The sequence below is a fragment of the Mustela nivalis genome (assembly GCF_964662115.1).
Source record: "Mustela nivalis genome assembly, chromosome: 6".
Classification (NCBI taxonomy): domain Eukaryota; kingdom Metazoa; phylum Chordata; class Mammalia; order Carnivora; family Mustelidae; genus Mustela; species Mustela nivalis.
This window is the reverse complement of record NC_139025.1, coordinates 155,055,520-155,124,878: the sequence shown is the minus strand read 5'-3', so window position 1 is coordinate 155,124,878 and position 69,359 is coordinate 155,055,520. Positions and strand designations below refer to the sequence as shown.

At 56.7% G+C, this 69,359-nt stretch overlaps 1 protein-coding gene and 1 long non-coding RNA gene across 6 annotated transcripts; both read left to right on the top strand.

Moving 5' to 3' along the window:
- Window positions 1–5,080: 5,080 nt before the first annotated feature.
- LOC309867467 lies at window positions 5,081–9,867 on the top strand. The gene is made up of 3 exons (XR_014313193.1): window positions 5,081–7,225; window positions 7,995–8,346; window positions 9,689–9,867. It is a non-coding gene; the product is annotated as an uncharacterized lncRNA (long non-coding RNA).
- A 20,395-nt stretch (window positions 9,868–30,262) lies between these two features.
- Window positions 30,263–55,962, top strand: MINAR1 (membrane integral NOTCH2 associated receptor 1). 5 transcript variants are annotated; one of them, XR_014312737.1, is made up of 6 exons: window positions 30,263–30,661; window positions 44,552–44,809; window positions 47,836–50,186; window positions 51,513–51,767; window positions 52,120–52,186; window positions 55,489–55,562. XR_014312737.1 is itself a non-coding variant. In XM_082734334.1 (6 exons), the coding sequence occupies exons 4-6, from the start codon at window positions 47,883–47,885 to the stop codon at window positions 55,684–55,686; spliced, it is 2,757 nt and encodes a 918-aa protein (XP_082590460.1). In that variant the 5' UTR covers window positions 30,263–30,661; window positions 44,552–44,809; window positions 46,009–46,192; window positions 47,836–47,882; the 3' UTR covers window positions 55,687–55,962. The 5 variants fall into 5 exon arrangements, 4 of the variants coding, with proteins under 4 accessions (XP_082590460.1, XP_082590459.1, XP_082590461.1 ...); XM_082734334.1 differs by lacking the exon at window positions 52,120–52,186 and adding an exon at window positions 46,009–46,192 and having other exon boundaries at window positions 55,489–55,962; XM_082734333.1 differs by lacking the exon at window positions 52,120–52,186 and having other exon boundaries at window positions 55,489–55,962.
- The last annotated feature ends 13,397 nt before the right edge of the window (window positions 55,963–69,359 follow it).

Sequence of the window (69,359 nt, the reverse complement as noted above, 5' to 3'; positions counted from 1 at the left end):
AGAAAGAGGATGGGCAGATCGTTCTTTTAAAGTTTCGCATTTTTAATGTTTTTATTTTGACATGATCCTAAATTCACAGGAAGTTTCAAAAGTAGGGCAGGACGCCCGTGGGAATGGCCAAATCCGGCTGAGGGCGCCATGCGCTGGTGAGGCCGGGGAGGGGTGGGACGCTTGTTCGCGGCTGTGGGAACGCGTGTGCGGCGGCCGCCTGGAAGCCAGGCTGGTGCTTCCCCACAGAACCAGGCACCCCATCCAGCATCCGTCCTTGGCATTGACCCGAAGGAGTGAGCACTTACGTCCACACAAAACCCCGCGCACGGACTGGGGCGCCACTGAGACGCCCTTTGCGGGCACGGAGAGACACACTTGAGTGTGTCCAGATGGGATTTCATTCCGCACCACGAGGACACGAGCCAGGAGACCTTAAGACCCTGTGACCAGGGGACAGCAGCCAATCTGAAAAGGCTACGTATTGTATGACCGCAGCCATGGGACGTGCTGAGAAAGGCAAAGCCAGAAACCATAAAAAGACATGTCGTTGCCAGGCTGGGAGGACACGAACAGGCAGACCACGGAGGATTTTTAGGGCCGTGGAGATAGGATATGATGGCGATGGGTATAGGCCATCCGGTGTTTATCTAAACTCGTGGTACATACAGCACCGAGAGCGAACCCTGAGGGAAAATGTGGATTTGGGGAGATTGCTAAGTGTCAGTGTGGGTTCATCCTGGGTAAAAATGTGGCCATTCTGATGAGTGATGTGATGATGTGGGCGCCACGCTTGTATAGAGGCAGAGGCTCTGGTGGAACTTTTGGATTTCCCTCTCAATTTGGCTGTGAACGTAAAATTGCACTAAAAAAATGAAGTCTTAAAATATAGTTTTAGGAGCGACCTGGTGTCCAGTTTGCTCAGTTTCTTTTCTTTCTTTCTTTCTTTTTTTTTTAAGATTTTCTTTGTTTATTTGACAGAGATCACAGGCAGGCAGAGAGGCAGGCAGGGGAGGGGTTGCAGGGAGCAGGCTCCTTGCCAAGCAGAGATCCTGATGTGGGGCTCGATCCCAGAACCCTGGGATCATGACCCAAGCTGAAGGCAGAGGCCTAACCCACTGAGACACCCAGGCGCCTCACCCTTCGCTCAGTTTCTGTCAGTTGTCACATCCCGTATAATTACGGGGGGGGGGGGTTCGGCAGCAGGCGTTGACTCGAGTGCTGTGTGGACAGCCCCAGCCCCGCAGAGGGTTCCCCCCACCCCCGATCTGGAATGTTCCCTCACCAGCACGTGCCCTCACCACCCGTAACCCCCTGCCACCACTTCCCTGTTCTCCGTCCCTGTGGTCCCGTCATTCTGAACATGTTGCATCGGTGGAATCCTGCAGTTTGCTGAGACTGGCTTTTCTCACTCAGCAGAACGCCCTTGAGACCCGTCAAGGTTGCTGTGTGCCTTACTAGTGCGTTCTGTCTGGTTCTGCGCAGTCTGTCCCGTGACGTGTGTGTACCCCACGGACAGACCCTGGGCTTGTTTCCAATGTTGGGCTTTTCTGAGCATCCCCCTTTGGGTAAGATTATATTCCAAGGGGTCCCCCTGGCTGCTCTGTCGGGGGATGCCGTGGGTGAAGCCACCATGACCACCCAGGCAGAGGCGACCATGGTCTCAGCAGCCGGAGTGGCAGGGGTGGGGGTTGAGGGGTGGGATCTTGGGTTGGAGGCACCGAAGAAGGAGACTTCGAGCGACTGGGTGCAAAGTGGTCCCTGTTAGTGGGAAGGAGAGTTTTCGGGTGGGGGTGGTGGGGCAGACCCCGGGTCTGGGGTCCCGTGAGCTGGCCAGTGAGATGCTGAATCGGCAGCCATCGTGGGCGAGTGCGGATAGAAAAGCAGGTCTGGGTCCTCCGGTCCTCCCACTCCCAGGACCCTCTGCTGGGGGAGGGATACCCCCCGAGAAGGGGCTTCTCGCTCACACACAAAGCCATGACCTTCCGTATCCACATGTCGGAAAGATGGGACAAGCCTGTAGTAACCAGGGCTTCAGAACAGGTTCTCTTCTCTTCCCCTGGAAAGATACTTCAGGAAGTAAAATGGGAAAATTGATTTTAAAAAACCCTCTTTGACACAGTGATGTGGCCCAGACGGTTGGTTCCACCCCGACAGTCAGTGGACCTTCCCTTGACCTGGCTTCACCCCCATTCCCAGACTCTCCAGAGACCCCCCCGGGAAGCTGGCAGCGCCATCGCGCTCTGGTGCCTGGAGAGCCGCCGGCCTTGGCCCTCACCTGACGCCGAGTCTCCGGCCATTTTTCAACAGACAAACTCTGTGCAGCGCTGGAATGTGGGGTGTGCCGTGGTCAATCCCGAATCAGTGCGGTCTCGGACTCAGTCACGCTGGGGAACGCCTAAGAAGACGTATCCTTATGGTCACCCTCCTTTCGAGAACTGATGTTTTCTTTCTGCACTTAAGGCCTCCAAAGGAAAGAAAATACGCGTCATGATTTCAAGAGAAACAGGAGAATTTTATTTGTAGCTGAGATGATTCTCGATGTGGAAAACCCATGGTTATTCACTAAGAACCTATCAGAACTAACAAGAATAAAGAGGTTGTTTAAAAACATATACAAAATCAGTATCTTCTTACAAACCAGGGATGGCCGGTTGGAAGACTTATCAGCAAGGAAAAAAAAATTAAATCTATTCTACCACTAGAGGAAAAAGCTTTCTAAAATGTGCAGGAACTTTATGAAGAAAATAACTGTCTTAAGATCCAAAAAGAAGGATATAAACCGCGGCCCAGGGTGTGGGCCCAGTTCGGGTTCAAAGTGCACACAGACGCGTTGTTCTGCACAGAGAGCAGCCCAGAAAGCGTGGCCTCAAGGAAGCACCACGTTCTGCTTCTTCTGTTTCTTGAGGGCAGGCGGGTCCCGTGAGCGGCAGGTTTTGAGTCGCGTTTTGCTCATCCTCCACTGTTCCTGCTCTTTACACAGGGAACGTCATCGCGTCGTAGAAGCAGAGCTGGACAAGGAAGACAGTACTTAAAATGTTCTCCGTACATTTTGGGTGTGAGTTTCCTGTTTGCTGTTTTGGCCCAAGTAAACATCAGTTATGAACTAAACGTCGGAGATGTCAGCCGCGGTAGCCGTCTTCCGGGCCAGCTCCTCCTCGTGGTCAGGAGCAGTGGCCTGACAGAATGTTCCAGTGACCTGTTTGCTCGTCCCCGGCACGTCCCCAAGCTGGAGACAGCCCGAGTATCCACGGCCGAGTTCCGTAAGGTGCGGCATGTCAAGACCATGGATTTCTGTGTGGACATCACGGAAGAGGGTCGTCCACACTCCGGACGTGGACACGTGGCCGCGCCCGTGTGCAGACTGAAGAAAGCACACAGCAGAGCCGAACGTATCCTCGGAGCCCCGGTGTATGAAAACCGCGCGTACACCCTTCCAAGTGAACATCGCCGTCTGTGTATGCGTGTGTGGGACGTGTCTGAGAGGACCCCGGAGAGGGGGTCCGTGCTCTGTGTCACACTCCTCCCCACTTGGAAACACAACAAGCGTGCTGTTCGTTTCACAATTCAACACTCTTTAAGCCAAAAACAATGAACAGAAGCTGCTCTTCTTGGCTCCCGTCGGCGTCCGTCCTTGTGCTCGGGGTCCTGCCGTCTCTGAAGGTGCCCTCAGCCCTGCCGGGGGGACTGCAGCGCCGGCACTCACGGTCCCCTCGATGTCCGCGGCGGCTGGAAGGACACAGGCCTGGACATCAGGAACCGTGGAATCCGCTTCTTAATGATCGCAGAACACCCAGAAGCCCCTTCTGCTTTCTGAACCTCAGCTTCCCCATCTGGGAAATGGGTGTGTTGTTCTGTCTGTGGTGTCACCGGGTCCGCCCATGCCGTCATAGCCCAGGATGCTGGCCTTGGACTGGCCTCTCTGAGAACTGCACGTTTTCTGGGGCGACGCGGGGATGAGTCCCAGCTGCGCAGGAGCCCTGGTTCCTCTACTAACCATACAGTGATCAGACACTGAAGGGTGCCTGTTTATGTGGATGGGGAGGGTGGGAAGACTGGGGTGGGGGGCAGCCCGGGGGAGCAGAGGCCCAGGGCCCCGGCGGGCAGGCTGAGGGGAGCCAGGCTCTGCTGGAGGAGACTCCGAGAGCCTGTCGGTCTGGGCTCCCCGGTGAACAGCCAGGAGAGGAGGACACCTGCGCAGTGAGGAGGCAGCCTGGCCTGATGGACAGGGGTCGGGACTAGAAGCCACAACGAGTCAGGGGGACACTCACTTCCCCCATTGCAAGCATAAACCTTCAGGTGTGTCCCTCTGTTTCTGGGGTGATAGGGGTCAGACCTATAGGGTGTATACAGGGCAACAACCCACAGATGGGGGTGCTGGAAGCCATCTTTCATGACTACCTCCTGTAGGATCCAGCTTCAAGGTCAGGAGGTCAAGGACAAAGTTATTCCAACCTGGGCCCAGAAGGAGATCATGGGTCTGCCCCAAGCCTCTGGCCACTGCCCCCCGATATTTCCATCAGTGGGGAAATTTGCAAAGCTCGAAACTTGGACTTCTCTGTCCCACGCCAACAAGGTAGCCCCACGCAGCCTCCCCGGGACCCAGCAGGGCTGGTGCAGTGCAGTGAGTGGAGCCGCTCTCCTGCATGCTGGCTCTGCCAGGAGGGGTGGCTGGGGTGGGGGTCTTCCCTGTGCGCAAGCACGCTGCCCCTCCACGGTGAGGATGGTGCAGGGGACTGTGTGTGTGTGTGTTTCCCCAACAAGACCCGTTCCTCACGCTCATCCCAGGGTCAGGCTGTCCACGAGCGGGCCCTCTCTGCAGAATTCATCCATGCCGGAGCGGTGCCCTGACGCGCAGGAGGGACCCAGTGCCCAAGCGATTAGCCTCTTCTGTGCGCAGGGACCAAGCTTGCGGGAAGCCGTGAGCTGTCCTTGGTCCTGGAGCAGGAACTAGGGAGCATCGCATGAATATTAATGATACCTGGTAATGATCAGATGACGTTATTGCTGCCATTTCTGTGTTTGTCACAAAGAGGACAAAAATAAAACCTTCCATGTTGTCCTAGACAAATTATTTGGTCCAGTGGCTAGGGGGGTTTTTGATACTGCCCTACGTCTAGGAAAAGACCCCTCATCGGTCATCAACTTTCCAGGGTTATCCTGGGGTTCCAGAGTTCTTTACATTTTTCTGAATTAAAAGCCCAAAGATCAAACATTCAAAAATAAGATATGCAAATATAGAGAGAGCCTGACCCGACTGTCACCTGTCACCCTGAAGGGACACAGTGGCATCTGCCTTCTGGAACCCGTCAGTGACTGTGACAGAGCTGGGTCGGTGCTGATGTTGGTGACAGTGACCAGCAGAATCGTGGCGTGCGGGCGTCTGCCCTGGTGTGCGTGGCGGCAGGAGGCACGGAGGCAGGAATGCCCAGCTTGGCGCCCGGTGCCAGCAGCAGCCGCTGTAGAGGGAGAGAGCTGGGGTCAGGCTCCACCTTCACTCCCCGGGCTTCTGGGTCCCAGAGCTGCTGCCTTTCCTCCCCGGTGCAGTCAGAGACCTCGCTCATCCAGTGGGTCTCGGCCGGCACCTGGCAGAGTCCCATAGGACGCAGGTGTCACAACAGGGCTAGGGCATCGTCGCCTGGGTGGGTCACACGACTGAATCAGCCAAGTGGAAATTATCTCAGCCCTCAGAGGGTAAGGACAGGGGTGATGCGGGGAAAGGTGGTGAGGTGGAGGACCATCCGGCGAGTCACAGCCGCCCGGGGAACGCGGAGACCGCAGGCCGGCCAGTTAGCTGCCCTGGTTCCGGCCAGCGCTCGTTGGGCTGTCCAGACTGGATCTGAGAACTGGTGGTCATGCCCGCACTGGCGGCGGGGGGGAGACCCCTAGGCACTCCCCTGGAGTTGGCCCGCTGGGTCAGTACCCACCCCAGGGCAGGGAGGGCGCGCGATGGCAACGTGGGTGCCCCAGCGAGATGGCGTTGGAGAGAACCCCCGGCAGGGTCTGGACTCACGGCCGGCGGATCTGGGGAGAGTCTCAGGGGGCCTTTCCGTGGGGCCGGTGCTCCCGGGAAGCAGGGCTGATTCCGTGCTGGGGTGGGTCCACGAGTCTGATCTGGAGGAGGGCACGTGAGGCCACAACGGTCCCAGGTCACGGTGTCGGCTGGCACAGGGGGTGCGGGTGGCCCCGCAGTCTGTGGCCCGGGAGCCGCTCAGGGTTGGTCTGCGTTCACACCTGCTCATGGAGTGTCCTGCCCCAGCCTGGCCTAGGGGAGCGGCCTTATCCGAGGCGGGTGTTCTGTGGGTCGTTCACGCTCACGGGAAAGCCCTGGGTGCCAGGCCCGCGTGTGGCGTCAGGGCGGCTGCTCTTTTCAAAAGGAAGGGAGACGCCGCCTACCTCCGCGCGTTCTCCCTGCATCCCAAGTCACGTCCAGCAGGTGGCGACAGCCGCTCACAGGCCGAGCAGGCTGGCTCTGCCCCAGCAGGGTGCTGTGGGGGTCAAAATTACTTATTTTTTTCTGGCAGGTGGACGTCCCCCATTCATGGTTATTCCTTACTGAAGCGTCTGGAAGCATCACCAACATGACCTTTGTAACATGCAGGAAGCGTCCGTTCCTGACCCCTCACCCCCCGCCCCCCCGACGCCGCTACCTCTTCACTCGCGGGCGCCTTGTTGGATCAGAACCGGTGGGAGGATTTCAGTTTCTGTTTCGACATAACTTTCAATACAGTATGATTTTATGACATGGTTTCTTCGTTTTGCTCACTTTACGACTTTTTTACTTCGGGGGAAACCGTGCCAGGGCGCAGCTAGCCGTACCAAGGTCACAGAGGGCATCTGCCACGTGACGTAAGCCGCAAAGCCAAAATAGAATTTCTAAATTCCAGTATCACATAGAGGCATTAATTAAAAGAAACACCCATTTCGCTCTATCAAGGACGCCCGAGTTTCCAGACGTCGGAGCGTGAGTCCTTCTAGTTCCTGTCTAATCCCGATGAGGAAGGAGAGACGGGGCGGCGGGAAGAGCGGAAACCCGCACGGCTGAGCGTTGGCTTCTCGGCCAAACGGGCCTCACCCGAATGTGCTTTACCGCATCTGCCTGGTGCTGCAGACTCCCGGCTTCGTTCACTCTTGCTCTGGAGTTTTATCTGTTTTCTTCTTCTTTTACCGCGGTTTACCTGGGGCTGATTCCCACCGCACAGCTCCGGCCGTCGGGGGCAGCCGTCTCCGGGCGCTGGTGAGTTCAAAGCGGGGCAGAAACCCATAGGTCTGTAACCTCCTTAGCCTCGGAACCCAGGCCGAGGGCTGTCGGTGCCCCGGACCAGGAGCAGGGACCCCAGCACAGACGGGAGCCGAGGGGGACGCGTCTGGGCTCACTTTCTGCTCAGCTCAGCACAGACGCTCAGAAGGTGCCCACGTAGCAGAGATGAAGGTTAAATGAAGGTTCTCCAGGGCGTTGGGGAGGGAGCAGGTGATCGGCAGGAACAGTCCTAATTCTTCCCTGCGGGCGAGCTCTGCCCGGCTAGCACCTGCCGGCTCCCTCGGGCTCCTGTCCAGGACAACTGCTGAATGTCACCGAGGTCCATTCCATGGCACCGGGGTGCCCAGGTGGGGGGGCAGATGTGGTCTTTGTCTTCCGGGCTTTGGGAGAGGACAAGAGCATACAAACGAGGCCACAGCCACCATGGCCCAGCCCCCGCCTTGTCGGGGCTGCTTGCTGACCCTTGGGGGTGACCAGCACTTTCGTTGTCTGATTCTTCGACTGCTCGAACGTCTCCCTGAGCTGTGTCACTGCAGAGTCAGCCCGGACTCCCTGACCTGCCCTCCCCAGAGCCCCTGTCTTCTCGCTCCCTGAGCCCACCCGGTTCACCATGCTAGGAGCAGCGGCCCTGGAGCCGAAACACTGCCACTCACTGGGACGTGATTCAAGTGTCCCATGCCTCAGTTTCCCCACCTGCAAAATTCTCTGCAATGTATCGGAGGAGAGCTTTCTTCCTCTTCCCTAGGACTGAGGCTTGGATTTCTTTGGGCATTACCAGAAGGAGCGTCCTCTCTTCTTGGTTGTGTGTCCTACGGCGCGTGAGGTGACAGTCACGGGAACGCCCGGCGCCCTCAACAGGCCTGCCTGGGGAGAGCCACACAGCACGGCTGTGAGGTCACAGCACCGCTGGGGTCCAACTCTTTACTCAAGAGCCGGAATGAAGTGAGCAGCCCAGTGGGCACAGCTCCCGGGGGGAACTTCTTCCTGGGAAGGTGGCCCCAGCCTCCGTGAGGGTCTCACCGGGAGGAACAGAACAGTGTGGACGCGCCACAGCCTGCCTCGAATTTCTCCCGGCAAAGTTCTGTATTTCTGTCCATGTAGGTTTTCTATTTATTTATTTATTTATTTATTTATTTTTTTTTTTGGCTGTTGTTGTTCTCTGTTATTTCTACAAACTTGATATTTCTTGGTGCTATGACAAGTCTTATTTTTGAAAATATTCATTTTCTGTTTGTTGCTAGCGAATGGAAATAAAATAGATTTTATCTCCTGTAATCTTTCTTTTTGGCTAATCTTATTAGTTCTAGTGACTGATCTGTAGAAGTTCTGGATAGTTCATGATCGTAATCATGACCCCTGGAATGATAGGAATTGCATTTTTCCCATGGCAATCTTTGTGTATTTTATTTCTTTCCCTTAACCATTTTGGGCTGGCTAGACCCCCAGCAAGATGTTGAGCAAAAGTGGTGGTGGTGGGTATTCTTGTCTTGTTCCCGATTTCAGAAGGTAGATTTCACTAATTTATCATTATCAAGTACAATGTTCTCTGTGGCTTTTTCTTGTTTTGTTTTGTTTTGTTTTTCTCAAATCTCTATCGCGTCAGGGAGTCCCCTTTCTCTTTCTAGCAAAACTTTGGAAGGTTGGGCCCGACAATCTTGTCCACAGTTACCCCATTTGGAAGCTATTAGTCCTTCTGAGCCTGGATTGCAGGAAGGGCAGGTGGAACCAGAGCGGCCGTCCTCAGAACCCACAGCAGGCGGGGGCCAGGACGACACCGTGGACGCGCGAGCGCGGCGCCTCGTGGAAGGAAGGCATTCTCAACCATCTACGTGTTGACGCCGACCAAGTCTTCTGGGACTCACTGCTGGGAAGGCTTCAAGCAGAACTAGTGTTTGAACTGGGTCTCGAGGGAGAGACGGCCCGGGTGTCCTCTAGATGGGAGACACAGAGGAGTGAGGACGCCGCTGGGGGCACAGTGCAGCGCTGGGGGGTCCATGGACGCTTTCTCTAGTTGCCCGCCTCGGTTCTGCCCGATTGTATTCACGGTGGCGAGTGTAGGTCTGGTTCCCACGGGGCGCTCCCTGCAGAGAACGCGTACCGTGCTCGTGAAAGCCCGAGTGCCAGAGAGCGGCGACCAAGTCAGGGTTCTCACGTGCATTCGCGGCAGCCGTGGTTAGACTCCCGCGGGCGACAGAGGCCCCAGCAGCCTGCCCCACTTCTGCAGTCTGCCCGTCCACGGCCCCCGCGCCCTCCACAGGACGAGGCGGCCGGAGGTTCTCCGTGCTCCTGGGGCCCAGGTGGGAGGCGTCCGTACACCCCTCTCCTCCCGCGTGCAGTCTTTCTGCCCTCTGGTCTCCCAGTTCTGCGCCCTCCGGACCCCTGGCCACTGACCAGCACCCCTTGGCGCACCCCAGAGGTTCGCGTCTGCTCTTCCCTCAGCTTCCCCCTCGGTGCTCGGTTGGCCGGCAGGCGGGGTGTGCGCAGGTCTGCTCGCTGCGACTCCGGGCACAGACGTCCTTCAGACCAGCCCCGAGTGCGGTGTGGACAGGAGCGTCCGAGCCTCGGTTAGCACCCGCATCAGGGGCCCCCATCTCCGAACGAGGCCAAGACCTCCTGCTCTGCCAGTCAAGCCGGTGAGCTTCCCCTGCTCCCTCTGCAGGGAGCTCTGGGCTTCAGACAGCGGCTGGGGGCTGTGGGAGGGACGGGGGCTCTGCAAGGAGGTGCTGACACTGCAGAGGGGACTGAAAACAGAAGTGAGCCAGGAGAGGAAGTTGAAGGACGCCTGCGTTTCAGCGAGGGGAGGAAGACGAGGCTGTGCCCGCTGGAGAGGGTGGGGAGTGCGGGGGGGGGCGGTCCCTGAAGGCTGGAAACGCCGGCCTGGTCGGGGTTGTCATTCCTCTGCTGTGTGGCTTTGGAGAAGTCGCTGGACTTCTCTGTGCTTCCGTGTTTCTCACCCTTAAAATGGAAGAGGCGGGGATTCCTGCCTGCAGGTCCGCAGGAGAGTCAAAAGGGAATGGACGGAGTCTCGCTGCACTCGGGGCTCTGAAGCTCAGATCCTCCCAGGGCAGGGGAGGGCGGGGCCCGGCCTCGCTGGGTTTGCTCTCATCCCTGCCGGTCTCTGGAATTGCATCGTCCTCCTGTGACCTGGATTAGAAAGACAGGAGAGAACTTGGCCTTGTGGGGATCTCTTCGTAAGTGAAGAGCTTCTCTTGATTCTGATCGTGTCCTTTCCCTGAAGCCCCTCCCTCGCATTACTCAGAGGGCAACGAGGTGTCCCCAGTGCCCAGCAACCCGCTTCCCGCTTGACAGTGCATCCCGTGGTGAGGACAGGTCGGGGTGTCCTAGGGCGCAGGTGCGGAGGAAGGCTGGTCTCGAGGAGCGAAGGTGCACTTGTTCACAGCGGGGAGGCCTCTGGGGCATTCCGTCTCCTTCAAGGTTTTCAGATACTCCACGCCAAGTCTTGTGGCCAGAGATGTCCTTGCAGGCTTCTATAGATAAAACCATTATAGGAAATCAATGCGTTCCCGCGGCCTCCATTACGCTCAGTCGCGGTTCCCCAGAGACGGCTGGGGGAGCCGGGAGGCGGCCACGCGCCGTGGTGAGAGCAAGCGGTGCTGTTGGCACGGTCGGGCCCTGCGGGCGAGTCCGCTCAGGCCGGTTCCCCAAGTGACCCTCAGTCCCCTCGTCAGGGAGGGAGCTTTTACCAAACATTGAGCCAAATGAGAGCGCGTCAACGTGCCCCCGTTCTGTTTCATGAGGACAGTTTGGTTTGCATTTTAAGAAGCAGAGATCTTTCGCTTGCGTGGGGCTTGCCGGCGAGCCCGTGTGATGGGGGACGAGGCGGTCCGGCCGAGGGGGGGACCCCGGAGGAAGGGAGGACCCGGGGTCCGAGCCCAGTGGCAGCAAACAACTTGTCCTGGGACTGCGGACCGATCATTTTGTTCTTCGCTGGACAAGGCCTGGGTGACCCGAGGAGTCGGTAACTAGTTGCCGCTGCAGGGACAACCGAGAACCAGTGACCAGTTTCAGGACGGGACAGGCCGAACCGGGGTCAGAGCCGCCCTCGGCCGGTCTGTACTTTCCCTGTACCCTGCGCCTCTTACACGCAGACGCCACCTGCTCCTTGGAGACATAACGGCTTAAAATTAAATTCGCCCACAGACCTGCGGAGCTGTGTATTTACTTCCGGACACAAGAACAGCCCGCTGTATTACTCGCCCACGATTCTGCAGGCTCAGAACGGTCCGCGGCGTCCCCCTCTCCGACGGCCCACGTGGCGTCGTGAACAAGGCTTCACCCCTTCTTGCTCCGGGAAATGACGCAGGGAAAGTGTCAGCGCCATGACGAAGCCGGGTCGTTCTCGGGTCTGCGCAGGCCCGGCCCTGCCCGGCAGAAGCAGCCACGGCCCCTCTCGCGGGTGGTGGGGAAGGCGGAGGCGCTGCCGTCCTATGTCCCCTTCCACGTGGCCCGGCAAGCAGCGGGACGGCCTGCACGCCCCACAGTCTGCCCTGCGCTCGCGTGGGGATCGGTTCGGGTGTTGATGTAATAAATTCCGTCCCCACCTGACGTAGCAGGGAATGCTGTGTGGCACCGGCGACAGGTGCTTGGGGAGGCCCCACAGATGCAGACTGTGGGGGACACGCTGGAGGTCTGGGGGGCCTGGGCGCGTCCTCGCCGACGAGCACGTGTGGGTGACGGTGCGTAGCGTGAGGGAGGGAGGGGCTGTGGAGACCGGCAGGGCCAGCTCGGAAGGGAGGATCTCTAAGAGATCCAGTCTAATCCGTAGTATCCCGAGTCCTTCACGATACATCCCCCCAAACATGGCCTGTCTTCTCGTGCAGAATGTGTTGTCAGGAAGATGGTACCCGAGGTGTTCTCGCGAGTCTCTCTGGCCCCGGACCCTGAAGCATCCTCTGTGTTTGTCTTTTGCGTGTGAGGCCCGAGTGCTGCTAGGGTCTGCAGGAGTCCAGAGCTGGTCATTCTGTCCCATCGCTTCCTGCGCGCAGACGTGATCTCGGAGAGGTTGGGTGACTCACGGCGGTCGCCCAGCCAGCAGAGGATAAGCAGGACTCAGGACCGGTTCAGTATACTCTCTGGTCGCCAAGAGCTCCCCAGCGCTGGCCGGAGGGTAAGCGTCCTTCCCAGCGGGGGAGGCTAAGCTGGGCCACCACTGAAGGTAAGTTCTTCCTCGAAGAACCCGGGCGGCCGACGGAATGCAGCGTGCAAGTCGAGGGCTTTATCCTGGGCTGTTCATGGTTCTGAGTTTCATTGTTTGGGTCCTTTCATCCTTTCTCACAATCCTGGGACTCGGAAGGGCCGTAGCTGTGGACCCCAGCTCACCGGCTAGTCGATCACCTGCACCGTTGGCGGCCGTCCTCAGAGCTCAGTGAGTCACCCGTTAGCGTGAGCGCGTGCCCCGTGGAACCTCCCTGCCCCGGGGGATGAGCTCGGCCATGCGAATGACCAGGAGCACTGACAGGTCCTTTCTATGGCCTATGCTGACAGAGTCATTGCCTCAGGGTAGACACAGGATGTGGTCTGAAGAGGGGAGCCGCTGAGTGGGTGAGGAGCCCTGCGTGGTCCCGACTGAGTCGTGCCGAAGCCACGTTCATGGTGCACAGCTCGTGCCCCAGACTCGGGGGACCCAGGAGCGGGCTTCCTCACTGCCACTTCGAGCGGGAAGCTGGCCACCTGGTTGGGGTGAAGAGAGACACGTGAGTCTGGGGCAGTGCCTGTCCAGTACTGTCCGGGGGAGGAAGCCCCACAGTGACCGTGTCACGACTGTTCCAAGTGGGACCCCGTCCCCGGACCGCACTCCTGGGGTCCTTCGGACTGCGCGCCACTCAACGTTCAGAGCTATCGCTGCGATGGACGTGGATGGTCCGTGGCCGTCCCACACCCAACCCGCCTTCCACCGTGGATGGCGGCCGGCTCTGGCTCTCTCCCCAGGTACTGGCTGGGCATCAGTTGCGTCAGGCTTCCCCTAGCCGAACGCATGCTAGGCTCCTCGCACGCGCCCTCCTTGAATGTGAGTGACTGGGGGACACAAGGACTGCGCAAACTGGGGTCCCGCTCTTGTGCTATCTTCTCTCCTTTAAGCAAACTCACAGCCTTTCAGCCTGTCCCCGTCCACGTAAGACGGCCAAAGTCAGCGCCTGTGACTGTGCAAAGAGCCCTGACGTATCCGCCAAGATCCCTGTGCACCGAGCCCACGCCCGGTAAGCAGCTCCACGTCCCCGCATGCCTCCGCTGCTGCTGTCTGTGCCCCTCCGGCCCCTAGTGCCTGCGCGACAACACGTTAAACCGACGGCGCGTGAAGAGCGGGGAGTACGAGCCCAGGTACGTGTGGGGACGGGCACTGCGCGGGCAGAGGGGCAGGGCAGAAGGCTGTAGGCAAGACACGCACCGGGGTCATGCCGCACGGGGAAGGGCCTTTGTGCAGAGCTTGGGAGGGACCTGGTTGGAGTGTGGGTGGGGGAGAGTAAGGGGGGGATGAGAACGAGGCTGGGGGCTGCAGACCCTGGCACGGGTGCAGGTGAGGCCCGGGCTCTCGGGACCCGCCACCTCCAAGCTCACGGCGCTCGTTCGGGACCTACTGGGTGCCCATGGGTGCCCGTGGGACTCTGTGTGCCGGCGTGAGGAAGACCCGGTCAGGCGGTGGGAGAACACCCGTCCTTAGCTCCTGGCCGAGCACAGGGGTCCGTGGGAGCCTAGCAGGGGAGCGGTCAGCACCTGGGGTGACCCCGGGTCCCAGAGCTTGAGCCGGTCCCATCCACAGTAAGTCGCAGAGCTCGCCCGCAAGTGTAAGAAAATCACGTCACAAACATCAGCCCCGGGCCCGAGAGCGTCGACGGCTCTCCGAGGCTGCTCTGTCAGGCTGGGGGCGCGACCGAGGAACGACGTTGGTTCTCCCAGGGTCCAGTGCGAGGCCGATGGGACAAGGCGGCGGAGCGGAGTGGGGGGAGGGTGGGAACCACAAGGTATGTGCCTGTGGCTGGAAAGGGGACGGGTGCGCCCAGAGGCCGGCAGGCTCCCACGGGAGGCCCTGACTGGGGGGCTGGGCGCACTGACGAGGTCAGCAGTGGGAGCACGGACGCTCTTCCGACCGGTCAGGGCCTTGAGCAGACCTGTGTCATCTTTAATAAAGCAGCCCCTGCAGCTTCCCATCGTTAGGCAAGAAAGCCTGCTTGCTGGACTCAGGCCCCTGGTGGCCATCAATTTCCTGGTTACACCTGTCATGGTGATTTGGGGTGGATTTGATGACTTGCTGTGTTTCTACCTTCGCCGGTGGAGTTCTTCCAAAGTCACAGACCCAGATCAATAGCAGTGGTGGAAAACCTTGGCACAGGGAGCCTCCTTCTAGAAGATTCTGCGATGGGTTTGGATAAGGCCTGTGCCCAGCAGGCTGCAGACAGGGACAAGGTGGTGCAGGTGCGGTCAGACCAGCTCTGGGGCCGTGGGGGCCTTCCCTCCGCAGTCTGAGCGTGTCAGAGCCGTAGGGAAAGGAGGATGGGGAGGAAGAGTCGAAAAACCACAGGAAAAGCTCCCACAAAGGTCAGGAGACACGAAACACACATTTAATGACAGGCCTGGAGACAGCTCTGGGGATTTAATAAACAGAGGCGCAAGGACATGGCAGGAAAATGTTGTTTTGGGGTTGTTGTTCCTTTTCTCCCTCCTGTGGTAAGGTCATACTTTGAAAGAATTTTTTTTTTAACAATACATACTATTTTTTCTATCAGTTTCACGATTCATCAGTCTTAGGTAACACCCAGTGCTCATTCCTTCACGCGCCTGCTCATGCCCGTCCCCCGTGACCCCCCCCCCCCCCCCGCACCCCCCGGAAAAAACTGGCAGCTTTTATTTTCTGCTCTGAACCTTCCAGCCCTTGTCTGTACCCAGACGTATTTTTCCTGCAGCAAGGGTGACATACAGGATCCTTTCTGTGGTTGTAAATACAATGTATAATAAACCCGTTTCTCTTTCAGAGGTCTTACTAATCGTCTTTTAGTGGCTGAAGGTCATGGCCTGCAGGCAGGTGACCCCAAACTCCTTCCCTTAACCCTGGAAACTCTTTCCTGAGGTAGATGAAGCTGCTGTGGGCATCACTATGGACAGCTTTTGGGAAATGTCTCTCTTGGCTTCCTCCTCTGACTTTTTAGAAATCGGTCTTAGACTCCTCAGCTGAGCCCAGACTCCGGCAGCTGGGAGTGACGTCTCCAGTCTTTGGCCCGCTTCCTGCCTGCGCATCTGGGAAGGAGGGCCTCCTCCTTGAGGGGACAGGCTTCTTGGCCAAAAATCCTGGCCGGTGAGGGTCGGCTGCCTGTCCCTGGATGCCCCCAGTGTGCCATCTCGGCGCCCGTGTCCAGGGGCTGCCGGTCTCATCTTCCAGGGGGTCCAGACCAGAGTTTGCGGGCAGTGGCGACCGTCTCTGATGGGGTCGTTTCCTTCAGCTTTGTGGGACTGCAGAGACATGGCCCAGAGCCTCGTGCAGTCTGACCTTCAAGGCACATCTGGGGAAGGGGAGGACAACCCACGATGGAAATAAGCCAAGACACTGGGGGTTGTGAAATGAGAAAGGCGAGAATAATTCTAAGAACATACCTCTGCCTGCCCTACCCTTCCCATGGCGGGGCAGACTCTGGGCACGGCGGCTGGCCCGCGGGGACACTGTGGGTTTGCGAGGGTCCAAATCCAGGTTTGTGCAGGTCGAGAGCCCATTTGTGGACAATGGACATCCCCACCCCCCAGGCTGGGGTGGCTTGGGACACCGGGGAACCTGGGATACCCCGTCTTCCCGGGACTCTGTAAGGTGCCCCTGTGGGCACAGGGCAGCCAGGCCGCACACATGTAGCCCAGACGCCTTCCGTGGGCTCGCCCGGCCGGTCCTCCTGCAGAGAGGCTGCTGTGCCCCCGGTGCAAACTTGCTTCTACACAGGGCTGCTTGCACCTTTTCTGCCTACTCCAGATACCAGGGTCTGGGCTACAAATACCTTTGGTCCACACGGCGCAGCTGAGTCTCTAATAATAATGAGAAGGTGAGATGCACAATTTGGGGGATTGTGAACACAGGCATCCGTCTAGTACAGTGCAGACGGGTCCCAGGGACCACAGCCGTGCGGGTCTCCTTAGCCACCAGTCAGTAGTTGCTCCTTCCGGGCACGGCTTTTCTCAGCCAGAGCACCTAGTGTTCCTGCCGGCGTCGTCTACGCGGGAGTCCCGGAGGCGGGATTCTCCCCCAAGGCTGGAGGCTTCCTGCTGGAACGGAGCGATGGTGGTGGCGTCTGGCCGTGGGCGGTCCAGGCCACCTGCAAGGCCGGCTTCCCCTTCCCTCCTCCGGGTGCCCTCCCCTGGAGGCTGCAGCTGCACTTAGGAATTCTCTGCTTGCCGTGAAGCTCGCACAGCAGCACGGGGACGCTCCCTGTCCTGCACGGCGCAGGGTTCCCCTTATTTTCAGAAGCGTGGAGCAGGGACACCGTGGGGCCACGGAAAAGGAGCTCGGTCACCAGGGTTAAAAGTGGTTCTGGCAGATATAAATGCATGTGTTGGCCAGGGTCGGGGGGCATGGCAAGGGGTTCCGGTGTTGGGCATCTGCCTTCGGCTCAGGCCATGACCCCGGGGTCCTGGGGTCGAGTCCCACGTCGGGCTCCTTGCTCAGTGGGGAGCCTGTGTCTCCCGCTCTCTGCTGCTCCCCACGCTCATGCTCTCTCTCTCTCTGACAAATAATTAAATAATAAAATCTTAAAACGATAAAATAAATGCCTGTGCCGGACCGCTGCAGAAGGGTTTTGCATGTGGGTTTGGCAGTGCCGTGGGTGCTGCTGGTCTGCACGTTCCGTGGAATTGAAGACGCACGGTGGTCCGCCGTGGAATTCTCACACACTCTGTGTTAGTGTCGCCCGAGTTACTGAGGTCTGGCTGTGAAGCCCGGGGCTGAGGCAGGGACCCCGAGGGGTAGGGCCCGTCACCGGCTCTCCTTGGACGTCAAGGGCGGGGCAGCTGGGGGCTGCGACGGGAACATGGGGTGGGAAGCCTGGCTTTGGAGGTCACGCAGCTGCACTGGAGTATAAATACGGGATTTCAGAGGGAAAGGTCGGAAAGAGCCTCTCCCCAGATTCTTCATTTGCCCGAGAAGAGATGGAATCAGGGAGGTGAAACTGTTTGTCCAAAGTCAGCAGAAAAGCCGGGTCAGAGGCCCAAACAGATGTTATTTAGATACGATGTTTAGGTTGAAGCTGGCTCTTCAACCTCCCGGTCGCCTCGGGAGCATCCCTGGGTGCTGTCGGTCTCAGATCTGGGAGAGGCCCTGAGAGTCGGACACAGAAGCGGGGGCACCAGGTGGGTGCTGGTGCAGAAAGGGGGGCTGGCCCGAGGCTACTGTCGGGAGGTGGGGGAGGCTGGGGCAGCGGGGAGCCTGACCCACTGGGGGGACCATGTAGGCCTTCTCCTCTGCCCACAGGCAGCAGGAATGTTTTCCTCCAGTGGGAATAGCAGACCAGGAAGGCCGGCAGCCCCTGGGAGGGCAGAGGACGCTGGTGTCCAGAGGCCCTCGAGCCCGGTCAGCTGAGCCAGTCCAGCAGGCACCGTGCGCTCCGTGGGGACAGGTCCTTCCCCTTCTCCCAGGCAGCAGCCAGTCAGGTGACTGGGAGTCTCAGCTAGCTGGACGGGCACCCAGTTCAGAGCCAGCGAACATTCCGGGAAAGCCAACCCCTGCAAAAGATAGGAGGTTCAAAGCAAGGAAGACACAGCCCTGAGGTGACCCACCCGGCCAGGCTGTGGCTTCAGATCTGCTATAGATTCTTGTCCTCCCCTCTGTGGGGAGGGTCATAACGTGGGGACAGGCTGGCTGGGGGCTCAGAGGCAGAGCAGCCCAGCATCCGGGTGGTATCTGGATAACACGGAGGCCCGGGGGCGGGGCAGGGGGGCTCCTGCAGCCGAGGAGCCTCGAAGCCACGTGACTCAGTCGTCTCCACGGATAAGCAACCGGAGGGGAGACCCCTCTCAGGTGGGGCCCGGGCGGCCTCGGATCCTGCCCGCACACCTGCGTCCGTTGCCTGCCGAGAGGGGGCTCCCCTGTGTGGGTCCACAGCTTCCCGTCCCCCCCACCAAGAGTGGGTGCGCTTCTGATACGAGAAAGAAAAGCGGAACAAAGAAAAGCTCTTGTAAATAAGAGCAAGATCTTAAATAAACCCCCAAAACGAGCGGAACAGTAGGATGAAAAGCATAGAGGCACGAGTGACCGTAAGGCTGAACTGAGGGGTCCCTCGGACCACGGGGAAGGGGTGAGGAGTGGAGAATGCAAATAACGGGCCAGGGGGGCAGGATCTGGAAGCCAGGACAGCCCTTCTTACACGGGGACAGACATTCCTGCTCCAGCTGGAAGGCAGATTAACAAGCGAGCCCCCCAGGAGCCGCTGGCCGGGTGGCAGCGAACCGTCGAGGCTGCAAGGGCACAGACAGAAAACCGTAAGGACTCCCGGAAACGAAGACAGAGTGTTTGTGTCTGAACGACAGTCGGATTTGCCGCAGCAGCACCGGGTGAGAAGGACTGTAACGTGCTGGGAGAGGAGGGGAGATTTTGGTGCCGGAGCTTTCTATCCAATACAGCATCATCTGGCTGGGAGAATGAAACGCAGGCGTTTGTGTAAGAACGCAGGTCAACGAGCCTCCCATCCACTCCAGAAAGAATAGTTACAGGATATATTCCAGCAGGAATCTGGAAGATCCTCACAGGAAAGGAAAAAAAGAAAAAGAATCGAGCATGAACATTTATTTGCACATTAATTGCGTAATTAAGGATAATTTTTGTAAGACAGCTTTTAAAAGATAGTTTTAGTTATATTGGAAATCTCAAATACGTTTAACAGGAAAGGAAACAACTGTACATTTGATGCTAAAAGCCTCGGTAATGAAACTCGGAAGCAAAATGCTTCTGAAACACAGGCACGAAAGTGCCGGTCGGTCTTCCACGGGCTGCCCACCCTGTACCCATCCGTCCCGCGGGCATGGACTGCTGGTGAGCACCTGCGGGCACGGACGGAGAGGGAGATGGGGTCGCGCGGAGGAGAGTGGGGGGCCCGCGGGGAAACGCGCTGGAGATTGGGGGGCGGGGGCCTGGCTGGCGTGAGTCCGCCTTTCGCTGGAAAGGAGCCCAGTGACAACACCCAGTTACAAGTTTCGCTCAAGGGGTTTAAGCAGAGAGGTTGTCTCCATCCCAACCCCAAAATATCTTATTTATTTTTCAGGAAAGATATTCATAAATCGGGTTCTGTTCGCAGGCAAACTAGAAGGAGATGCTGACGCAGAGTTAGGTGTTCCAGCAACATTTTGTCTTGGGGAATGAACGCCTCTATGCTACCGCTCATGCGGTAACGGCCAGCCAGACATTTCAGGTATCAGACCAGCTAACCAAGAGCTCTCAAGGGATTTTGTGAAGTGGAACCAGTTATATAAACCTAAGTATTGTTACTGTGCAAGCACCATTTGAAAATAAAGTACTTTTATTCCTAGTATATGTACATGTATGCGTACATACACGCACAGGTGTGTGCATGCGTGTCCGTGTGTTAGTGACGTGTACTGGTGGCCATACACGGACACATGCATGTAAGCACGTGCTCACGTGTGCTTGCCGGGGGCGTGGGGAGGAAGGTGCAATGGGGGAGCTCAGTGAATTTTCTGTGTGATGCTGTCATGCTGGCCCATTCTCCTACAGCCCCCTGGGCCCCCCGAAGGAGCGGCCGGTAGCAAGGCTGGGAGAGCTGAGCGCTGCGCCGGCCAGGGAGCGGTGGGCTGGCAGCCGGAGCGTCCGTCAATATCCAGAGTCCATGGCCCCGTCAGTGCACGACTGAGTAGAGAAATCGGTGCAGGAGAATAGACAAGTTTCTTCGTTATGTGGGAGAATTCAAAGTGTGGGCCGCACAGGGTGACCTCTTCCAAGGAATAGGGCTCCGAAACGGGGGAAGTAGAGTGACTTTGTGGTGGACAAATCTGACAAATGTGACCGTGGCAGGTGCCCCGAGCGGCACCGGTGGCGAAGCGTGCCGTGTCCCCGTGGTCTGATGCGATGGGAAGGGCAGGTCACCTCTGTGGTGTCCTCCCCCAACCCCAGAGCCCCAGTCCAGCCAGGAGAAAAATACCGGCCACCCGCCCTGAGGGACGGTTTACACCATCCCTGACCCTCAATCCTCAAACTGTCAAGGTCATCTCAAGCAAGGGAGGTCTGAGAAGCTGTCCCATCCCAGAGGAGCCCAAGGGGACACAGCGAGGAAACGTGACCCGATGTCTGGATGGGGTCCTGGGATAGCTCAAGACTGGGGCACAAACCATGGAACCCAGGATGACGTCGGCCGTCCTTGCTAAGGGCGCACGGGTCATTAAGTGGGACCTGTGAGCCGAATCTGTGTAAAGACGTGAACAGTAGCCGAGATCAGGTCTGGGGTCCGGGGACCCTGTGCGTACCATCCCCGCAAATCTCTGTGACTCGAAAACTGTTCTTTAAAGGAAACTTAGTAGAAAATATAGAGCTCAAAAAAAAAAAAAAAAAAAAGCCTGTTTCACTTGTGGCTTTCTTTTATCCTCACTCAGATAATAAAAATGCAAGTAAGTTACTACATAAATACACAAGGAAACAAGCAAGAAGCCCCGTATGAGCTGCCGGCGGTGTCCCCCCCCCCCCAGTGTCCCGGGTATTTGGGGCCTGGGCTCCCATGGAGGACGTGCGGGCTGGTGCCCGTGCGGCCTGCAGTGACCCTCCCGTGGGCGTCTCAGCGTCAGGAGCGAACCATGGGATGAGTTGTTTGCTGATGAGGGCCTGGGGACCGGCCGTCGCGGCACCTGGATTCACAGAGACTTCTGCACCCCGTGCTTCACGGAACAGGGACGCCAATACGACCTTCGGATTGTGCTGTCTGCAGTTCATAGGAAATTTTCCCATCCGATGCTCCCGATCACCGCGGACGTGGGCGGAGGCTGTGGGCTACCCTGCTGGTCCCCTAACCCACCCCCTGCTCCAGCGGTGGTTGCCGCGCAAGGACAGACAGTGCACGGGCCGAGGCCACCCGGGACAACACGGCCCCTCTCGGCAGCTGCCCCCGACCCACTGTACTGCCCTGGCCCCCGGCTCCAAACCCTGCTCGTGGACTCTGCCTGCAGCCACCAGCTTGGTCGGACTGGCAGGCTCCCCCCTTGGGGACATGGGACCACGATTAGCACTTGACTCTTAGCCTTGCTCGCTCCCCCAGTTTTAGCATCCTGAGTTGGGGTCCCCATCCCGCCTCCGCCGGCCTCATGGAGCCTCCCCCCGGGGAGGGCTGGGCATTTCTCGGACCACTCAGTGTGAATGACCAATTGTTGATTTCTGTTCCCACCCCCCCACCCCCCATTCCCATTTGTTTGAATTAATACTTTTACACAATAAAATCAAAATAAATTATTGGGGAGAAAATAAAGAAGGAGGCAGGGGAGGAAGGGAGGGAGAGAGGAGGGGGAGGGGGGAGGGTCCTTTGAGCAGCCGGACGTGAAAAGACCAAATCATTTACGAAAAGAAGAAGTACAACCGCCTCCGACTTCCTCAGAAAGTGTTGGTTCTGAAAGGCAGCAAGGTGAGATACTCCAGGAGAGAGAACGTCTGAAGAGTCCGTAGGCCGCGCTCGGAGCTGTCGCTCAGTGGCAAGGCGAGAGAGACGGTTTACTACGGGAGGACACAAGGTCTATGGTTTCCATGAAGCTTTCTTAAGGGACATCTGGAGGGTGAGCTTTCCCTGCACAAGAGATGCACGGAGTGAGTCACTACTAACCAGCACAGCCCGGGGTGGAAGGAGTCGGTTTATGGGACAGCAGGGTGACGGCCAGCGCAGGCGGGGGGACGGCGCTGCGGGGTCCGAGCGCGCAGGGCGTACATCCTGGGGACATTCCGTTTCCAGTAACACCTGTGGATGGGAGACAGGATTGGGGCCAACGACATGACGTAAAGCCGACGATCACGTCATGAAGATACGCACGTCTCCCCCCACTTCGCAGAAGCTGGCGTGACCCGTTTCAGGTTGAAGAAAGACATACCTTCCTGCCTGTTCTTGCTAACTGGGGAAACCCTCTTGTTTTTTTCGAGAAAGGCTGAAAGCAAAACAAACCAAAAACAACGAAAATAGTGTTCCGTGCTGGTTTTGCTGTCTACAGAGGCACCGCCCCACCCCCAGCCAAGGAGCGGCTCCCACCGGCTGCAAGTGCCCCACCAGCCACCAGTGCCCCCAGGCACGAATGTCCCCCAAGTCCCAAGGGTCCTCACCAAACCCTGAGCACACTCCAAGTTTGAACGGCCCCCAAGGCCTCCCCAGCTATGAGCACCCCCCAGCCACAAGTGCCCCAAAGGCTTGCCCACACACACCCCACCTGAGAGCCACACGCAGCACAGCAAGTCCAGCGCCAGAGTCGGGAGCCCGTGAGCATTTGACCTGCATCTAAGCTCAGTCCCTGCGCCCTTTAGGAAGATGTGTCCTGAGGTATCAGAAAAGCCTAAGAGAGGGTCTTTTTTGGATCTGGGAATGCTTGAAACTTTTCTCATATAAATGAATGGGGATTGCATTTTTGCTAATTGTTAAATTGTCCAAAAAATGGAAAACATGCAAATAACTTTTTCTGATCTGTTGGGAGTGTGCATTGTTATAACCTCACTGGAGAGTAAATTTTTAATATCAATAAATTTGAGTTACATATACATTTTGACTCATCAGTTCTACTTTTCAGGATTGATCTTACAGATGTTTACTCTTAAGAGTGTGTAATAACATGTATGAGCTATAGCGATTGCATTATTTTTATAATAGAAAAACCTTGTCAATGACCTACATATCCATTCGTGGTGACTCATTAAACATATCATGGAAATTTGTGCAGTGGAATATTATGCAACCACAAAAAAGAACAGGCCGACTGCATGCAAATCTACATATATCTCAAAAATAAATTTTACCTGAAATAAAAAATAAGCAGTCTTACAAACACTGATAAGTGTGATCTCCAAAATATCTTGTTGATGGTGAAAAAAATGCATAGGGTAATGTGGGTAGAATGTTGCTGTTTTGCAGAAGAAATCCTGATACACTTTTGCTTTTATAGTCTGTCTCTGGAGGAACCAGGATGGCAGGTGTCTCTAGATGGGGTAACTGGTTGACCTCTTTAAGCTACTGTTACATTTTCTACATTGTATATGCTACTAACTCAAAACAACACAATGAGCAATTGGTTGAACCATGAACAGAGTGGCACTCCTGTGACCTGGGCTGGTCTGGCCTCCCGAACGTCCCCAGGCCGTCCTGTCCTCACTGACCGCCTGAGCTAGAAGGGCTTTCTGGGCCCTCGTCCTTCCCATGGACAGTGAGACTCGGGAGCCAAGCCCCACTCGCCTCTGTGGCATAAAGACGCTCCCCCAGGCTCTAGAGCCAGACGGCTCTGGGCAGCTCCGGCTCCGGTCCTTACCAGCTGTGTGATTGCAGAGAAGTGACTGACCCTCTCGGCTCTCCGATTTCCCGTTCATACAACGGGACCAGCAGCAGCGGCCCTGTAGGATTTCTGTAAAGCTTAAGCAAGCTAAGCCTCAGAACACACGCCTGGTGTGGCGGGAGTTCTTTACGCTTGGCAACGTCTCCGCTTTCGGGCGCGGCTCCCAGGGCCTGGCCATCGTGGCGCTCGGTGTCCCCACAGAACAAGCAGAGGCGTCCTTCCCCGTCATCCAGTGCTAGCAAGGCTGTCTGCCTTCTGCTTAGCTGGTAGATGGTTCCGGGTGATTCAGGAGGTCCCACAGCCCGACATGCTGATACAATAAAGGAGAGGGTTATTTCCGCAGAAACCTGCAGGCGTGTCCGTTCGCCAATGTTGAATATTTTTGTTTATCTTAGGGGTCCAGAAATCCTGGGAGCTCAGAACGAGAGGCCAGGCTTCTCTGGTTGCCAAAGTGCCCGCACGGCACGGGCAATCACCAGGCAGCCTCCGTGCGCATCGGTGGGCACTCTTCTCCCTAGCCTCCGAGAACTCTTCCTTGTCCGGCGGTATCCCGCGGGCACACTGAACGGAGATCTGCCTCCTGTCGGAATTCCGTCTCGACGGGAACGTGTTAGATCAGGGTGAGGGAATGCTCACCTCCTGAATGGCCTTGGCGAGGTCTCTGCCCTCTCAGGGTTGAGGCTTGGTTCTCTGGTCTGTCCAGTTTAAATTGTCCAGTGATGGCGGGAAGACACACGCAGAAACCACACCCCCACTCCAGGGCACCTTGTGGGTGTTGGGAAGTTAGCGTCGAGCTTGGGCTGGAGCTTCCCAGGGTGAACTGCCGGGAGACAGAGATGACTCTGCAAACGCGTGGAGAGAACCTACTGTGTGCCAGCCCTCGCTTAGAAAAGGTTCGTGTTATGCCATGTTTGCAAGGACACCCAAGTTGTTGGGTGTTTCCTGAGCCCCTACCGTGTTCCGGGCCGTGTCAGGGGTCGGGCTCCACAGGATCTTCTCCATTTGCTTCCCGAGTCCCTTGCGTGCCTTTGAGAGAACTGGGAAGGTCTAGTTCCTTCTGCTGGGGGCTCACGCATCATCTTCTAAGGTCAGCAATGCCCCCTGGGGATCCTATAGGCACCATCGCATAGTGGAGGAATCGTGGTTTTTCTGCAATAAAGTGCAGAACAACAAGAAATTCGGATGAACGCGTCCCCCCAACGGCAGTGCCCGGGACTTACGGACTCCCCATCACCTGGTCCCGGTGGCACCCCTCATGCCTCTCACACCCCTCGCGATGAAACTGAAGAGTTCAGAGCACGACAAAGCTCCTACTCCCCGCTTTCTGCCCCTGATCTCCTCCAGCAGCGCATTCCAGAGCCCCCGTCGTTGAGAGGCGAGTGCCGGGGTGTCCCTTGGTTTGCAGACTCTCCTGTATGCATCCCAGGGTCCGGACCGCCACGCCAGGGCGACAAAGTTCTCCAGGGACAACCTGATGCGAACTCCTTCTACATGAGGAGGAGGAAGCCAGACCTGGAGGGTGCAGCACCGTGGCCAGGTGCCCGAGCCCGGGGGGAGGGCGGCAGGATGAGACACCGCCCGCCCCCCCCGCCGTCACCCGCAGCTCCCCTGTCGTCCACCATGGCCTGCACCTGCCGAGAAAGGAGAGGGGGTTGCAGGATGTGGCCTGGCCTGGTGAGCTCAGCGTTGGTGGCGCTGGACACTCTGAGCTGGGTCTCATCCTCATCTCCTGTCCAGGATGGCCAGGCCACGGGGATATCCACGCGGGAAACCAGCCTCTCGCTGCCGGTCAGGAACCTGGGTTGCCGGCCCCAGAGCCTGACTCTGGTCTACAGAGAGGCCAAGGGAATTTGCTGGAAGCATCCCAGGAGCTGACTGAGTCTGTGGGGAGGCCGGGGAGCCCGGCTTGGAAAGTGCACGGGCAGAAGCCGGTGGGGAGGGCCTGGCATCCCCGTCAAGGTCATGCCAGAGGAAGGGCTCCGTGAGAGCCCCCAGTGTTCCCACACGGGGCCTGGATGCCACCGCCACGCGTGATGGGACACTTTCCCAACTGTCACCGGAGTCTTCGGCTTCAGGGTCTGCCAGGGTTTGGGAGGAGAGGGGACAGTGACGTTTCAAAATGGCAGCTTTCTCCAATATAAGCGGAGCATTTAGAATCTGGGCAGCCGCAGAATAACAATGTCCTCTGCACCTGCTGAGCATGGTCCCGCATCCCCGGCAGCGTCTGCCTGGAGACGGCCACGCGCACAGTGGAGGAGCAGAGGTCGCGGGTTCACATGCACCGGGGAAGGGTCCCACCTGGGGCCCGGCTTTCTGGAGGGGACCACGGGGCTGCTGGGCTCATCTCCGCCCCAAGAGACCCCTAGTTTCCAGCCTCGCCCAGAGACACTCCCCCAACACACAGCATTTCTGCGACAGGGGCCGTAGCCCTCTGCGGACACCAAGTGAGGACTCCCAAGAGCTTGGTCCGGTTCCGATCCGGTCCTAAATCAGAGCCAGACGAGTCTACAGTCCCTCCCGGGGCGCACGTTCACACTGGGCAGCCTGCGAGGGCAGCCTCCGCCCTCGGAATGCATCCACAGCCGAGGGGTTATGGACTTGGAGAGGTGTGGACCCCACCTCACCCTGAATTTGCCCCCCGGAACCTATTACTGTGCCTGAAGTCCCCACACTGAGGAAATTCCTCCAGAAGAGGCAGCGTGTCACAAAGGCTTTCCTTGGGAGGTCGAGGGTAGAGGCTGCTGTTCTCCTACAGTTTGAAGACCAGAGTCCGATGGTCTCTGACATTTGCTTCCACTTGGTAGAGATGTCTGGATGAGTCCCAGATGAGAGCCCGGACGAGCAAGGTTGTGTGGCTTGGGATCCAGAAAGCCCCAGTGCGGGCTGAGACTTGTAAGTGCTCCCTGGCAGGTGACCGCCGGGGGCGCACGGAAGCAGCACGGTGCAGAGTCTTGGACCGCTCCAGGAGAGTGAGGGACAGCACCCGTGCGGGGCCGTGGCGCTGTCCCTTCCAGCCGCTCACCGTTTGTCAAGTCAGCAAAACGACGCCTCCCCCGAAAGGAGACTGAGCCCGGGCTCGCAGCGCAGAGGAGGGAACAGGTCCCTGTCCTTGTTCATGGATGCAGTAAAGCTTTGGCCGCCCAAGAGGACATCCTCAATCCTCCCTCCCTCTCTCTGTTTCTTCCCATCCCCCACGCTCCATCCTTCCTCACTCTCTTCCTCTCTTTCTTTCGTTCTTTTCTCCTCCCTCCTGTCATCTTCGAAAGCCACAAGCACCCGCCGAATGCCTGTCATGATGCTCACACTGTGCGTTTGCTGTGTTCCCAGCAGCCCCGCGCAGGTTCCCACCCCAGCTCCAGACGGCGAGACTGAGGGCAGCCGAGGTTATAACGCGGTGTGAAGTGCACGCGGACAGCCGGCGGGGGGCGGGAGACCAGCGCCTCCGGCTGCCGCGCTACCCTCCGTGTCCTTCCTAACGCTTCAGGAGGCCTAGACGCACCCGAGGGGCCCGAGTTATGATGGACCCGAAAGTGCCCTCCGTGGGCGTTCACGGCCTTCTGCCTGCGCCTGTCACTGCGGGGCGTTCCGGTCCCCACCGGTGTGCCCCCTGCCCCCGTGGAGCGAGGATAGCAAACGCAGGGACCTGATAAAGTAGACAGGAAGGGAGAGAAGCAGAGATGTGGGGGGGGGCAGCTCTGGGGGAGGCAGGGTCGGAAGCAGTTGAGGTCAGAAGGGATGACCAAGGGCAGAGGACGATGCTGTCCCTGAGAGACTCGGACAAAGGACCTGATGACGGACGCATCTCTTTGGGCCGCTGCACCACGTTTCATCGAAGGGGCCATGTTGCCGAGACTGGGTCCCATGGCGCCCCAGAGGCTCCCCAGAGGTCTGTTAGCGTTTCGCACTCGGATTCTACATGATGGAAACCAGCCGTGTGTTTCAGCCCGGATATTAGACTTAAGCAAAACCCAGCGTTTCAAGTGTTAAAGGACCGAAGAGAAGCTGGGTGCTTTGTCTGTGTTCGCTCGCTGGTGTGTACCGCTTCGCAGATGTCTGCCATCGGATCTTCCGGTTCCAAATTCATGGCCTTTCTGCCCACTCTGCACTGGGTTCTGTCCCGTTTATGAATGGTATTATGAGGTAGGATGGGGGGGTCTGGGAAGGATGCCGTCGAACGGGGGCTGGGGGCTGCTTCTGTTCTTGCCTCCCTGGTCTGGTGCTCGTCTTCCACCTCAACCTCTGTCTCCTGTTCTCCAGACCAAAAAAACAAAAACAAAGACAAAAAACCACCACCAACAAAAAACTTAGCTTATCCCGGGAGTATAATCCATGAATTTCTATCCTTTCCCCCCAGTCTTTCTGTGTTGGTTGCATAGATCAGTGGGCATGATCTGGTGGCACTTTGGGTGCAGGGATGGTGGACAGAAATGACTCTGGAGGGCGCGGGCTCTGTCCCGAGGGGCCGGGACGGGGAGGCTCCAGTGACATCCTCTATGAGTGCAGAAAAGTCAAGAGAGTCCCAGAAGGACTGCCACTTCCCAGAGAAGGACACCGGCACCCGTGTCTCTCCTGGGGACGGGGAGTAGCTGCACAGAAAGTGGGCGGAATTTGTCCCAAGGCTTCGAGGAGGGCTTCTGGGACAGGCTGAGGGAAACCCAGAGTCAGGACCTGGGAGACACATCCGTTGAGTTCTCTGGGACTTTGACCAGCAAGAGGAAACTTCTGGCCAGAACCCAGTGATGTTAGCATCCGGGGCCTATACTCTGCATGTTTGTTTTAGGCGGTTTTAAATTTAAAACATTGTTTTCCAAAATGGTTTCTCAGAAGAAAAAAATTAAATAACCCTCTGACGGCCTCAGCTGAACGAAGAGGGAAGGAGCGGATCTGGGGTCGTTCCGAGCTTTGGGAAGCTCAGGTCTTCCTCCCAGGACCTCTGTGCCGGCCCTTGGTGGAGAAACCGTAGGGAGAGTGAGGAAGTAGAACTTAGAGCCGGGGAAGGCAGACGCCTCAGGACTTCTGTCTGACTGCTCTGCAGGGGGCCACCGCGCTCATTTTGGGGGAGAAATCCATCTGCTGTTGCCGAACTCTCAACCTGTTTTCTGAGGGCAAAGGTTTGGGGGTCTCTGGGGGGGGGCTTCAGGGCTCTCCAGCTACCACCAGACTCCTCACCTTGACCCCTTTATTCTTTGGGGTTATGCCTTTGTTTGTCACAAACCACATCCAGACAAAAGACAGAGGCTGTGCCATTCAGAGTCCCTCTGAGCGAGGGGGGGAGGAAGGGGGCGCACTTGACTCCCAACGCCGCGGTCCAGTCCTTTCCTGTCCTCCGTAGTCCGGTTTGCACCTGCCTGGTGAAAAGATACTGAAGGCAAATGCGTTTAACTGCTCAAGCAGAGAAGAGCTCTGGGAAGAATCAAGCTGTCCGCACACAGCACTGGGGTCAGGCAGGATTTAAAGTATCTGCTTCTTAGCGGGCTCACTTTCCAGGCCGCGCAGGGAGGGTGCCTGCGCTGGAGCTCTGCGACCCCCACCTCCCTCCGCATGCACCCTCCCCCACTAAGCCCCCCCCCCCCCACCCGCCCCGCTGTGACTCAGACCACAGGTAGCAAAGGCCTTGAGGGCATCTTGGCTGTGCTCCGGGGAGAGCCATCGACTGCAGCCTAGGGAGAGGGCCCGGCCTGGCGGAGGTACCCAGACCCGGTGGGGGTGGGGGGACTTGCATTCCTTTTGAAAAGGGATTCCATAGGTCTGAAAGGAAGACTTTCTTGTGCTGTTCTCGCCAAGGGAGCCCAGAAGGCTGTAAGATGGGAGCCCGCCCCGCGGCAGACACAGGTCTGTGTAGACGGTGGCACGAGAGGCAGCCGCCACGTCTCAGCCCCGCTGACTGCAGCGCGCACGGTGACTTGCCAAAGGCCGCCAGCGCTGATCGATGTGCCCAGTCTGACTCTTGCAAACCCGCGCGGGTTTCGTTGGGCTTGGGGTGTGTGCAACTGTGAGTGTGTGTGTTTGTGCGTGTTTGGGGAGGGGGTAGTCACATGACCTCCAGTCTCCAATCTGGGTACCAATTAAGCCGAGACCCGCCAAGAGGGAAAATCGATGAGCCAAGGGACCACTTTGCCGGGGCCTTGCCAAAGACTGCGGAGCCGGAGGCCCGGAAAGGGCGAGCCCAGTGCACCCGGAGGAGAAGCGAGGACACTGTTCGCCCCGGCTCGGCCACTGGGGGCCGCAGTCACCTTCAGCTCCCGGGAACCAGGAGACGCGAACCCCGCTGGCGGCTCCCGCCGCCGGGCCGCCTCCAGCGCGCAGCCTCGGCTCGCTCTCCCCCGGCGCCGCGGCCGCGATCCAGGACCCAGCGACGTCGCCGTCCCCGAGCTCTGGCTGCGCCCCCACGCCCGCTCTAGCTCGCCGCAGCCTCCAGCCGCGCCCCTGCCCGGGCCCGCCCCTCCGTCCCCGGGGTGCGCGCAGTCCCCGCCCGTGCGCCCCGCCTGCTGCGCGCCCCGGGCGGGCGACCGCGAGCCGCGAGCCCGGCTCTCTGCCGCCGGCTGCCCGGCCCGCGCGGCTCTCTGCCCCCAGCCCGTGACGCGGCGCGCCGGCCGAGACAAAAGACCGCGGCCGGGGCCGCCCGGGGCCATGCGATCCCGAGCCGGCCGCCCCCTGCCCCGGTGCAGCCCGCGCGCCCGCCCCGGCCGCCGCGCGCCGGCCCGGGCCCTGCCCGCAGCCCGGTGGGCGCTGCGAGGCTGAGGGCGGACCCTTGGGCTGAGTGGCGGGAGCTGCAGCCGCCCCGCCCCCAGGCGCGGACCCCTTACTGCCCCAGGAGCCCGGCCGGGGGCTCGGAACCTTCCCGAGGCGCGGCGTTGGAGGCCGAGCGCAGCGCCGCGGGAGAGCAGAGGAAGCCCCGCGGGGGCCTCGGAGGTAACTTCGGAGAGCCCGGGACGAGCGGGGCAGGGGCGCACGGGAGCGGGTGTGTGTCCGGGCGACGTGGGTCCGCGAGTGCCTGCGGTGGGGCCACCGCGCGCGGGGGTAGATGGGGCCGGAGGGCGCGCCCCCCTTCTTCGGCGGGGCTCCCAGCTCTGCGGGCCGCGGGGCGCTTGGCGCGGCGCCCTGGGCTTGGTGGAAAAGGTGTTGGGGTGGGGGTGGGGACTGCCGGGCTTCACCAAACCTGGCGGTGAGGTCAGGGATCCGGGAAGGGACCGTGCAGTTTGGGGCAAGTTTTCACGGCTGAAAATTCTCTTCTGGAAAACGATATTTGGAGGGTTAAATATGTGAGCTGGGTGGGCAAAAAGCCTGACACATCAGAGGCGCAAAGTAAGACGGAAAGCCGGACAAGACCCAGGTGGACCAGCCCGGGCACCTGATCCTTACATTGACGTTTCCAGTCACGTAGAGGTAGAAAGCCATCGTTGTTCCTCCCCGGGAGATGAGAGGTTCAACTTCACCTGCGCGCCCTCACATACCGTCTGATCCGTGCGTATGCAGAGCGAGGACACGAGTGTCCCCCGCGGGATCCGATCCAGCCGGAGTAATCATCTGTCTGTTCCCCGGGGGTGCCCGGAGCTTCCCGTGGCATCCGGGAAGCTTGACTGTGACCGCGCTCTGTCAGCACTGCTCCCGGGGAAGAGTGTAGCTGTTCAACTGCTGTGCACACGTTCGGTGCAGACCCAAGCCGAGGGAAAAAGCCAGAGTCTCGGCTGTAAACAATAGAGGTCTGTCTTAAAGAGCTTTCAGACCATTTCCCTTGCGGAGGGGGTGATTTCATCAGGAGGGGACTGAGTGCCGCCGTCCCCGGGGGCTGTGACCTGGAGCTTCGGGGCAGGGCTCTGCTGTGATTTTAGGTGTCATGTGAAGACTTGACACGAGCCCGGCAGCAGCTCCTGGGGCCCTTAGGCTCCCCTTCCTCCTGCAAACAAGCCGCTGCTATCCCCTCTCTGGATGGAGAGGGTCAGTAAAAGCCCCTGCCCACCCCACCCCCCTTTCTGGAATCCACTGGGCCTGCCCTGCGGGTGGGAGCCAGCCGAGGGCTGTGGCCACAGATGGCTTTTGGAATGAGCTCTGGGCCCCTGGCTCCTTGTGAGCCTGGCCGCAGTGTTCCGAGCAGCCGAAGCGCGAGAAGACAGTAAGAGAGCCTCGGGCTCCTGGCACTGTAGAGGGACTTGCACGACCCCGTTAATGGGCTTCCTTCTTGTGTAGCAGAGGAGAGCAGAGGCAGGAGCAAACTTACAGATTGTTCGTAGCTTCCTGGAGCCTGGAGGGAAAGCCGTAGCTGTCTGGTAAATAGTCTGATTTTCACCGTGTGTGTCTGAGGTTTGTATAGATCAGGGACTTTATGAAAACACACATCAGTTGCCAGGGAAAGATGAGATCAAACAGTTTCTTTGCATTTCTGATAATTTGGTGAGGAAGTGTTGTAGAGCACTTAATACTTGGAGGACAGACAAAGCGTTCTTTGTTGGTGGTATGTTCTTTCTGAGTTTAACATACATAATGTCTTCTTTCCCTGGCTGGCACTAGAGGCAACACTGATGAGACTTTGCGGCTTCTAAAAGCCTTTGGATTTATTAACTCCCTGATACTCCGTCCGAGGGCAAGGCCCCGTCGAGGCCAGGCCGCCTGTCCTGTCTCGATCCACAGCACACAGAACGGGTCTGGGGGTTCAGGGGTCCCCACATCAGCCCTGTCTCGAGTCTTGACAAATGTGAAGCAGAGACCAGTGTTGCAACGAGGGCTCTGCGCCTGCAGGGCAGGCGTCTGCAGGGTGGCAGGGCTGGGAGAAGGGGAGGGCCCTGCTCCCCACTCCAGCCAGGGGCTGATGGGCATTCTCAAACTAGCTGGGGGAACCTTCCAGATTCCTCCGCAAATCTGTGGCTAAAGCAGCCCCGCGGATTAGCTCTTCCCACTGACATTTGGATCGCAGTTCTGGGAGCTTACCTGCAGACTCAGTGTCCACTGACATGAAAGAGAAAAAAAGGGAAAGAAGAGGAACAGCATTACGGAGTTTAGAGATGCGCCAAGGCAGCTAGGGCCAGACTCTACTCCCGCCGCCTCTCACTCTTCGAATGACCTTGGGGAGCTTCTTCACTCCCCTGCTCGCCTGTTCTCCTGTGTCGGAAAGGAGAGCGCACCAGATCAGATCATGGATGTCCCCGCTCTGTTCTCTTTTAAAATTGAACTTTATATGACTGTTACGTATACGGAACAGATTAAAGAGTGGGAAGCCACCCGACGGCGGCTCCCTCCCAGCCTGACTCCAGAGGGCCCTTCTGGAACCGCTAGCGGCTCCCCAGAACACACTTGGAGGGTCCCGAAAAGCTTCTCTCTAGAACATGGCACGTCTCCTCCCGAGTGTTGGAAGCAGACACTGTGGTGATTCCGTCCTGTGTTGTAAGTGTTTCCCTGGCTCCGGCTCCTTCCAGATGGCTGGCGGTGTCCCCAGCACGTGAGTCCCAGAGGACCCTAACTGTTGCAAGCCCTAAATTTCCCGGGTCTACCCTGTGCCCAGTGGGTGAGCGGCTGCTTGTGGGTCCTTGCTGGATGGATGAGCAGATAAGGAGCTATTTTGATGGAACCGTGACCGATGGATGGATGGCTGGGCTCCGGGGCCGCATGAATCGTGAGGGGGACTTGGATTTACCCGTTGCTCTCTCCAGTGTCTAGGACACCTCGTGGCGCATTGTAAGAAAACCTTTCCTGTAGTCGGAGCTGCTAAGGAGGCTTTTTCGAGTTCCAGCATCGGGGGTGGGGTCCTGCACACGCACACACGTGGTTCCTTCTGACGGCAGCTGCTGGAGGAGCCATAGGGCTCACGTCCTGGTTCCTCAAACTTGAAAGCCCTTTGAAAAAGGGCCTGGGAGCTCTGCTCTTGGGGTTGTATGGAGTCTTCATTACAGAGTCATGATTGGCTAAGTCGTGGGCCATTGGCTCAAGCTCCAGTCCCTGTCCCCTCCCTGGAGACTGGGGCTGAGACCAAAAGTGCCAACCCTCTAATTACGTGGTTGGGCCCCCTTGAAGGTGTGGAAGGGAGCTCACCCGTTTCCCCCTTTCCCTCCACTCCAGTGACAGGGAGAGCTCTGGGAGGTGGCTGCCCCCTCAGTCTGAGTCCCCGATCAGAGATGACCAGGAGCGTAGACCCCAGCTTACTCACGGTGGACTCGTGGCCTGGAGAAGAAGTCAGCCGTTGGGGTTTTGAGCCACTGCAGTCTGGGGACTGTTTGTCGCTGCAGCAGAACCTGACCTATCCTGGCAGGTGACGGCCTTGGGTTGACGCTGCCTTTGGATCAGGACCCATCAGGGGGTGGGTGGTTGCTGAGACGGCGTTTTATGGGGAACTGCCCTGGGGTGTGGATACCGGGCTGAGGACATGGTCACCGTGAGCTGGTTGGAGAGTGTATACCCTCGTTGTTCTTCTAGAGAAGGACCACGATGACCAAAAGCCCAGGGCTTGAGCCATAACGTGCTGGTTTAATGGTTCAGGGGAAGAAAGTGAGTCTGATTAATGTGTTCACCGATCAGGGAGGCTAGAGGCCAGGTAATAAGGGAAGCTCTTTTGTGACATTGGAATTAGAGCAAAGGGCTCTGTGGGATGAGCTGAAAGACCAGTGACACGTGGCTGTGGTCTGCTGATGTGTCCTTCCTCATCCGGGGTGGGAGGCTGCCCTCCAGCTGGGCTACGCGCGTGTGCTCGTGCCTCACTGAATGCCAGCCTGAGGGCGTGCGCTGCCGGCCGTGCTCACTGTGGGATGTTTCTGGGGCTCTGGGGTTTGTTCGTGCATGCCCTCCAACGAGAGCTTTTCCGACAGCCTTCTCCCCTGGTGGGACAGTGGGGACCGCGCTGAGCCCGCCCACGTCCACTTTGCCTCTGTGTGTGTCCCGTCTGCTGCGTCCTTCCCTCCTGCTGCTCCCGTTCTGTGCTGGGGGCCCCCGCGACCCCCCCGTGGCTGACGGGCAGGGACGGCCCCATGGAGCCTCTGTGAACATTGGGATTTTGAGAAAAGAAAGGTTTTTGGAGGAAGCTACACACGCAAGGGTTCTGGTGACTTGCAGAGACTTTAGCAAACAGCTGAGAAAACAAGCTGAGAAGGTCAGCAGGGCAGTAGGGACGGGGGGGGGGGGCGTCCTGTGAGGACGAGGGGCTGCAGCTCTCATGGAAGCCTGCGGGGCCTCAGCAGCGCTGAGAAGCGACCAGGAGACGCGGGGTGTGGGCGGTGTGTGGAGCTGAGGGAAGTGGGAAGTCATTCCTCAGTGTGAGGGGCAGGGGCAGGGGGTAGGTGGGGGGACAGTGAGGGGACAGGGGGCGGGCGATGAGTGGGGTGGGCAGTGGGCCGGGTGGGCACGAAGAACAGGTATGGGCAGTGGGCTGTGAGCCGTTCCGCTCTGTCCCCATTGCCGTGGCACTTCTGCTGGTCTGCTTCTCCCCCTGGGTTGGGACACCCTGTGGGGGTGGGACAGCCCCCGTCACCATGTTGCCCTGGGACGGGCACGGCGTCTGGCACAGTCTGGGTAGATCAGCGCGCACTGTCGGTGAGGGAGGGACTGATCGGCCTGGAGTGTGACTCACAAGGTTCTCTGTGGGGATGCGGAAGGCCTGATTCTTCAGCGGCCACAGGAAGAAGAGCATCGCGATTCGGTACCCCCACAAGCTCGGTCTGAGTCCACTGCGTGGCGCGGCCACTGGAAAGATCGTCAGGTCCAGGCTGAGGGAGAGACCTGTGCTCTGCACGCCAGGATAAAAAAGCTCCTGGAGAAGCACATGTGCCAGTCGGGAATTATTTAAAGAAGAACCTCGGGTCCGCGGCACCGAGGTGCGACCTGTCCAGAATCCGCAAGCAGCTGCCAACCAGCCCAGAGCCTCCTGGGATCTTCATGAATATGGACTTCCTGGCTTTGCCCTGTTGGAACGTCTGGGCTGAGAACCAAGCCTGGGTTTACCCCACATGTACAAGTGCCATGGCCAGTCACGGGAGGAAGGGGCACGGAGAACTGAGCCAACACCGCGAGTCACAGAATGTTTCCTGCAGCCACATCCCATCAACAGGGAAGGTGCTGTGGCTGCGGTGGCCTTGGAGCCAGGGGTGAGGGGGTGGGGGGGTGGGAGGAGCCACTCGTATTTCCCTGGAGGGCTGCCTTCCCCCCACCTTCCCCGGGGCCCTGACTTCTGCCTGGCCCCTGGGCCCCTAGGGAAGGGGGAGAGGCTGCCTTCTCTCCGGGGGGGGGGCCACCACGCCCACTGGCTCGGGGCAGGGGTGCTGTGAGCTCCAGGAACGGGGAGAGGGATGAGGCCGTGTGGCCGGCCATGGTTCCGGGATTTTAGGATGTGTTCTGGATTACGGCCCCGGGGAGCGCTTAGTCCCGCACCAGCAGTAGTCTCATTCCCCTCGCGTGCCTGTCGGTAGAGGTTCCCTCTCTATTTTAGGTTGGATTTTATCAACTGGGGCAAAGCATTCGCCTTTGGAGAGGATGGCAGGCTTCCAGGGACGTCTGCCGCACGTGTGAGCGAGTGGAGGGGGTGAGCCTTCCCTCCCTCCTGGTGCTGGGGGGGCCGCTGTTGCAGGCCCGCTGCTCCAGGTCCCGGTGGGAGGCCCCGTAAGGAAGAACCCCCAACGCTGCCCATGGGCTAGCCCCCCAGACCCCTGACCACATTATATCACATGGCAGAGGGGGCTTTGCAGACGTGAGGCAGTTGAGGACCTCGGGAAGGGGGTCATCCTGGCCGTCTGGGTGGCCAGGGATCATCACGACAGCCTGTAAATGGGGAGGCGAAGGCAGACGACTCGCTGAGGGAGCCGTAGCCACCGGAGCCGGGCTGGGAGCCTCGTAACTGGTGGCTTTGGAGATGGAAGAAGGGGCTGAGGGTCAAGGAAAGCTGCGTGCAGGAACCAGGAAGAGGGAAGGAAAGGGATTCGTCCCTAGAGCGCCAGGGAGGAACGCCGCCCCGCCGATACCTGGGTTTCAGCCCCGTGTGGCCCGCTGGGGGCTTGTCTCCTCTCTCAGATGGCAGATCAGGGCGGCGGCGAGCCTCTGTGCTTGCGGTGATGTCGCAGCTGCAGGGGAAGCGGATACAGGACGACGTCCGAGATGATCTGTGTCTGCCACGGAAGTGCAGGGAGGCTGACCCGGAGGCAGAGCTTGATCTGACTTCTGAAGGGTCTGCACCGATCATCACGTTGGTCGGCGTTTCTCAAATCCCAGAGTTCTGCCCTCTTGTAATGGCTGAACCCATGGAGCCAGGTTTGGGAAACACGGCAACAAAAGTTCAACATCATCGCCAAAGCACTCAGGCTCGGGAAATGCAGCGCTCGACCCGGCTGTCAGGAGGCCACACACGAGATCTGGGATGTGTGTTTAGACTTATTGCTGGGCTGGAAACAAACAGTTAACTCAAATTAAAACAAAACACAGAAGTCATCTGGTCCAGGGCCTCACCTCTCCCTGGATGGTCAAAGGGAGGAGGCTGGTTTGGGGATGATTTCAGGAGAAGAGAGGGGAAGATAAGGGACTTCCTACTCATTATTAATATTTTGCCCTAAAATGAAACATGAATGATGCCTGAGCGTTAGGAAGCTATCTTTTGGAGACATTTTGATAAAGAAAATAATCATTTTGGAGCAAACTATTATATCAGAGATCATACAGTAATACATATTTCTTTGCACACCATATTTTATAGAATGCCTCCATGGCCAGCCAAACATGCCACTCATGCTTCTGCCCCAGGGCCTTTGCACGGGCTGTTTCCTCCACCTTTCCACCTCATGGAAAGAAAGGAGGCACGTGATTTGTTTCAGACATACCTGGGGACTTCGTTCAGACACAGTCTTTCCTCTGAGGACTTCTCTGACCATCTTTTTAAAATTGCGACCCCCATCTGCCCTGTTCTGTTCTCCTGTCTTTCCCTCCATAATGCTTTCTACCTCTACTCTCCTACACATTGTACATTTATTTTGCTTATTATCTATCTCCCCACCTAGAATATAAGCTTACTAGGGTATTCTCATTTTGTTTTAATCTGCTTTATATCCTGCTGTATTTCTACCTGTTGAACTAGGGCCTGGCATGTGCCAGTTACAAAACGAGTATCTTTTGAATGAAGAAAATGAATGTCTCATTTGAGCCTCTTAGTGATCCCAGGAGGAGGAAGTGATACCTTCCCTTTCTAGACGAGAAGGCCAAAGATCAGAGGTGATAATTTACTCCCCAATTTACATTTCTGGGATCTGCCTGTATATTTTTTCCTCTTCATTTTTCATTAGAAAATGAGATATGCAGAACATTTAAGAAACACAGACCTGAAACAAGGAGGAAAAAACACCCAGGGACGATTATTACTAGTTTTGGTATGTAGAAGATACTATATATAGACGATTTTATAACGCATTACAATATGTCATTTAGTAGCATGCTTTTTAACTTACAAATATGCCATTAACATTAAATGTGTCAATAATAAATATTTGCAACATGATTTATTCATGGCTGCATGGTATTTCAGCATACTGATGTGCCGTAATCTTACATGACCAGTTGGATACAGAGTTTATTGGTGAAAGTTTCTTCTTAGGAGCAATATCGAAGAGAAAATATTTGTAGCATTTTTTTTTCTTTTTATACTTATCCAGTGTTTCCCTTGGAACTGTACTTAGGAGCATGGATTTTTAAATTTCAAATTAGGTATAGGGGCGCCTGGGTGGCTCAGTCGGTTAAAGCTGCTGCCTTCAACTCAGGCCATGGTCCCAGGGACCTGGGATCGAGCCCCGCATTGGGCTCTCTGCTCAACATGGAGCCTGCTTCCCTTCCTCTCTCTGCCTGCCTTTCTGCCTGCTTGTGATCTCTGTCTGTCAAATAAGTAAATAAAATCTTTAAAAAAATAAAATGAAATTAGGTATATTTTCATTTTAGGTGTTAAGTTTTATTTTAAACGTTACTGCTGATCACTTCCTATAGCAGTCACACGGGTGTGTTCCTCTCCAACGACAGATACATGGGGCGCCTTCTTTTCCACTGAAGACCTCTCCCTTGATAGCAGTACGAGCCTTCCTAACCATTACCAATCCAGCAAGCAAAAATCCCATGCCTAATACCACTTCCACACCTCATAAAGAGAATATCATTTTAGATACTTTCTTTAGATTTATGAATTATAAGTTAGTCAAATTGCTGTTTTAGTTTGCTTTACTGATTATGATGTGCACTATTTTCTTTGCCTTTCTTTTTTTGTAAATTCAGTATTTTGGGGGCTGTTCCTTCTTTCCTATTAGTATTCAGAGATTTCAGTAAGAAGCTAAAAGGTTCTGCATTCCAGTTTTTTCCCCCAATTTTTGTGACCTTTATTAGTATTGTAAGAAAGTAATTTCCATTTATCCCAGCTGATCAGTCTTTTTCTCCATGATTTCTTCTTCTTCTTCTTCTTTTTTTTTTTTTAAGATTTTATTTATTTGACAGAGAGAGACATCACAAGCAGGGATAGAGAGGCAAGCAGAGAGAGAGGAAGCAGGCTCCCGGCTGAGCAGAGAGCCTGAAGTGGGACTTAATCCCAGGACCCTGAGACTATGACCTGAGCTGAAGGCAGAGGCTTAACCCACCGAGCCACCCAGGCACCCCTTATCCATGATTTCTATTTCTGCAATTTCTGGAATCTTGTATGTACAATGCTTACATGACCTCACATTATCTGAATCCTGACTCAAATTTCTTTCTTTTTATTTCATTGGTAATTTCCTTTTGGCATGGCAAAGACTGAGAGCGAACTTAATTTTTCACCAATTAGTGAACCAATCATTCCCATAATACTTAACTATTGATGCATTTGCATTCTGCAGCATAAACTGTTGTTTTCTCATCGACTCGAAAGGCTACCTTCATCATGTGTGCAGTCCTTACCTTTCCAGTCCGCTGCTTGTCTGTCTTGTCTCCGGTGAGTTAGCCATCACATTGTAAATGCAGGAGCTTTGTAGCAAGTTTTAATATTTGGCTATCCAAATAGATTGGCATTTGACCAGAACACGTCACTAAGTATCTCAAAGCAAATACCTTGACAGGGTTCCCTTCAGCACACAGGACCTCTCACTGCAGAAAGGCAAAGACAATGAAGCATGGACAACAAGCGAAACACCATCTTCTCGATTTTCTTAGTTACTCACCTTGACAGCCACATTTATAAGACTTTTCTTTGGGGGGGGGGGTGCCTGGGAGGCTCAGTCGGTTGAGTCTCTTGACTCTTGATCTCAGCTCAGGTCTTGATCTCAGGGTCTTGAGTTCAGGACCCACACTGGGCGCTACACTAGGTGTGGAGCCTCCTTAAATTTGTGTTCTATTCTTTTGACTCCCTTTTGACAGGCGCAAGTGGAAACTTGTTTTCCCAGTTTTTAAAATGTACTTTACCTTTTAATTAGTACATCTTTTAAAAAGTGAATGAAAGGGGGCGCCTGGGTGGCTCAGTCGGTTGAGCGTCTGCCTTCAGCTCAGGTCATGATCCCGAAGTCCTGGGATCGAGCCCCACATCTGGCTCCCTGCTCAGCGGGGAACCTGCTTCTCCCTCTTCCTCTGCCTGATGCTCCCCCTGCTGTGCTCACTCGCTCTCTCTTTCTGTCTGTCAAATAAAAGCACTGAACATAACCCAACTTGGGAGTTCACATTTGGTCATTTTTGCTTCCCTGCTTTTTTTTTTTTTTTTTTTTTAAGGGAAGAGTATGTGAAAGTTCATGTTCTACCTGCTGCTCCTTGTGTTTCCCTCACCTGCTCCTCACCGCGCTAGAGGGAGGACTCCCTCCCTAGGGTTACGGGGATGGCCATGCACTGAACACCTGATGTGGAGCAGATGAGATCGACGGCAGTTTATATATCATGTATTCATAGCCCAGAGGAGGAGGACACGGGGCACACAGGGTTTGAACTTGGCTCCATGTGAGGCAGGCATTATGGGACAAGAGGGCGAAGGGACCCCTGGATCCTGTGGGATGTTGTGATTGGCTTGTTTGTGATTGGTTTGTGTTGTGATTGTTCCTACTACTCAGGAACAGGTAGGAGCTGTGCCTGACCCCCTTGATAAGGAGAGCTGATTGGCTGATGGGTCTTCTCTGCAGGAGCAGAGTGTGGAGGCCCTCCTGGTTTGACCAAGGCAGCACAGAATGCCGGGCCTTCATTTTAGGTCTTAGACCACGTCTTCCTTCCAACCCTCTCTTTCTCCACAGGAAGCCGTCATTCCAAACCTGGCATGTTTCATTTCCATATATGTTTTCATACTATCCTTTTTATCTAAACATGCCAAAACAATCTCTATATTTTTTTTTCAAGTGACATCAATGATAGGATACATCCACTTGCAACTTTCCTTTCCATGCATTTTTGCGTTTTTTTAAGTTTATCCTTAAATTTATTATAAATAAATTCATTCACATTAGCTGCTGTATAATATTGGTGATATGATAAACCCATATTTATCTCTTTCCCAATTTACTTCTTTACTATTAAAAAATGTTTTTAATAAGCAGTTTTCCCAGGGCAGCTGGGTGGCTCAGTGAGTTAAAGCCTCTGCCTTCGGCTCAGGTCATGATCTCAGGGTCCTGGGATCGAGCCCTGCATCGGGCTCTCTGCTCCGCAGGGAGCCTGCTTCTTCCTCTCCCTCTGCCTACCTCTCTGCCTAATTGTGATCTCTGTCAAATACATAAATAAAATCTTAAAAAAAAAAAAGCAGTTTTGCCACCTTGTAAACCCATGTGAATGTTTATCTTGCTAGATAACCAGAGGTAGATTTGGAGGGCAATAGGATTTGCCAATCTCGAGCTATATCTGTATTGCCAGATTTCTTACTCTTTGCCAGGTACTCATGCATATAACTCAGTCATGTGACATTGGTACTAGTATCATCCCCATTTTCAGCTGAGGAAACTGAGGTGCCGAGACTCCTAGTGCTCAAGTCACCCAGCTAGTAAGTGGAAGAGCTTGGATTTAAATTTGGGCAATTTGGCTCCAGAGTCTATGGTCTTTAACTAGTGTACCATTCTGCCTATAACAAATGTTAGATGTATTCTGATTTGGTTTTGATGGCTATGCCTTGTTTTATCTTTATACTTTCAACCTTTCTGTGACAGCATGTTTAGGTATATTTCTCATAGGTGGCATTTGACTGCAATATTTTTTTTAAAATCCAATATGAGAGTTACAGTCTTTTGAACTGTTAACTGTAGCCCATTTACATTTATTGTGATTTGATGTATTTGGAAATGTTTCTGTCATCTTGTGATTTTTGCTTATCTTAGTTTTTCATTTCTTCTTTATTTCTCTTATTCCTGATATTCTATTAATTGATTGAGATTTTATTTGTTTGGTTTTCTCTATACTAGTTTAGAAGTTCTACATTAAGTTCTATAATTTCTTCCTGTTCTATTGTTGGTTATCCATAAATTGTTTTCTGATATACATTTTTTTGAGTTAACATCTAAATTTATTTAACATCCTTTTCCTACTCCTGAGAATACCTGGTAATGCTCAAGAAGTTTTAACCCTGATTACCATCCCCCATTCATTGTAGCTAAAAAAAACAGTCACTAATATGGTTTTATACAATTGCTACATGTTTAGAATTAATTATATGTTTATTACTTTCTTTTTTCTAAATTTGCTTTTTTTTCCCCCAAAGGAGCTTCTTTTCCCTTACTTTCACAGTAAGAAATGTGTCTTCAGTTTTAATTTTATTTATGAATAGTGGGGTTTTTTTCAGGTGATATAATTATGAGCTGTAAGTCACTTTTCCTTAACACTTTAAGAATTTTGTGTCCATGTCTTTTAGTTTTTCTTTTCTTTTTTTAACTCTAAAAGGAACAAGAATTCTGGACATTTTTTCACAGAATATACACAAAATGTGGATTTTATACATAGACCTCAGTTTATCTAAAAAAATGCCCCAAATTACAATCTCATCTTTATAAAACAGAATTGTCCCTTTTAGGTTTTTTTTTTTTTAAAGATTTATTTATTTCAGAGAGAGGGAAAACAAGAACGTGAGTGGGAATGGTAGAGGGAAAGGGAGAGAGAATCCCAAGTAAACTCTGTTCTAAGCACAGAGCTGGATAGGGGCCTTGATCTCGTGACCCGAGATCATGACCTTAGCTGAAACCAAGAGTTGGACGCTTAACTGACTGTGTCATCCAGTTGCCCCTGTCCCCTCTCCTTTTTTTTTTTTTTTTAATTATTCCTGAAACACCCGTTTTTTGTTTTATTCTTTTCTCGGTAATTCATTCCCTCTCCTGATGGCCTCACCCACTTTCAGGCTTTCTCTCTGCTTCTGGTATTCTTCAGTTTCAATATGGTGTGCTTTGCTCTTTAAGGGTACATTTATTTTTATAGGTCTTATTTGCAGTTTCTATTTGAATTTGAGGACTCGTGTTTCCAATTTGCGAACATTTCTAGACATTGTTATTTTGATCATTGACTTTACACCATCCTCTCTTATCTCTCCTGGAATTCTTGTTAGGCATTTGTTAAAAGTTCTCTTGTGCTCTACGTCTTTTAACCCTGATTTCATATTTTTAAAATCTTTGTATTTCTCTATGCTGCATACTGATAGATTTCCTTAGATTTGTCTTCCAGTTCACTGTTTTTCTCGTTACTTATGCTATATGTTATTTAATTTGTGATTTGTGATATTGTGATTTTTATTTCAGTGACTATTTTTATATTTCTAGGGGTACCGTTTGGTTCTTTTCCAGGTTTCTATGTTCTTTTTTCACAACGTCCTCTTTCATTTGGATTTCCAAATATTTTAAAATATCTTTCCTTGTTTAAAATATATTTACAGCTTTTTTAAGATTGCTGTTCCATTTTGTGACATTCTTAAAGTCCTAATGGTCCTGATTATTTTGTGTCTGATGACTCTCACTCCCTGTTGAATATTTTCTCTTGTGCGTTGTAATTTTTTGAACTATTACTCAGGGTCAGTGCATATGGCTTCTTACCTCCGCAGGGTGCCATGGATTGACCAGAGCAGTTTCGCATTTGCCTTGCTTGCATCTGGGGGTATCACCAGTGTGGAACTGATATCATATTAATTTCTCAGCTCGAGAGTTCTTGAACCCTGTGGTAGCATAAATTTTGGCCCCAAAGCATTTAAGGCGTTGCCCTGCTTTACAATTCAAGGAGTAATCTTTTCCTCTATTTAACTCAGAGGCCAACAAGCTTCCTTGTTTCCTGAGCTCATGAACAGATATTTTCTGTATTTTGTATTTTCACGCAGAGTTAGAGAATAGTCCTTCAGGGGTCCCAGCCCCAGGCAGACATCCGTGTTCCCACTCGCCATCTGGTGGAGGCCTCTTGTCTCCTAACTCAGTGGGAACCACCTGCCCACCTTCCCCACAGCAGCCACATTACCAACGTTCCCGCTCACCCCATGATCTTCAATCCTTTCTCTGTTTCTGGCACCTGGACATTCACCTGGCTCTCTCCCAAACTTAGCTCCACACGTTTAAAAAAAATGTATTTTATCCAGCATTTGTAGGTGTTCATAATGGAAGGTTTCTCACATTTTCTAAGCTTGCCTCTCACCAGACCTGGAAATTGCTTCATAATGTCCTGGTTTCTTAGGCAAGGGCTTTGCACCACGGTTGAGCTTGGGGTGGGGGACTCGTCTGGGCAAACAGAAGGGTAGCTCCTCCCAGCGCTGGTCGTCGTCTTCAGCAGACGGTGTGGAGGAGAGCTGCCTGCGAGAGGGAAAGGGGTCTCCATCCAGCGGGTCGTTGTGTTGTAGGCGATGCAAGGAAATGCAGACTTTCCAGATCACACATCTCAGAATGCTCACTTGCTGCCTCCCTTTTACAGTTTCCCTCAATCCGTACTGAAGTCACGGCAGCAAACACTGTCCTGGAAGCAGACAACATCCAAACCACAAGCCGGCCAGCACTCGGGAGGGAGCCACACGGGGGCTGCTGAGGAACTGTGCAGCAGCGCGTGAGCCGGACCACCGCGGCCACATTTCATCGCTGCCATCATATTGGCTTCTGAACAATCAGGATATGACGGCCTGTGGGAAAGCCTGAATGAGAACCCTTCGTAACAGTTTTGCTGATCTGAGTGAAGGTTTGTGTCATTCGTTCCCACCAGATCTGAGGGTTGTTGGCAGAAAGGAGACGGAGTCTGTAAGGCAGGTGAGGACAGCTGAGTCCGCCCAGAGCTTCCAGCGGCAACCCCGCGAGCCCCCAGCGCACCCCCGCTCTTCTGCTCTGTTTCGGTTGGCAGCAGAGGTCAGCACCGGGAGCTCTGACAAATGCCTGAGGCTGTGAGGGGTGAACCTTCACTCCAGCCGCAAGGACCAGACGGCAGCAACATCCATCGTGGCCAGAGGGGGATGCGTGAGGGGGCGGGGAAAACATCAGATGTCTGGGGCCTGCGCTTCCCAGAGCCACAGACTGGAGGCCGCCTTGGATGGGAGTCGGGAGAGCCTAGAGCAGGCTGTGCAGATCGGGAGGCATTCAAGGGGCAGATGGTGTGGATCTGCCTGCGCATCCCGTGGGCTAAGAGCTCACCCCAAGCTGCACGCCTGGTGTTCTCCGCTCCCACTAGCGCCAGAGTCAAGTCCAGACGCCCCCCCCAGCAGCCCAGCACCCACCTGCTCCGAATCCCTGCTTGTGCAGCTCCTCCTCCCTCTCTCCGTCTCCCCAAGCGGACTCTGCCCCACCACCCCTTCGAGCCTCCCGCCCTCTGCCTGGAACCCCTGTGCTGTCCCCTCCCTGGCCATTCGTAAGCCCCCAGATCTCACTGTCAATAAAAGCGGAGTCAGGTGAACCAGATCCCACTCTCCCCAGGATACATGCGGCTGCGCCCTTCCCAATGCCGCTTTTGGGCTGGGTTGGAGATTTTCAGCCAGGGAAGTGGTATAGGGCGTGGCGAGGTTCTCCCAGGGGGGCAGCGTCCTGCGGTCCCGGGAGCCGCAGGGGTGCGGCATGGGGTTCCCTGTGGCCGCCCTGTGTCCCCCATGCATGCTTCCTGTGGATCAGGGCAACCGTAGAAGTGCTTGTTGGAAGAATCCAGCAGCAAACATCCCAGTACCGTGTGCCCCGCTCACCCTTCCCTCCGTGCGTTCATTCGACGCCGCTCGGATTCCAGTGTCCCTTCATTTACTTGATGCCCCAGTGCAACAGGCTGTCCCCGCCTCTCACCGATGCTTCCACAGGGTGGGCTTAGTGGCCAGGCAGGCCTGGGCAGGAACAGGACCCCTCGGAGCTGTTGTCTCTTCTGCATGGGAAAATCCAAACCGTGGGCCCTACATGTCCTTGCAGACACGTGTCGGGGAGCTCGAGCCTGAGCCAGGAGCCCCTGGGGAGGCTCCCTCGGGAGGGACGGAGAACCCATTGCCAGGAGCACCGAACTCTAACCCGGAGAAAAGACACCATTCCCCAGGGAAACGGGCTGAGCCGACCTCAGAATCAGCAAGTCGGCCCATCTGAGTGCCTTTCCAAGCAGGTGTGCCGAGGGGCGGTGTGTGCGTGTGGCGGTGCCATGGGCAGACCTGGTCCGTGTGTATCGATGAGCTCTACTGCTCTTGTGATGTTTCGTGGAACTCTGGGTTTCGTGTGTTTAACTTGTCCATCAGGATGGATTAGCGTTGCTTTCCCTCCGTTTCGAAGTAAGGCTTACTATCGTTATTATGGTGTGCAGATGACAAGTAGCACATGTCAGAATTTTAGAAAGGACGGGAAGTCTCAAGGAGCACGTGACGGTACCCAGGCCACACGAGAACACGGTGGGTGGGAGGGGGGCTGGGAACGCTCCGGGTCTTCCGGGGGTTAGGGTTACTGCACGAGCAGGCACATTCATCACCGTGAGCGATGATCGACCTCGGGTTAGCGATGCACGTGACGGAATGTTCAGATGCCCGCACTCTCCTTCAAAGTGCAGTAGAAGAAACAAGAAGGCTTGATGAAGGGTAGATAGATCGGCCTGAGAGGGACAGAATATCGTGAAATGTTAGCGGTGCAATCCAGAGGGCGAGTACACGGGTATTTGCTAGAAAAATTCTTCCGGCTTCGCTCTACGTTTGAAAATTTGCATCATAAAATACTGAAGAACAAAGATTCTTCTTCAGGAAAAATCCATATTTATCACCCAAACATAACCACTGCTAATATTTCAGTGTACATTGTTTTCTTTCATTTTCATCTCTAAGAATATATAACTTCCTGTAATTAAGAGCTTCTGGCTTAAAACATTTATTTTCCTTTTTTTCCCCTCTCAGTACTGCAGTTTGGTTTTTTGGTGTGTGTCCCCAAAAGTCCTCAAATGTGTCATCTTTCAAGGAAGGTGTAACGGACGTGCAAGAAAACTCACACGTGTGAGCGCGTGGTCTCCTGAGTCAGTCGGGGAAGCCCCCTGCACCGCTCACAGCCAGCCCCGAGGCCGTGGGTGTGTTTTCTAGAATGTGATCAGAGTTGAGTCCTACGGGACACAGCCGGCCACTCTGGCTTCTTCAGCTCGAGCGTCACGCCTGTGGGCGCCGTCCACATCCTTGTCTGTACACTAGTTCATGCCTTTTTTTCTTTTTAAGATTCATTTATTTGAAAGAGAGACCGCGAGAGAGCGGGGGTGGGGCAGGCAGAGGGAGAGACCCGCCCAAGCAGACTCCCCACTGAGCACGGAGCCCCACATGGGACTCGATTTCATGACCCTCAGACCGGGACCTGAGCAGAAACCCGGAGTCGTTGGCTTCACGGACTGAGTCGCCCAGATGCCCCAATGAGTTCCTTTTTATGGACGGGTCACATTCCGTCGTAAGGATGTGTGTGGCTCTCGTCGTAATGCCTGTGGAAAGTCGTCCTGTATGATAGTTTTGTTCACGCATCCCTCGGTTATTGGAGTATTAAAGATGGTTTATTTTTTTTCACTGTTATAAACGCCATCGCAGCGAACATCTTTATCCATAAATCATTGTCATCGATTCCCGGGAAGGGAATTACAAAGTCGTGTGTTTTAAATATTTTCAAAGCTGATAATACATTTTTCAATTAAGAGGGCTCTCCCTGCATGTCTCTGTGTGGTTCGTAACAAGCTTGGCTCCCAGCCCCACCGTGTTTGTGACCTCCCTCCGATTTTTGATGTTGTCCCTGTAGAACGGACTGGAAGACCGCGACGGCAGGAGCCTGTGACGCCCGAAGTCATGGAGACCAACCAGGACACCTCCCTCTTCCTGATGAAGATCTTGGAGGAGCTGGACAGCAAGCAAAACACCGTTTCCTACCAGGATCTGTGCAAGTCCCTGTGCGCCCGCTTTGACCTCTCCCAGCTCGCCAAGCTGAGAAGCGTGCTCTTCTATACGGCTTGCCTCGACCCCAACTTCCCGGCCACGCTGTTCAAAGACAAGATGAAATGTACCGTGAACAACCAGCAGTCCAAGAAGATCATGGTGGCCGCGGACATCGTGACCATATTCAACCTGATCCAAATGAACGGGGGCGCCGCCAAGGAGAAGCTGCCCACCGGCCGGCAGAAGGTGCGCAAGAAGGAGGCGTCCTTCGAGTCGTGCCGCTCTGACACGGAGGTCTGCACTGCCGCTGCGTGTGAGCCGGTTGGCTGTGAGCTGAGCGAGAGGCCCTTCCACCGGGGCTACCCTGCCCGGCAGTCCTCCCAGGGCCGGAAGGCTGACCGCAAGGACTGCCCGCAGTTCGTGCCCACCTCGGAGCCCAACTTCCTGCTGGGCGTGAGCAGAGAGCTGAAGGGCCGGGCGGCCTCCCTAGACCGGCTGCAGACCCTCGCCCCCCCCTACTCCGTGGCCAGCCCCCAGCCCTGCGAGATGCAGAGAACCTACTTCCCCATGAACATCGAGAACGAGTCCATTTCGGACCAGGACTCCCTGCCCATCAGCCAGGGCATCAAGGAAACCTTCATTTCCAGCGAAGAGCCGTTCATGGTGCCGTCTTGTGTCCAGAAAAGGAACATCTTTAAAGAGGATTTCCATAATCTGATGACCGTGTCCCCCACGTTGGTTGGCCCCGCTAACAAGGCGGAGGCCGAGCACGGGGAGCCCCAGGGCCGGAAGGAGCCCCACAAGACTGCCTTCTTCAACCACAGCTTCGAGGTGCCCTACAGCAGCCAGTACCTGAATCCCATGTACTCCCCTGTGCCCGACAAAAGGCGCGCAAAGCACGAGAGCTTGGACGACCTTCAAGCCTCCACGTACTTCGGACCCACGCCGGTGATGGGGACGCAGGATGCCAGGCGCTGTGCCGGGAGGCCGGGCAAACAGATCCCCTGGCCGGCCAAAAGCTGGAGCCTGAACACCGAGGAAGTCCCTGACTTTGAACGGTCCTTTTTTAACAGAAACCCCTCTGAGGAAAAGCTGCGCTACCCTAATCCCAGCAGCCAGAGCCCCGGTTTCCCTACCCCAGACAGGCGCCCCACTTACCTGGTGCCGAAGGACCAACAGCCCATCCTGCCCGTTGGCTACATGGTGAAACCAAACGCGCTCAGGTCTAAAGAGCTCTCGTCCCCGGTTGAACTGGAGAAGCACGAGCCGGTCAAGAAGTTCAAAGACAAGAGCACCGGCTGCACCAGCGGGCAGCTCAGCTCGGACACCAGCAGCGTGGGCACCCAGACGGAGCAGCACGTGCTGGAGGCCAAGAAACGCAAAGACCTGTGCGCCTCGGGGCAGACCACGTACGGCGACAGGCACGCCACCAAGCAGTCCGACGACGACTCAGAAATCGTCAGCGACGACATCAGTGACATCTTTCGGTTTCTGGATGACATGAGCGTCAGCGGCTCCACGGGTGTGATGCCGTCTTCCTGCTACAACAGCACAGGGTCCCTGTCTCAGCTTCACAAGTCCGACGGCGACAGTTCCCCCGAGCACAACCTAACCAAAACTGCCAACGGGGTTCCCGGCAGCAAAGGAGAAAAGGGCAACCGGCCTAACAACAGCCACCCCTCGGACGAGGAGCTGAAAACCAGCGTGTGCAGACTGGTGCTCCGCATCGGTGAGATTGAACGGAAGCTCGAGTCACTGTCGGGGGTCCGCGAGGAAATCTCCCAGGTCCTGGGCAAGCTAAACAAGCTGGATCAGAAAATGCAACAGCCCGAGAAGGTGAGCGTGCAGATCGACCTGAATTCCTTGACAAGCGAGGCTCCGTCGGACGACAGTGCCTCTCCGCGCATGTTCCGCGCGCCCGGCGGCCCCCGGGGACCCAAGCTGGAGAACGCGGCTGACTGGTACTGCTCCGACGCCAGCGGCAGCAACAGCGAGAGCCTTCGCGTCAAGGCCTTAAAGAAGAACCTCTTCACCCGGCCGTCCTCCAGGTCCCTGACGGAGGAGAACAGCGCTACGGAATCCAAAATCGCCAGCACCTCCAACTCACCCAGAGACTGGCGCACCATCACCCACGCCAGCCACGGGGGCCTTGGGGAGGAGGACAGCAAGGACAGAGGCCCCGGGGAGAGTAAGGACTGGCACCGCAAGGCCAAAGAGGTAATCTTACCCGCGCCCATGAGGCCGGGCCCGCACACCGTCCCCGTCCCCGTGCGCAGAGCGCGGGTCGGGAAGGAGGGCTTCCCTCCGTGTGCTGGCTCTCCTTCCAGATTTGTGGGCTTTCCGCGTTGGCACGGGTGGGACGGCTCGGGCGGGTTGTCTGTCCCGCCGGCTCGAGGAGCGCGGGCTGCCAGGCTGCCCGTGGGCGAAAGTGGGGTCTGGATGCAGGATGGGTGGCCGAGGCCAAGTCCTCGTGATGGGGGACGTGGTGCAGAGGCGGGCGTTGCCCAGGGTACACCCTGTTCCTTCTGGGATAGCGGGGGTGCAGGCAGAGGGAATGGGGTTGCCTTCCCGGCGTGTGGGGTCCCGGGTCCCTTCCCTGGGCCTCGTGGATTCACGGTGCTCCTCTTGGAAAGTTTGAGTCTTTCCATGGTAAGATCGGTAGAGGGTGAGCAGGAAAAGTCAGACAAATAAGGAAATTGTTCCCGGCGCCGGCGCCGGTCCCCAAGGACAGCAGCTCCCCATTTGGCCCTTTCGTCTGCGTGAGCCGCAGGGAGCTCAGGTGCAGGTGCTCGCGTCCCCTGCAGTGGGGTGACAGGTGTCGGTGGCCCCCGTCATTCCCCACCCCCGCCCCGGCTCCAGGGACCGCGTGCTGCCTTCTCAGACCCCTCCCCTGATTCTGAAGGTCGGGGACACACCCGAGGGCCCGGGGTCCAAGAGGAAGTGACGGCGGCGTGGGCTGCCGACCGACACACACAGCCCGGTGGGAGGCCGGGCCCCTCCCATGGTGCCAAGAAGGAGAAGCTCCGAAGACAGGCTCTCGGTGGGTTTTCAGTGTCCGAAGTCGGGGGAAAAGAGTAAATAAAAGCAGTGATTTTTTTTTTTTTTTCTGATCCCAGAGAATCATCGATGTCCGTGCTGGTGGCTGCTCTGTCCGTCCGCAGCTGCGGACGGCTGGCGGGGCTGGAGAGGGGCCGGCGGAGGCTCGCTGGCCCGGTCCTGGGCAGGGGCGCACACGCGCTCACGCCGCCCGTCCCCTCAGCGCCGGCAGGCCCTCCCTGCCCCACCTCCCCTCACGGTCCGGTTCTCCCCTTTTCTGCACCAGGAGCGCGGCTGCCCGGGGTCGGGGGTCGTGAGGGTGTGGGGGTTGGTCGAGTGTGGGCCTCGGGCCAGGCCGGCTGTATCGCGGCTGCTCCCGGGGAGCGGCGTCTGCGTGGGAAGCGGTTCCGCCCGCGGCTGGCCTCGGGGCCGGGGAGGTCTGGCAGGAGCTAAACCCTGCAGCCCCCGTGCTGTCTGTCTGGACCTCTCTGTGCCCCCCCCCCGCAGGCGGACAGACAGTACGACATCCCCCCCCAGCACCGACTGCCCAAGCAGCCCAAAGACAGCTTCCTGGTGGCGCAGGTGTTCAGCCCGCGTCCCCACCCCGCCTCCCTCAAAGCCCACCTGAAGAGCAACCCCCTGTACACGGACATGCGGCTGACTCAGCTGGCCGAGGTGAAGCGGGGCCAGCCCTCCTGGACCATCGAGGAGTACACGAGGAACGCGGGCGACAAGGGCAAGCTGACCGCCCTGGACCTGCAGGTGAGCCTCGCGCTGTCCCCACCGGGCGTGCGGGCGGGGGAGGGGCGGCGGGGGAGGAGCCCGTCCCCGCCCGCCCTGCGCAGGAAGGACCCCGGATGGCCAGGGCCAGCCCGTCCCGGCACCCTTCAGCTCCCCGGGCCGCCGCCACGGAATTCGGAGCTTTACCGGGCCGCAGAGCGGAGATGGTAACCAGGGGAGCGTGACGCGGTGTGACTGACGCCCTCACTCGGGCCGCACCATGGCTCACCGCACGTTTAAGGCTTTGCGCCCAGTGAAGCTCCTCGTCTTTGCACACGAGACCTGAGCCGAACTGTTTAGTGAGATGCACGCTGATCTCTCCTTCCACACGTAGCTCGTGGGATAAGCACATTTGTGGGAGCCGAGCTATGGACTCTGTTTCCATACGGAGCCGTCCCCAGGTAAGGAGCGCCCCGCGAGCTCTGCGAAGGCCGTCGTGGCCGGCGGGCATGTGTCTGGTCCCCACACGCGGGGCTGGGGCCCGGGCCCCTCGCACGTGGGTGGGCAGCTCCACCCGCTCCCGCTGGCCCCACATCTGCCTGTGTCCGTGTCACTGCGGGACCCGGAGGCGCGTGTCCCCACCTGCGTATTAGCTCTGTGGGTGGTGGGGCCGGACCTCTGGGTCCCAGGATGACCGTGTCACTGAGGGGCAGTGGGAGAGACGCCAGGAGGGGCTGGCCCGGGCCCGAGGCAGGGGGTGGGAGGCGCGGTGTGGCCGGAATGGACTCCACGGGTCCACGGCAGTGTGGGGCTCCGGTCCAGGGCTCCGTTGCCATGAGACCAGGACATTCACGCCTCTGCTTGAGCGTCCCTCCCCTCGGCTGTCCGGTGGGCACACGGCGCTGTCTCCCTTGCAGAGTCATGGTGAGGAATTTTGGAAAGAAGGTACTTAAAGCACCGCCATTAAGTGGGCACTGAAACGGATTTCGGGGCCCGTCCGTGATGCTGAGACCCGTCCGTCCCCCTCGCAGGGGCTTTTCACGGCAAGCTGCAAGCTGAAGGCACAGGGACAACTGTGGTCACCTCCAGCTTCCCAGTGAGGAGATGGAGAAGCTCAGCCCAACAGGGGCCTGGGCCCTTTCTCCCGCATGTCCTTTCCTGTTGATGGGAGTGTCCAGGAGCCTCTGGCCCCTGTCGTGACTGCTGTGCAGTGACATTTGTTCATACTGGGCCCTGAGGGACAGCAGTTAGGGGACGCTCCCGGAGCTCGGGTCGTGTGCGAACAGCGTTAGCGTGGGGATGGTCTTCACGGGGGCCCCTCGTGGGCACATGAGAATCCCTGTCGGTAAGGCCTACTGGAGGCCAGAGAAAAGGGTTGGGCTGGGTTTTCCTGGTTTTCCCTGCTGGAGTCTGGTCACAACAAGGTTCCTCGCCTGCACCCCTGGAAACCCCAGTGTCACCGTTTCATCTGTTGTCACTAGAGTTTCCGCTTGCTAGAAAAACTCGTGAAAAATAGTTTATTTCATAGGCTGTCCCCCAGCCCATCAAACGCACGTACAAGAAAAGAAGCTGATATTCTTGTGTTTGAGCCGGAGGGAAGAAGATACCGGAAGTGGGGTGTGTTCACGGCTTCCCTCCTTGGCAGGTTCGGGAAGGAGGGGGACTGGTGTGGCTCACGTGGCCAGAGCTCGTCCTCAAGGTGCACGGCAGGAACAGGTGCACCAGCCCTCGCGGGTAGCCCCCCGCCACTGCGGACCAGTCTCCCAGCCAGATGCGCCCACCCTGGATCCGTCTGTCCCATCTGCTGTCTGTGTGATGGCTGAGGGGGTTGGTGGCCGTAGCCACGCAGCCCAAGGGCCCACGGAGGGCAGAGCTTGGTGGGGAAGGAGCTCTGGCTGAAGCATGCAGATGGGCGTGTGTCCAAACAATGGGAGTGGGCAGCTCGGAGAGGCTGCCGTCCCGGGGACCCTGGTGGAGCATGCTGTAGGGGGCTCTTGCCAAGACGGAGCACCCTGAGCTCAAGGAGAGGGTCCTCTTGCCCAGGATGGACATTGGAGTGGCTAGCGCTGCTTCCCACCCCGCAGGGGACAGGATCCCGGGATGTTCTGTCTTAGTGGGGAAGGGAGTCTGGGGAGTTCTAAGGACCCTTTAGCCCCGTCCTTGCCATGATGTAGTGTTGTACAGAAGGCACTAGAACAGGGTTGCCAAGGAGGCTGGTGACCAGTCTGGGCCTTGAGGACTCTGGTGTCTGTCACAGCTGCCGGACTCCGCCCCTGCCCCCTGAAAGTGGCTGCCCCCTCCCTGCGAACGGCCGGGCATGGCTGGGATTTCACGAAGCGTTATTGTGGATGGAGAGATCTGAATTTCATATAATGTTCACATAGTGTGAAATAGTCCTCTTGACTTTTGTCAACCACTGGAATGTGTAGGGACTGTTCTCAGCCTGGGGATTGTCCACGGGCAGGTGGTGGGGGCTGGACGTGGGGCCGCAGCTGTCCACCCGGCTGGCCCGCCTGCGGGGGGGGTGGCCTGCAGGTGCGGAGAGCAGGAGCAGAGGCCGGGCAGCCTCTGGGGAGCTGGCGCCAGTGACAGGACGTCGTCACCCGGGGGTCTGAAGCTGAGGCAAGGGAGCTGCTCTGCAATCCACCGAGACCCACGGCTCGGGAGCTGGTGCCTGGTAGGGACCAAGAGGCCCCTCATCCCCTGACCAGGCACCCCCGGGTGGTCCCAGGAGTCAGGCTCCTGGGGCAAAGAGCATGGCGGGAAAGAACAGGGCTCCTCTGCAAGGTCAGGTGACGATGAGTGAAACGGGTTCGAATCACCAGCGCTCTCCCAAAGCCACAGTCTGACTCAGGTTTAGAGTGGTTTGGAGGGGTTTGTTTTGTGATCTCGTGTGCGTGAGACAGACTCTCGTGTGCCCGGGTTTCGAGTATGAAGCAAGCCGAGGCCATCTTCAAAACGGATGTTTTGTTTGCGTTTCAGAGAGCGAGGGGCCCACACTTGGAATGTTAACATGTTTGCTTTCATGTGACACTGTGTTATCAAATACTTGCTGCCAAACGAGAACGCTGCCTTTTGTGACGGGGGGTCGTAACTGTCCCCGGAAGTGGGGCCCTCGGCAGGACAGGCTCGCTCTGGTGTTTTTCCTGTGGATGGTGCCCCCATCTCGGGGAGCCAGGAGACAGGTTCCATGCGGCTTCTGCCCGTGGGGACGCAGCCCCAGGCCCGGGGATGGCCTGCGCACGTCTGTAGACCCTGACCCTGCGCAGGGGCCTGACCTGCTCCGACAAATGTTTGACATGGAAGGAGTTTCTATTTGGTTCGAGCTGCTTATCGGGAGGCACTTTGAGTTTTCAGTGGAGGCTTCAGGGAGGAGCTGGGAACGGAATCAGAGCGAGAGGACAGCCGTGCCGCAAAGGGCCCTGCTCCCGGGGGGCTGCTGGGGAGACCCCTGGTCAGGGGTGGTCGCCGTTCCTCCAGCCGCGGGGACAGCCTGCCCGAGGCCGCAGCCCTGTGTGCTGGCTGCTCCGGAGGAGACCCGTGGTTTCCCCACGTCGGGGCCGTCGGCACACAGGCAGCAAGGGTGGGGCAGGTGCCCGCCGCCGCCATGCCAAGGGGCCTGGGCCCTCAGCAGCCGATCCCAGCCCGGCCCGGCGATGGCGGCGGACGTCACGGTCAGCCCGGACAGCCAGCGGCGGGCCGCACGGGGGACCTTCGGGAACCCGTGTTGGCGGTGTCTCTAACCGCTTCTCTTCACTTCCAGACGCAAGAATCTTTAAACCCAAACAACCTGGAGTACTGGATGGAAGACATTTACACGCCTGGCTACGACTCCCTGCTCAAGCGCAAGGAGGCCGAGTTCAGACGGGCCAAGGTCTGCAAGATCGCCGCCCTGGTCGCGGCCGCCGCCTGCACCGTCATCCTCGTCATCGTCGTGCCCATCTGCACCATGAAGTCCTGAGCGCGGGGCTGCTGGCGGCGCACAGCCCGCGACGGCCGACGGCACCCCCGGCGGCGGGAGGGCTCGGGGCCCGGTGCGGCCACGGCTTGCCGGTCTCTGCCAGGGCGAGCAGGGTCTGGGACGGGTGCGTTCTCCGGAGACACCCGCCTCCTGTTGGCTTTGACTCGGTGACGCGCGGATGCTTTTGGGAGCCGTGCGATGTCTTCTCCTACCGAAAGAACGCTCTGCGCCACCGGTGGACACAAACTGAATTCCAAGCAAAAAACAAAACAAAATAAAACAAAACAGATGATAGTTGGAGTCTTCCCATCTTGATGAAGCTCCACAGCAGGGGGTGGGTTACACGAAAGCTATTTAATACCTGCCCGCGGGGGAGGCTACGGGGGATCGCGAGACGAGAAGGAAGACAGTTCTGTTTTCTATCGCGTCCAGTCCACGGCAGGTGCAGTCACGGGGGTCGTGGCCGCGGAGGAGGTTTCTTCTCTGCTGACTTTCATCAAGGGCTACTGACTTTCCATTCTCGCCCTTCGGTCGTCATTACGATCTTCACGGAACATTCTGGACCGTCCTCCTTGTGCTCAGTGCAGGGAGGAGCTGGACTGCCCGGGCCATGCGCTGCCTCTGCCTGAGAGGCTGCGGTGCTCAGGCCGGGAGACCTTCCTGTCCCCGCCCAAGGCCTGGGGGAGCCGCTTGCCCCCGGCGTAAGGCCAGGCTTTGAGAGTCCCAGGCCACCCCCCACCCCCAGAAGGGCCTCCCACGCCTGCTTTGGTCGGGGGGGGGCTCCGCTCCCCGGTCTTCTGTCTCCTGGAAGAGCTTGGAACGTTTCTTTGTGCCTTGAAGAGCAGAGACGCTGGCTGAACTCGCCCATTCTAACCGTAAGCTGTGGCTTCCGTGTGCCCCAATCCCAGCCATTACCAGGGGCTTTCACAGGACAATCATACGACAAAGGTACCCGGGTGTTCTCACCCACCACGACCCCGACTCGTGTTCTTGTCAGCAGCGCAAAAAAAAAAAAAAAAAAAAAAAAAAAAAGAAAAAAAAAAAGGAAAAATCTCTATTTAACCGTTTATCTATTTATCTATCTATCTATATGTCTATATGTCTATCTAAATACCTGGTCTGGGGTTACGGTGTCCTCTGTTAAACAGCGCGAGAGCACGGTTTCTCCAGCGTGAAGGAAGCGGCTGTGACTCGATCGGATTTTGGTCTCTGCTCCCACCTGTCGAATGGTGCTTTGACCCAACCGGACAGAAAGAATCCTTTCTAGCAGCTGATCCTAATGTCTGATTACAGGTCGGAGAAAGGTGATGGACAGATACTAGCCAGCTTAACCCTTCTGAGAACAAGGTGGGAGCGAAAGGGTTCTCTTGGACGGCAGAGGAAGCTCCCTAAGGAGAGGTTAGGGGCGCGTCTCAGATTTTAAAGCAATAGGATTCCGGCATCCATCCCAGAAACCTCCGCGTAATGCTTCTCTTGCTCTGTCTGACCCTGTAGTGCCCCGCACAGGGCGTCCGAACGTCTCCCGCCGTCGGCGAGTAGAGCCAGGGTGCTTCCGTCGGGAGCAAGCCTTCGTTGTTAGGGGTCTTCACGCAACCTGTTTCTAGTCTCTGGTGGATGGACTTTCTTCTAGGTGACTGGGATGAAGCCTTAGTATGAAGAACTGAGGATTTATAATTGAAAATTTTAAAAATATATCTCTATCTCTCTCTATGTTACCGTCTGTGGTCAGAATGTTAGTCTCCTAGTGCCGTTCCTGGTTGGGCACACTAAATAAGGTTGTTTCTTTCTTCCGGAAGGGAATGCACAATTTGCACCCACAAGATTCGGGCGTCCCCGGACCAGCTCTCCCATGCACAGGGCAGCGGGGGTGGGGGGTGGGGGTTCCGGGACAGGTGGTCCCTGTTATCATAGATTAAACCAGGAGAGCCCCAGAGACGGGGAGTTCCCAAGGTCTCGCTGGGATCTACAGAGAAGTGGAGATAAGATAACGTCCGGAGATCAGAGAAACTTGGTCAGATCCCCCTGCCCCCCAGCTCTCCCTGCCAGGTAGGACCACAGGGGCTGGACCAGACCCCTGTTGTCACTACTTTTGGGTGAACCTGTTCCTAATGGGCCCTGCTTGAGCCAGTGTCTGGCTACCACGGGGGGGCGCGTGACCGTGAGCCCCACCGCATGTGTGGAGGAGACTGGACTCTCTAGATTTTTCTTCTACCCTTCTCCTATCTGAGCAGGTGGCGAGAAATTTCGTCTTGCTCTTAGTCCAGTGTAGCCTTAGAGTTCAAGCTGACGCCATTGCTACATAATGGACAACACCCAGACCTGCCCGTGCACTGGGAACCCAGACGGCCCCAACGGCAAGTTATTTCCTATGCGGATGGGTTATCTGCAGCCTGATAGGAGGGAGCACGCGATCAAGTTAAGGATCCTTGCTGTGGCTTGAAGCTGGTGCATGCTTGGGGTCCTGGGGACTGGGGAAGGGAAGGCGTGGCTCATAGTTGGGTCTTGTCTCTTCACTGACCCCAAGCCCGTGCCAGCCTTCTCTCCCTGGACCCCAGACTCCTCCATCCCTGTATTTGCAGAACAGGGCAAGGCCAGAGACAGGCTGGGAAGGAGACCCCTCCCCCTCCCTCTAACATTGCCTCTCCTTTCCTGCTGCTGTGATCTCCTGGTGGGTGACGGACAGGTGGACTGGCCGGCCTCCCGGGCTAGGCACCACCTTCTACAGTGCTCTCTGGCATTTTCCCACGAAGTACAATTTCTTATGCCTGCGCCTAAAATCCACTTCATTTCTCTTGCTTTTAAAAGAGGAACCATCAGAGGAGGTTGCTTAAGGGACGACGTCGAACTCGGGTCCCCTCAGCCCGTGGTTCAGTTCAGAATCCTTCCATTTCTCTTTGCTAGTCTGGTCCGCTTTGATCGCAGCCTCGCAGAAAAGGAAAAAGGTTCCCAGCTCGGTTTTCTGATGTCACGCCACGAGCCCCTTCTGCAAACTGCAAACACGGTAAACAAATCAGATTCCGACGGCCCATGACTAGCGGATCATGAACCGTTAGTGCGGTTGCGCCCGCGGTTGTGTGACCGACACCCACAAGGGAGTCCCCTTAGTAGGTGTGCGAACTCACTGCCCCGAGTCCCCAGACCCTTCTCGGGATCCAGGCAGGGCTGCTTCTGTTTACACTGGATCAATGTAAGAGCAATGCACCTCCTTTTCTTTGTTTTAAACAAGAAATCAGTTCTGCCGACAGTCAATGATGCTGTTCAGCGGTATAAGAATCTGTGAATGTTGAAGTTCAACCTGCTCCGTGTCATAGCCAACCTACAAGAATGCTGTGGACAGTTGTGTGAACACCACACCAGTACGTACTGTATACCATATTACGGACATTTGTGTTGAAAGGCAGAGACACTACTGATTGCTGGTACAGTTGGGGGAAAGGGTATTAGATATTTATTGACTCAATGAGAAATGCAACCAACTTCCTTATTTATGCCTTATGAGTAAAAGGGTGTGGAGCGTGAGGTGAAGGTTTACGTGCGAGCCTCAAGGAATGGTATTTTCGAGGGCAGGGGTCGTCTTTTCTACGTTGGCTCTGTACAGCTGTCAGCACACTCTTGGTGCTTGATCAATGTTATATAATACCAATAACTAAGCACATTTTTAGATCCTTTTTCCAATGGCTTGTGTAAAATTTGGGCAACGTACCATGGTTGGTTGGAAGCTCTTTGTGTAAAGTCTGCCTCTCCAAATATAATCAAAAATAAACTGAAAAATTATACGATCTCTTGCCGTGAGATTTTGTTCTAGGCAGGAACGGCTAAGCGTTGAGTTTGACACACACGTTGTGGGCGTCCGACTTGGTGATTTTGCGCAAATGGAAACACCAGGCATATAATGAGCACAGATGAGAAGGCAGGACATCCAGACACTCCAGAAGCCTCTCTCATGCCCCCTTCCTGTTAAACAAGTGTCCTCACTTCCAAGGATCTGTACAACGTGGGCCGTTTCCTGGGAGGCTGAGCTCAGGAGTGTAACCACCGTCCGTCACCACGACGCTGTTACAGGAAGGGTGACTCCCGTGGGAGCTGCACCTTCCCTCCCGTGGAGTCTTTATCCCATTCCTGGAAGCCTGGACCTCCCGCTCCCCATCACCCACCTGCCCACCCGTCCCCTGCCTGCCCCTCTGGCAACCACCAGTGTGTTCTCCGTATTCACGGGTCTGTCCCTGCTTCCTCTTTGTGTGCCAAGCGAAGTAAGTCAGAGTGAGAGAAGTAAGTCAGAGAAAGAGAAATGCCATAGGATTTCGTGCCTAGGTGGATCTAAAAAGACAAGTGAACACATACTTCGTGTTCTTCTGCGTCTCTCTTCCTCACCCAGCGCGCTGCTGTGGGAAACGTCGTGTTGCTGGGGGGGTGGGTAGCCTTCCCACTTTGTTGCATCACCGATGGAGAACCTGGCACAATTTATCTATCCATTCTACAGTGGATGGGCATTTGGGTAGCTTCTGGTTTTGGGCTATGAACACTCTTTTTAAAAAAAATATTTTATTTATTTATTTGCCAGAGATAGAGTGAGAATGAGAGCAAGCGAGTGAGCAAGAGAGGGGGAGTAGCAGTGGGAGAGGGAGAAGTCCCATGTGGGACTCAATCCTAGGACCCGGGGATCATGACTTGAGCTGAACACAGACACTTAACAGACGGAGCCACCCAGGTGTCCCAGGGCCACGAAGACTCTTGTCTGTGCTTTTGGCAGATGCCTGTGTGCATTTCCGGGGCGGGCATGTCTAAGAGTAAAAATGCTGAACCGCAAGGTAGGCGCATGCTTTGCTGTAAGGTTCAGGCCCCAACATTGTCTCCGTGCTTCCTCCAGCTGACCCTCCCTGTGCAGCAGGCCTGTGAGCTCCCAGTCCTCTCCGTCATGCAGGTGTGTCGTGGGACCTCGCTGTGTCTTCAGTTTACATTTTCCCGAGGGTGAACGACACTCACTTCCTTTTGTACGCTCACTGGCCCTTTGGGTGTCCTAGTTTGTGAAGTGCCTGTTCACGTTTTTTCCCCAGTTTTCTGTTTGGCATGTTGTCTTTTTCTTCATGATCCGTCGGACGTCTGTATACATTCCGGATACGAGTTACGTCACAGATACTATTTTCTCTTCTGGGCACTGCATCTTTCTTCTCCCAATGGTGTCTTTCTGACCACGGAGGTCCTCTGTTTTGATAGAGAAAGGTATCATTCTCTTCGTTATGACGGACAATTTGAGTCCATTTAAGAAATTTTTAGACTCTGAGGTCGTGAAGTTGCCGTGTTTTCTTCTTGAACCCCTATTGTCTTACCTTTCATGGTTAGGTCTGTCCGTCTTCCCGAACTCGTATTTACATTTGGTGTGAGATGCACGAGTACGGTGTGTGTTTCCCCATGGGGGTATCTTTATGAGAAAGACCATCTTTCCCCGCTTGACACACGTATGGCTTTTTTGGGCTTGCTATCCTGCTGCAGGTCTGTCCGTCTGTTTGTGTGAGCACAGCCTCAGCATGACTTTTTCCATGCCAGCGACGTGAGGACATCCCTCACGCTGGATAAATGCGTCATCGCTGACCTGGGCAGAGGCCCCAGCACACCTCTCGCCTGTGAAATCGTATCGCGGAGGACGCCGAGGAGAAGACCGTCCATCCGGTTCCTTCATCTCATTGTGCCACTCACAATGTCACCGAGGTCCCCGCCCGAGTCATTAAAGAAAAGTGATTGGACACAAGTCAGAGCACATTGCAAAAAGCAATTAATGTCTCGACACTGGCGCACGGAGAGAAGTCTCTGATGCGAGCTTGGACAAGGTGAGGGCGTGGGCTAAGGAACGCTTCTCAGTTCCCCAATAAGACACCAATTTGGACCTAAATCCTAGATTTGCATACAGAGTAACTGGACCTGGACTGCATTTTGCCAGAGTGCTCTGAGCAACAGTGCACGAGTAATCGTGTAGGGAGAACGTTTATCTCCCCGTGGGGACAAGCCAGTGTGCACTGGGCTGTCATAAGGCATCTTAGCCGTCATTAACTTAGATTTTTCCCTCCAAGTACCAGCGAAAGTCGATTCTTGGTTACTTTTCTTTCTGCCGTCGAAGGTACTTCTAAACACACGCACGGCCCCCAGTCATCTAGATTCCGGGCTTCGTCCGCGGGGAGCCAGGCGCACTGGGGTTTAGTCGTAGCCCGTTGAGGATGATACCGGGACTCGTCCCGGTAATGGGAAGGAGGGGAGGAGGCGGCCTGACTTTAGACGGAAGAGATACCACGTGGGATCTGAGAGCACGTATTCAGATACACCCGTCTCTGAAAACGGGAGCGGAACGTCCGCGTGTCCGTCTGGAGCCCGGCACTGCCGGCCAAGCCGCGGACGCGCCGTTTCTCCGCCCTCTCCAGTCTGACTGCAACTCACAGCAGTTTCTGGAGATTCCTGAAAGATTCGTTAAATCCCAACATTAAATTGTTGTTGGAGGGGCACCTGGGTGGCTCAGTGGGTTAAGCCTCTGCCTTCGGCTCAGGTCATGATCCCAGGGTCCTGGGATCGAGCCCCACATCGGGCTCTCTGCTCTGCAGGGAGCCTGCTTCCTCCTCTCTCTCTGCCTGCCTCTCTGCCTACTTGTGATCTCTGTCAGATAAATAAAAGAAAAAATCTTTAAAAAAAAATTGTTGTTGGAAATCTATGGTGTGCGTGCGGTTAATTGCTAACAGTTTCCTTTCATTCGTCAAGGAAAGCAGCTAATAAACTATGCCTGACACGTCACCAGACAGTCCCCTGCGAAGGGAAGAAACGTGCACGGTGTTTTCGTGCTGGCTGTTCACAGTCCTGTCCCGCGTCGTAGTGATCCCCGCGTGACGGCAGGAGTCCCAGCGAGGAAGGTTCTCCCTGCTCATTCTCTCTGGGACTAGTGCTGCTGGAGGTGGACGTCTCCACCAGCCCAAGTTAGCATTTTATGACCGATCAGCTTTAGGATCAAAGCTCAGCTCTACCGTTAGCGAGGTAGACGTGATGCAGGTCTTCCCGGCCCAGCCTCTTACCTACCCCTTGCTCCACTCACTTACTTAATTGAACCATATTTATTAAGCAACTCGAATGGGCAAGGCCGTGGCTTGGGACTGAAATATTGTCCCCAGAAACAACAATGTCTTGAACATACTAGATGCTTAATAAAAAAGACTCATTGAATGACGAGTGATGAAATGAACGCTCGACGCCTGAGAGCTGACGTCTTAGAACTTCCGTTCTAATGAAAGTATACGTAGCACCAAGTGAGCAAAGACGTGGTTTCAAACAGCAAGAGGCGTAACGAAGGACGATTTCCCCTTCAGAGGGGACTGGAGGCTCTGTGGTAGGGCAGCCGCTGAAGGCTCCTGGGAGAATATGGTGTGCAACATCTCAGGATGAGCGCATCTGGCAGAAGGAGCCGGTTGTGCAAAGGTCCTGAGGTGGGAATGAAGCAAGCTCGCCGCGTGGCTCGAATTAGCACAGGAGAGGGAGATCAGGGAAGCAAGCAGGGCTGGGTTAGGTGAGGCCCTCAGGCACAGGAAAGAGGTTGGATTTTATTCTCAGTATAACGTGAAGCTGCCGGAAGGCAGTAAACAGAGAGATCCACCCATCATCTACGATCCACTTCGTATTTTTAAGAGATTGCTCTGGCTGCAGTGTGGAGAGTGGGCTGAAGGGAGGCAGGTGGCGGCAGCAGGGTGGCGGGCCCAGAGGGGCTGGTATCAGTAGCAGAGAGATGGCTGAGCCGGGCCGGGGCAAGGCCGTTAGTTGAACGTTACTGACCTTTATTTGTGGGCAGAGCCAACTGGCCCTTCTGGTGAGAGAGAGGGGGACAGGCTGATGCGGGAGGTCTTGGGGCTTGAAGAACAGAGTGTGTTATTGGAGAGTTTGGGCAGAACCATTTCGGGACGGGCACCAGCATCTCGGGCCCTGCCGTGGACACCCTGCCTTCGAGGTCTCTTGCCTCTGGTCCCCACCGGCTTGGCTGCTGCCTGCCACCCCCCGCATCTGCTACTAGACTGTCTTGTGCCCTAGATACCCCACTGTGTCTTGTTGCAAACCCCTACCCCTTCCCTGCCTGGACGCTTCCCCATGGGCCTCCGCTCGGGGCTGTTCTCTCCAGACAGTCCCCATATCTGTCGGCTCAGGCCATGACGTGCTGCACCAACAAGCCGTCCCCACAGCTCACGACAACAGAGCTGCGTTTCCCTCGGGGCATGGTCACCCCGTGTCCCTGCAGCTGGATTTCACGCCTTCATCGTCGCGGGGCCCCGGCCGTGTGGGCAGCCCCGTGTCTGGGACACAGCTGTCTGCTGACAGAGAGAAAGAAAGACGGTGGGGGTTCCTGCCCCAGAGTCACAGGGAAGCCCCGTGTGCGCGCGAGTCACGCGGCCCCTCCCGGGTCGGCCAGTGGGAAACAGACCCCTGTCCAGGGAGCGGCTAAGCAGGGAGGAGCCCGGCAGGGACGGGCCGAGGTCAGGTTCAACCTCACGTGACACAGGACTGGTTACGTAGGAGTGTGTTCGAAGGGCAGATTCTCAGCACCCCCCCCCCCGATCTACTGAAGCAGAAAATCCTGGAGGTGGGGGCAGGACGCAGGTGCAGGGGCGTGATTTGCCGGCCCTCTCGGTGGTTCCAATGCATGCTCAGGTTTGAGACCCACAGACCTCGTGCACCTTCTCTGACTCTGCTACTGACAAGGTCAAGGGGGCTGCTCCCCGGCACACCCCCACTTCCATCACCGCCGTATTCGGCCGACACAGCCTTCTCGCTAGCAAGACTGCCACATAGTAGGTGCATAATAAATGCTGATGGAACCGTGTGGCACTCACCACCCTCGCCCGGCTGCGGGGGTCCCCAGTCCGTCATGCTCTTGGGACTGGCATTCTGTGCAGGGTCAAGGAGAACCCGGATTCTGGGAGGTCACCCTCTGCGGTCTGGACCGTCCGTCTACACCAGTCCTCGCCCCGCCAGCCGGCTCGAGTCTGCTTCTTGCAACACTCACAGGGTGGACTTGGTCTCCGCACCCAGGTGTGTGCTCCGATAGGTCGGCTTGGACCAGTAGGTCCAACAGCTCAACCCCGAGCTCCCACTCCAGGACTCTTAACTCCAGGCACTGGCCCGAGAACGCGGGCCCCGGCTGCGGCGGGTGGAGAGGAGTCGGGAGGGCGAACCGCCCCATTAAGACTCAGGAGGGTGGGCTCTGGGATGGTCGGTTCGCGTCTAGAAGTGTGCTCTCGAGGGTGAGTCCCCGACCCCCTCCAGGAACCGGCTGCTCTGGGAGGGAAGAGGAGGGAGCATTGCTCAGGAGAGAGACACTGAGGATCCGTAAGCAACATGGGCAGGACCTAAACGCAAATCTTGGAGGGACCGGGGGTTCTGACTCCAAACCCGAGGCAGCATGGACTTTGAACTGGGGGAGACCTGCGGAGCCGGTGCCTCGACAGAGCTGCTCAGTGGGTTCCCTGGGGGTCTAATTCCACGGGCCGGATGCAGCGCGCCCCAGGTCCATGATGCCCCCGGGAAAGCAGGGCCAGGGCGTCAGAGGAAGATGCGGAAGAAGGATGGGTCTTCGCGCTCGGCGACTAAATCCTACATGTTCCATTTCTGTTGGAAACTTTCAGCTGCTCGGGGTTGCTGGGGACGGAAGCGATCACCCCGGTCTTCGGGGGTTTGAGAGAGTGAAAAGCAAACCCCATACAAAGCATCAGGCTCACGGCAATTGCTCAACGAATGTTAGTTGCCTTCCTGCAGCCTGAGGGGCGAGGGTGGGCACACAAAGAGTCTCGGCCGCACTGCGCAGCCCTGGACAGGTGGGAAGCCAGGGTCAGAACCACCGGACAGCCCTGCCGTCCCACAGGTTTGCAGGCCAGTGAGGGACCTGCCTGGTGGGCTCATGCCAATGTCCTGAGGCCACCAAAGCCTGTAGCAGGAGCTCAGGGCTCACAGAGGGATCAGGGACGTCCGCAGGGAAAGAAGGGGACAGCTGTTCGAGGAGCTGTGAAGAGACTTTCAGGCACCTAGCTGGGGTCGACAGTCCCAAAGAGAGAGGGGTTCTGACATCAAGATGCTGTCATCAGGGAGCAGGAGAGAACTAAGGATGTGGCCACTGGGCCAACGAGGGGTATGGGCGGCCGGCTGGACCCTCACTTTGCCTTGCGTCAGCACCTGCTTGCCCACCTGTCTGCTTGACCCATGGAGCCCCTGCTCCATGCTGGTTCTGCTCATCAGGGGATCATTAGCCCAGCTTCCACCTCCTGGGATGAGGGCCCACTGCTGGGGCCAGACACGAGATACATATATCCCTGGGAGATGCACGCAGGCGGCCGGGGTAGCCCGAGGGGGTGGCTGGACAGCCGGGGGACGGGGACGGTCTCAAGGAGGGGTGGCTCTGGCGTCTACTTTGTGAGTGATGAGTCCCTCCGAAGAGGGTGTGACACGGCTGTGGGAGCAGAGGGAGCGGCGTGGGGCGGCACATGGACGCGCAAACGCACGGGGCGTGCTCCAGGGCCAGCCCCTTCCTGCGGGAGTGCGGGGCTTAGCGGGGCAGGGATAGGAGAGCGCCGCTGGCCGCATTTCACATCGAGGAAGCCGAGCCCCATGGGTCAAGTGCTCCCTCGGGGCCGAGCAGGGAGTGAGCGCGGAATGGAGACGTAAGCCCGGGCGCTCGGCACCCCGCTCCCGTGTTCTGGGAGTTCTGGAACAGTCTTCCTGCGGCGGCCTGTCTGCAGGTCGGTGTCGGGAGCTCGGAGTGATTTCCAGGGTGGTTTCAGCAACAGAACTTTTGTGTTCTTTGAACAAAAGAAAGAGTCAAGACACAGATGCGGGCGTGTGAAGGTCTCGGTGTACAGAGGAGGCATGTCACACCTCCAGGGATTTAGCAGCAGAAAGTCGGAACCAGACTCTGTTACGTCCTTCGCCGTAGGCAGTGTGCGTGGGGGCTGGAGGGCTCGGTGTTAAAACCAGGAGACCCCGAAGGGCCTGGCAGGAAACACACGTGAACAGAAAGGGTTTTTCTCCATCGGGCATCGCGCTGGGGTCAACTTCGCCGAGCAGGACCCCGTCCCGTCAGCGGTGCGTAGACACGAGCCCGCGGTCGAGACGGAGAAACCGGCCCCAAGCTTGCCCTTCTGCCGTCAGCCGGTCGAGAACCGGACGGAGTGGGAAGGAGACGAAATTGCTTCCAGGCGTCAGACGTGGGGCGTCCAGGAGGGTGAGGTCGGCAAGCAGGGCACCCCCAGTTTCTGCCTGGAGGGATGTTCTGGGCCGTGGGGAGCAGCCTCGGCTCCCCCTGCCCCACCTCTCACCTGGGACTATTCCAGCACTGCCCCCGAAGGTGCCGGAGACTTCTGTCCCGCTGGGTCCTCGCTCCGTGTCCGTGTCACCAGCCCCGCAGCAGCTCCTTCAGACCCGCCCCCCCGGCCTCTCCCCTCCTTACTGGCCTCCACGTTCCTGCTCCCGTCTCTGCCTCTCTTCCGTGCCCTTCCTCCTTCCGGCTGTGGGGTCCCGGGCTGGGCCCCGCGGCCCCGGCTTCAAACGCCACCCGAGGGCGGACGGGCCCGTTCATGTCCTGGCTGCCGGTCCTTCTCCCGAGCTCCAGCGCGGAGAGACAGATGTCCGCTGACGCCTCCGTGGGTGTGTGACGGCACCGCACCCTTCACGCACCCCCCGGCGGCCCGCTAGGTCATGCTCTCGCCAGGCCCCTCCCGGGGCTCCCGCGGCGTCCCCAGCAGTCTCTGCAGCCAAGAGTGGAGCCGCATCAGCGAGTCCTTCCGCCCCGCGTTCGCCTGCGGACCTCGGTTCACTCGCACATCCCGCCCGCCTGCCTGTGCCTCGCCGCCCCTCACACCCGACCAACTCCACACCCTTCGCTCCGGCGCTGCTGCCCTCCCCTTGCCCTGGAGCTCATCCTCCGTAAGGAGCCGAAGGGATCCACCCAACCGGTCGAAACCGGGTTGCGTCACCTTCGCTGGCTCCCGCGGCATGTGGACCAAACAGGGTCTGTGGTCCCCCCCCGCCCCCCGGCACGCTCACCTCCCACCGAGCCCCGGGTCCCCGTGCTGCCCAAGCACCCCATGTCCGTCCCCACTCGGGGCATTCACTTGGCAGAAATGTCCTTCCTTGTCCCCACGTCACCGAGCCGGAGGGGTCCGCCAGCCTCCTCACCACCGCCCGTGCCTGCTGTTCACGTTACTAGGTGTCAGAGCACCTGTCTTGGTTCGGTAGCAGACGGACCCACTTACTTGTACGCCACGTGGAAACCACCAAGTGTTGATTCTCCGGCGCCCACCCCAGGGCTGAACCCCGCGGCCTTCGGGGAGCATTTGTGGAAAGGACGGAGCATTTCCCGAGACTGGCATTAAAGGCGAGAACACATACGGAGCCGTGCAAAGGACGTGTCGCCTATGAGAGGAAAAACATTATTAATGTGGGTTTGGGACGCTCCACACAGTGAAAAACGCCGGTGGATAAACTCCTGTAGATTAGCTGCCCCGTTCTCCCGCAGCAACAAAAAATAGCGTAAAACAGGACATTTAGAAATGATACACGTAAGGACCGTCATAAGCTTTTGCTTGAACAGAGCACAAAATCCACGAAATGCGAGCATTCGCACGGCGGTTTGGGTGTCTCTGCATTTGCGAGGCTAAGATTCTGGAGCCAAGAAGGCGGCTCGGGTGAGGTTCTGCGGGGGCAGACGATGGGACAGACACCAGTTGGCCGGGGACCCCACGCGAGAGCACGTGCGTCCGCGGCCTGGAGGGTAGAACCGTCCCGGAGGCAGCGGAGGCGGACCGTCCCCTCGGGGCTCTGGAGCTGCTGTGGCCCCTGGAAGTAAGGGTGTGGGTCTTCCAGCTCCTGCGTCTGCCTGGAACAGTGTCGGGGCAGCTGGCTTCGTGGGGGAGGGGAGCTTGCTTCAGCTGAAGGCAATGGTGCGAGCCGCTCCCCTGATGCTGGGGCCGCTGACGCTGGCAGGTGGAGGGGTCGGCCATCCAGGGTGGGAGAGGGGCCCCGGGCAGCTCAGCACAGTGCCCACCCAGACCCCCGGCCCCCATCCCGGCTGGCTCTGGGGATCAGCACAGCCTCCAACGGCACCAGGGCCCCGTCCGCATGCCGTTTGGAGAGCGCTGAGCTGGGCCCTCAGGAGAGGGGCTCTGGTCACCTCAAGGACCTGCCTGGCCCCTCACCCTGCAGGGAGCCACGTGAGAAGTGGGGGGTCTCTTCCCGGGGCCGACGTGAGCCTCACGTCGGCCCCGGTGCCTCTGCCTGACGGAGAGTTGGGCTATAGCAAGCGAACGGGGAGGGACCAGCAAGGAAGGGCGTTCCTCGCGTCCAACACAGAGAAGCAAGAGACCCAGGAGAAGAAGTACGACTATGTGTAGACGGGTTCCTGCGGTGTAGACAAGCACAGAGCAGATCGCTGGGGGAGCATGTGGGGTCCCCTCTTGGGTCCGGGAGGCACAGCTAACGCAGGACGGCTTTGTTTCCGGGTCTCCGCGGCCGGGAGAGCATCCTTCTTGTGTGACGTGTGCTGGCCACTAGCGATTTGTGACCCAGAGAGGGTCTGACCTGAACGCAGAGACCCAGGAAGGGGGACCGCAGCGTGGGGTTTCGGGAACCTGTGGTTCGCAGGCCGCCGCGCTGCTCCGTGTCAGTTT

Coding starts and splice junctions, on each gene's coding strand:
- MINAR1 (XM_082734333.1), top strand. CDS start 44,770: ATGAGAACCCTTCGTAACAGTTTTGCTGATCTGAGTGAAG. Junction 44,810..47,835: donor TTTTGCTGATCTGAGTGAAG/GTTTGTGTCATT, acceptor TTGTCCCTGTAG/AACGGACTGGAAGACCGCGA. Junction 50,187..51,512: donor GGCACCGCAAGGCCAAAGAG/GTAATCTTACCC, acceptor CCCCCCCCGCAG/GCGGACAGACAGTACGACAT.